Here is a 71,318-nt window from a genome sequence, read left to right as displayed (position 1 = left end):
CTTTTCCCAGGCCTTTGACACACAGAAAGACGTCAACTTATTTTTTTATTTTTTTATTTTTTTGCGTGGCTATTCATTTTACTTATGTTTTATGTCTTTTAAATTGATTCTGTATTTCACATGTAGTTTTCTTTTATCTCATGTGAGCTGTTATGAATTTTATTTATTCTTCTGTACAGCACTTTGGTCAGCTGTGGTTGTTTTAAAGTGCTTAACAAATAAAGTTGGATTGGACTGGATATTTTAAAACTACCGTTAATAACTAACGGTAGTTTATAATCGTTAACAAAGTCATCTGACAACTTTTATATACACAATGCTGACAGTAAGCAGATGAAGGTCTTCCAATTCTGACCTGCAAAGTCATACAAATATAGAATGCAATGATGTTAAATGATATGCAAAAAGGAATTGAAACAATGTGCAAAATATTCAGAATTGTGGCATCCCATTTCATTAGATCAGTTCAGTTTTACCAGCTTTATTTTGTCAGGTTTCCTGTGGAAATAAATTATTTTTCAGGCAGTACAGATGCTCTCTCCTTCAGTTGTACCTACAAGTACAGATGTACAGCAGATTGTTAAAAACCTGTAAGATCATCTGATAGCAATGATAACAATTGAAATTATCCTTTGCAAATGTAGATGATGCGTAGACAATGACATTATTGTACAGATCAAGTTTCTACTTAAATATACACTTATCTTATATATATGTGTATATATATCTATATCTATATATATAGATATATATATCCTATTTACTTTACTTTGTTGTTCATTAAGCATGACTTCTTGTAAGACTGTTTCTACTGCCCACAAACTGCCCTCTGCTCATCCTCAGCTGTCGGCTTTGACAGATGATGGAGTATTTGCAAGTATTTACTGTATGCAATGTGTGTTCAATCAACACAGGCAGCTATGGTTGCAAGATAGTGTCCTAAAATGAGATGCCAGGTGTTTGTGTGTGCATGTATATTTATATGTATGTGTGCATGTGTGTGTGTAGTATATGTATTTGTGTGTGTGTGTCCATCTGGATGGGTCCTCGGGGTCACAGTAATCTGGCACAGCAATCTCGCACTGTAATCATCTCAGTGCTCAGCAGGTGGTCCGGCAGACGGCTGGGGAGAAAAGTTTCTGCACATTCCCTCTCTTCAAGCTCAGGCCATTCTGCCATGAAAGCTTTCATTATGTGGCTCACTGTGAAACAACAATGGACTTAAACTTAACTTGTGAAAGCGTGCAAAGTCAAATGCAATTACTCAACCACGTAACGAGGTTAAACAGAAGAAAAGGAATGGTGTATATCTAAGTGTAGATCACATTACTATCTGCAGCAGAAATGTGGCTGTGTTGACAGTGCTGTCCCAAAGGTGCATCACATGCTGCATTTGAGGGATTTCAGGTCCACGCATTGGGAAGTGCTAACAGTTGCAAAGCGAAGCCAGTGCAGGAAAGTTTTCATTTCTAATGAAGCATGGCGGACCCACTGAGAGTGAGGGCTAACCTTCAGCAATACGAGTGAAAACAGACAAAAACCACTGACACTGTATAACCTTACATACACACTCACAAGCACATTTACAAACATGTAAACCCAAGCCACTTTGATTATGTGTAAATAACAATTTAAAAACAGTTGCCAAATGTCCTTTAAGACACTAGCTCTTTAAACACCACTCGAAGCCATGGCTTAAGTTTCCTAGTTACATTTTAAATGTGTTATTTTTTTTTAAAAAACAGATCTTTATCTAAGAAGGAGGTGCATGTACTGTAAGCTAGGACAGAAGCATATTGACACAGTGACACAAAAGTATGTCCTCTACATTTGAAAACATATTTCTCTACAGCTGTTCAACTCTGGGCTGAAAGAGCATTATTCTCCTGCAATGGAAGGTGACTGATAACATAGCAGAGGGGATAGTATATATTCTACCTCGGGTTTCTTTTTTTCTATTTAGCAGTGGAAGGTCTTAACTCAGTAGCATTATTATAGCAGCTATTTCAGGAGATCTAGGCCTTATCGTGCTACCACACACCGGGATAATGAACTTGTCCTTCCCTGGTACATTATATACATGTCAGTGTGTGTGTGTTCTGTTTTAACTCAAGAGGGCAGCCCGTCTGTTGTTACATAGTGATGAAGGGCGCTTGGCTATCTCTACCTGGCACCCTTATCACATCTGCACATGTGACACCTTTCAATAACCCTCAGTCCCCACCTTTCTCTCCTCTGCGCTCTATAAAAAAAGGCTAGAGAGATAAAGAGTGTGCATGTGTGTGTGTGTGTGTGTGTGTGTGTGTGTGTGTGTGTGTGTGTGTGAGAGAGTATGTATTGTATGTGGGTGGTTGGGCAGTATCATGTGCCTGACAGAGGAGGCAGAAGGAGAAAAAGAGAGAGTTTTTGAAAGAAAGGGGGGAAGACTTCATGCAAAGATGTAGCATTATGTGAAAGAAAAATAACAGCTAGGGTGTAAAATAATAAGGTATGTCTGCTCGAGTACTGGACATGAGCTAAGTTTAGAAATTCTTTTACGTTTTAATCAATTTACATGGTGACAGAAATGTAAACTTTGCAGGAACAAACATTGTACAAAGACAAGCAAATCTCCACACAACACAAGCCTCAACAGACATAAACAATGAGACAGTATCTGATGGTATGATGTTTATAGCAAGAAGTAGGCTGCTATTGTAGTCAGAATATTTAAAAAGATGCACCTTTTGAAATGCGTCCTTTGATAAGCAAGACTTTATGACAGTAAGAAAATGCAGTGGCAGTAATGTTTTTAAGCACTGTTTCTTACATCTGGCCAATGCCATGCTGATACAGTGTCCACTCATTGGCTACTTTGTGAGGTTCACCTGTACATAATGTAATTCAACAGAACAGGCCTGCAGTTAACTCTCCCTCAACAAAGGTCATAGTGTGCAGTTGTTACAGATGTGTTGATCCCATTTTGTTGTGCTGGGATACCTTATAGTGGGAGATGTAAAAAAAAAAAAATGTAAGACCTCTTACATGAGGAGAGGAGGAGAGCAAATGATTAGAAACACCTCTCAGAATAATGCAGTCAATGACCACATGAACTTTAAGAGTCCGGACTCCTTTTACAAAATCATACATTTACCAACAAAACTTCTACAAAAAATCTCCAACTCAGTTTACCACTGTTCACCTATAATTTCAATAACATAAAGGGGACAGGAACAGCAGCTGGTTAAACTTTGTTCAGGGTTCAGTTTTGATCTTGATTTACGACTAGTTGTCAACATACACATTTTGGTGACAATGAGTGGTTGCTAACAGGAGTTTAGGGGCACTCACTTTTGGTTTCAGCTCCAAATTAAGAGGTTTGAACTGTTAAGCACCTCTGTGATCACCGAACTGTTCTTGTTTTCTTCTGCTCACCTTTGTTGTTCTTATGTTGCAGTGTTCCCGTATCTAAGCATAAACTTTGGTGAGTTAACTGTTACTGTACCGTGCCCAGTATGGATGATGGGCCAAATTCAAAAAGAAGACCTAAGCGCGACCTAAGTAATAGTAAAGGAAGTAAAAAAGCAAGAGAAATGGGATAGAAAGAGAGAGAGCGAGAGTGAAGAAGACACTGAGATGTGTCCTGGAAGTCGGAGTGCTGGCTATCTGGAGTGTGAATGGGCAGAGTTAGAGCGGAGAGCCAGGCCTGTTGGCCAGTCTCCAGTGGGGATAGTGGGTGTCCCTGTGCCAGCTGGCAGCCTGTCTCTCCCATCTGTGGAGCCTAGGAGAGTGTGCAGTAATCTCCTGGAGACAGTGGCTCAGCCTGGGCCAGATTTAAAGGGATACGGCCAGCTGGCCAGGCATGGACAGGTCTGTACCAGAGAGAGAAAGGAAGGGCAGGAGAAGGCCACAAAGACGGGAGGGGATCAGCGAGTGAGCTGTGATGAAGCAGGTCAGGTGTAATGGTGAGGAAGATAGGAGAGCTGAGGATTGGTGGCCTGGGAGCAATAAAGAGCGCTTATAAGAATGATTATGGTCCAGCTGCCAGAAAATAATGGGACAGACTGAATGTTATGTCCCTGCCTTTTACTGCGAAAACTACAATGGGTCTTTGGTGGCTGCCGTAATGGGACAAACATGTACCCCGTATCCATCCTGGCTTATGTAAGGTTATATCGCTCCACTCTGTTGCCTTTCCCGCAGTTCTGTGTCACACACATAATGCAGCTAATTGAGGAGATTGCTCTGTGCTTACTCCAGCAAAAGAAATAACACAAGCTGCAGCCCAAGTAGCTCCTCATAGCTCTTGGTGTACTCCTCTCTGTGATTGTTGCAGATGGTAATCAGAGCCCAGCTGGCCTGTCGGCTGCAGCTTAAGACCTGCATTTCTGAATAATATCAGCCTTTGCAAGTTTTTAATTTAATACTTTTTTTTATAATGGGACAATTTCCAAAAAGGATCAAATAATTCCACTAATCTCCAACTCAAATCAAGTGGTTTTATATCTAAAAATATGTTTCTTTCTGACTGATTGTGTGACTGAAAACCAGGGCAAATTACGTTTTCTTGCAGCGTGGGTACCAGGTGAGGGAGGGAGCGTATTAAGATGGAGACAGAGATGGGCTCAAGTTTACAGCTGGGGCCTGACTCCTTATGCTAGCATGCGAGTGTAAAACCCTGCACAAAAAGATCCTTAAGAATACGCACACAAACACATCTATTGGAGCAATCAAAGAAAGAAGTCACACATGCACGGCTATACAAGCTCCTACCTGAGCGATATCTGCCAACAGTATCTTGTACACAAGCGCACGCAGGTGTCCTCAACTAACACACACTTTTGCGCACAAATGCAGAGAGACACAAAGACACACACACATGCCTGAGGCGATCGTAGAAGAATAAGCGGAGCCATGCAAATCCCCAGATGTGCAGGAAGACAGGGGGAAGATGAGGAAGAGAGGATTGTGAGGAGGAGTGGAGTGCCTGAAAGGAGGGGAGGGGAGAGGAAGGGGGGTCTGATAGAGGGAGGCTGCAGGGAGGGGGTGTGGCGGGGACGGCCGGGTGTTTACTACTGTTTAAAAGGCAGTGGGTGCTGTGTGCAGATTAATAAACAGGAGGTAATAGCAGAAGGACTCTATATTTATTTTTTATCTTAAATGTTGCTTGTTTGTCGGGCTGGATGAATATTGACTGTGAAATTGGGATCAGGGGCGACACATGCCAGTGCTCGGCCTTATCTCTGGGAAGCAGGCGGGCCTGAGGCCGTTATCGCCGTGCCACAGTGGCGTGCCGGCACTCCAGCGCTCTCAAAGCCGCCACATTCCCTTTGTATCTGCCTGGAGAAGCCTGTTTACCTTTCACTGGCTTGATATTCCTATTAGAGCCGCTGACTATTTACTCACTGCCTCCTCCTCCTCCTCCTCCTCCTCCTCCTCTCCCTCCACCAGGCACTGTGCTGTCTCTCATCTCTTCTTCTCTCTATTTCTCTCTCGCTCTCCATGCCTATCTTTCCCTTTTTTACTGTTTGTCTCTTTAGTGGATATCTTTTTGTCCCGCTTCTGCCTCTGACCTTCACCACAACATAAAGTTCTAAACATGGCCTTGCCTGCTAAGAAGTATGTAGCTAAGAACAGAGGAGCTACTGTTATCAAGACATGACATTCATAATGAGGCAGCTTGCTTGACACCATGCACAGTAGGAGAGTGTACTCACCAGAAAAAGGACAAGATTGGTCATGTGTTTAAACACTGAGGGACTTCTATGTCAGTCCAACTGTGATGAATTCTATTTCTCTGACCTTGGCCAAGTTTTTTAGTTTCCTAATTTCAACCAAACAACAATATGGATTTGTAAGATAAGAAAACAAGTAGAATAACCTGGTGGGACAGAGGCTACTCCATAGCTGCCCTCTCCATCTGGAAATCACTCCCCAAACACACTCAAATCATGAGCACGACACACCTTTTTCACAAGACAAGCAATCTTCTCTTTAACAAATGTTGTAAATGAACATTAAGTCTTAGCAGGGTGAGAAATATCAAACAGAGTTGTCAAAAAAGTAAAGGCAGTGTTTAAAAGGTGTGAACATCCGGCCGCAGATGGCCCAGGGATTAGGTCGCGCCTCATGTACAGAGGTTGTAGTCCTGTAAGCGGGTGTCCCAGGTTTGAATTCGACTTGTGGCTCCTTTTCTGCATGTCATATCCCACTTTCTCTCCCGCTTTCCAACTCTATCCACTGTCCTATCAAGTAAAGGCTTTAGTTGTCAGCTGAAGCCAAGAAGAGTTTGAAGAAACAGTTAATAAATGAGGCACTAATGGTGAAGTATGAATCAGGGAGCAACTTTAAAACGGCTGTAAACAATAGCGCTGTAGTCCACACCTTCAATCAACTTTGTTTTCAACTCTAAACTCTAACAGCAGTAATGAATTCTTCAGGAGATTTATGAAATATACTGTAGCTGCTAAAGAACACCCTTAGCAATTTTAAAGAAAGATTTTCTGCAAAGAAATGGCAACGTCTAAATGGAATTGATTTTTTTAAGTAGGGCATTTTTCTCGGAGAACTTGGAAGTAAAAAACCTTCTCAACACAAACATCTACACAGGATAAGAACACAAACACTAATATTGAAGATCTAGACATATTAGAGTTTGGACTCGATAAAGTAATTTAATTTGGATGACTTCAGTAAAATCAACAACTCATCAATATTGAGTTCCTTAAAAAAATAATGTTCAGCGTATTATGACTTTGCTTGGCACTTAGTGTAACATGTACAGCAGCTTGAGTACCCTTTAGAGATATGTTTGTTCTTGGAGAAGTGTCTTAACAGTCGCGCACAACATCAGGCAACGACGGATATAAGATAAATAATAGTACAGAGATTTTACCCACCAAAAGGCACCAGATGTGGTGCGAGCCCTGAAGTGATGATTCCCTTAAACAAGTAACTCCCGCTCTCTCATCTAGCGTACGTTAATATCACCAGACAGCTGTGTTCACCAGCTTTCAACTGCATCACAACCTGCAGGCAAATACAACTAACACAGGGAGGCAGTGGATTTGGCAGCCAATCATTCAGTTAAAGCTTTCAGACAATTAACCAGCACACCTGTGACAGGCAGATCAGTAACAAAGCTAAACAGAACTCTTGTTTTTTTTTGTGTGACATTCAAGTGTCGAACAGCGTCCTCTCCTGAGGGAAGGGCACTCAGATTCCTCCAGTGATGACTACCTCTCCTCTGACTGCGATCTTCATGGCAGTTTTTTTTTTTTGTTTTATCTCTCTCCTCCATGCAGGGTGCACTGAGGGGCTTGAGGCACAGTGTGCTGCATGCCCTGCCACGAGGTGGGATAAGGAGCAAACAAACACACGGGCAGCGCTTAGCAACCCTGATCAGAGTGTCTGCCAGGGTCCTGATAAGCTGACAGGCAGGAGAGGACAGTGAGAGGTAGAGGAATGGGTTGTGGATGTGAGGCTGTTGACATTGGAGGGGGGGCTTTCTCTCTCCCAGCATTGATGGCAATGTACTCCATGACTGCTCCCAATAATATTAATATCAGCAGAAAGGTGCTGAAGAAAGTAGGAGCATCTATGAATCATTGTTTGTTAAGCAGAATAAGAAGGATGCAGGTCTTAATTCTGCACCCTAGTGAGCTTAACTCGTCTCCAGTGGTGTTGCCCTTCCTTGACTGACTGGTGGGTGCCAACAGGGCGTTCCCTTGCATCAACCACCAACAGCCTGGTGTTGGTTTCAGTTCATTTACGTTGGCTTTGAAACCCTGACACAAACTCAACCAAAGCAGTTCAAGATGAGGGCTCTTTTTTTCGATTGACCGTCATGGTTTCCAACAAAGAAATTGTCTTTTTTTTTCACCTCAGTGCCAACTCTTTTACTGGGGCCTCCTCCATCCTTCTCTTTCACTGTTTCACCTATCAGATTCGTATAGTTTAAAATCACACCCAACCAGCATTAAAAAATACACATGACCAGTTGCCTTTGTATGAAACGTTGACACCTTTGTATTCAGTGTGAACTCACACATTAATATATGTTATATTAATAAGCAGAGAGCATGAGATGGAAATCATCCAAAAAGGAACATTCTCTAACTGTATTTGATTTTGAGTTGATCAAGGTAAACTCTAAAGGGCTGGTGAAATAAAAGTAAAAACATTTCTCAATCAGAGAAGGCTTATAGCTGGCTGTTTTGAAATCAGAGTTTACAGTGTGAATCCAAGAGTTAATGGATAATCCACAAACATACCTAAGGAAAAAACAATGGTTTTGGTGGTCTCAAAGTCTGCTCTGCATTAACCTTTTGTTGTCTCTCATTGTTTGTAGATATGAAACTTTGCAAGACGATGCTAGCCTCAGAGTAATATTTATGATGTGTTTCCCTTCTTGATGTTATAGCTTATTTTTATGTTTTGTGTCATCCCCTTCCCAAAAAAGTGTATTTTTATCTCTGTCAGTTTTTATTTTTATTTTTTATTTTTTTTTACATTTGGTCAATTCATCTGTCTGCTGATTAGTTTACATCTATCAGTCCATCCATCTGCCAGGTTTTAGAGCCACATGTAGAGGACCTGAGCACAATTTCTATATACATGTAGAGCAATGAGGAGCGAGAACATGGAGGGATGAAAGGGTGAGACAAGACGTAAATAAGAAATACTAGAAGAGATCAGGGGTCTCATTTATAACCGTTGCGTACGCACAAAACGGGGTCTGAAACTGGCGTAGGCCCTTTCCCACGCAAAGTTTGTGATCTATAAAAACAAACCTGACGGTAAAATGTGCGCACCGGTAAGCAAACTCTGACCCAGGCGTACGTTCATTTTGGAGGCATGGGAAATTGGCGACACAGACGGCGAAGTGGTGAATTGAAGCCTGCAGATACATATTGATGTCTCTTCCACAATTTATTTCACTAAATATCAAACTTTCTATATTTTACATTGCATCAGCGCCGTCTCGCCTTCATTATCCCGGAAGGACCTCAGAGGACCGGACTTGTACACTAATGTAATCACTGATGTAGAGTTAAACATTAGACTAACACAAAGACCATAGAGCCACCAGTTGTCAATATCTTTCAATATCGTGCATTTATCATCAAGTGTGATCTTTAGTTTTAATAAAGATGCCTGCGTCAAGACGCACAGAGACACGGCGTTGGCTTCACACATTTCGCCTCCTCCGTACTCAGCACATCTTTATCAGCAGCACGTATTTATTCTGTCAATAATTCAAGTGTGGACATTAAGTCGGGGCATCTCTGACACAATCATTGTTGCTCCTGCTGCTTCTTCAGCAGCGTATGAATGTGTATTAACAGGAATAGTTACTTCTGATAGTCACTTTGCATAGCAGCCTATGCCATCAGTGTGTGAATGGGTGTAAATGGGTAGGGGTGACCAGAAAACATTGACCTTTCCTTTCTTAACTCTGTGGGGAATTACAGTTTACATTTCAGTCAGTGCATTTAAGTTACTGTGTTCTTGTTAGAATTGCACAATTAGAAAGAGTGGAAGGAAGGTTAGGTTCATCTCCTGTCGATGACGTTGAAGAGTTTCTTATTTCTATGTTGTGTCTACTCTGGGTAGCCTACATACAGAATGTACCTGTTTTTGTTTGCAGTCTGTGAACCCTAGAGCTTCACCATGAGGATAACATTTCTAAAGGGGTTTCTATAGTCACTGGATCTTGGCTGGCTAATGGTCAATTATAATGTCACAATTTCTATTTCAAAAACTCTTACACCCAGAGGATGTACTTTAACTGTTGTGATCACGGACTCGTACCCACCTTTCATGGAGCATAGTTGAAGTAACATGGCTTTAAGTCTACTACCATTTAAGATGCTCTTTGGACCTTTAAGTAGGCACAGTGACGTTTAAGCTAATTACTAATGTCAGCATGCTATCAGGCTCACAATGACTGTACTAACATGTAATACCAACACTAACAATCTTAGTGTGTCATGTAAATAATCCAACATTTTATAATGAGCAATACACTTAACTCTCAGCTTAGTCTGGTAGATATTTGCTTATAAAGAATGCAAATAAGTCAAGTGATCAACAAGGAGATTACAGTTCCTTATTAAGGCAATTGTAATTTTCATGGCAGCCCCATGTGGTGATTTTATGAATCATTTTACTTTTAAACAAATTATGTTGCAAGGAGAAACACTGTTGGGAAACACTTTATGATGTTGACGAAGTCGAGATATTTCATTCTGTGCCAACGTATTAACGTTTCTGTAGAATCAAGAAAGGTAGCCTAATGACTTCTCTGATGTTCCTTAAATAGTTCATATTTGCGTACAATGTTTATGTAACTCGTCAAATCTGCAGAAGAGTCCAAAATATCAGTAAAGCACTGTGGTTGTGTTTGAGTGTCAGAACTTATGACTCGACCATATGAATCTGAAGAAGAATAAACAAAGCAGAGAAAGTTTTTTAAAATGCTTTTTGACCCAGGTTTGTTTACAGATCATCGGACCTTAATTGGCGCTGTCAGCCCGAGCTCACTTCCAGCATATCCATTTCAATACTGAGACAATAACAACATTATGGAGCTCAATAGCTCATATTCCTACGTGGCAATAATATCTAGATCCCTCCTCCTTGCAGTGCAAATCAATGGAGTGAGATGGCCTTTGGCTTCATTTTTCATCTTTAATATTGATTGCTGTTCTACTTTGGAGTGCACTGTCAGTCCAATTATGGAGAGTTTAATTGATTTTTCTTCACAAGCTGGGTTAGATTGGATTGGTTTATGCAAAGCAGATCAAACCAAAGTACTCCCTGGACTCGCTTCTATGTGTAAAATACAGCTCTAATGAGCAGGAGCACCCTAACACTTTCTGCATCTCACCCAGTCCTCCCCTAGTGTCCCCTTCTCAATACACACACACACACACACACACACACACACACACACTTAATTTTAATCGAAGCAGAAATAGTTTTTGAAAGAAACTGTTTTGCCGATTCCAACAATGTCACGCAAATAATGATCTCTCGTACTCTGTTATTGAAAAGAATAATTGTGTTCATGGCTCCAAACCATCCACTGTTGTATTTTTCCCCCAGAGAGAGATGAAAGTTGGGCAAAGAGTTGATAATTCATACAATTATCTTTAATGAATAAAGAAGGTCTCTCTTTAAATTCCAAAATGACCTTTACAAGAAGCCTCGTCTCATGAAATATACATGACCCTCAACACGATATGTCAGACAGCAAGACAAGGCTAATTAGCTGCAGGTAAATCGTGAAGGCCTCTCCATCTCTTTGCTCTCTTACTTATGCACACACAGATACCCCCCCCCCCCCCCCCCCCCCCCCCCCACACACACACACACACACACACACACACACACACACACACACACACACACACAGGTCTTGGTCTGTTGACTTTCTCCTGACTGTTCTTATTCATTGTACGCACGTATATAGATATGTAAAAGTATTGCACTCTTGTTCATATATAACTAACATAACTATGAGCCCATTTGGAGGTCTTCTCTGAGGTGTAGGGAAGTGACACAACAGAAAAACTACAGACTCTAGTTTTTGGTGGGGGACAATGGATGGAACAAAAAAAAAAACAGGTTATTGGGGTTTGAGTCCTATGGGATACCGAAACTGAACATTTGTTAACTTTTTTGAAGCCACACTATGATGTACTTCTAAACTTAACAAGTAGTTTTTGTTCCTAAACCAGATACAAAACTGATACAAATTCACATGATACAAAGGAAGGAAACGGACCATTGCGTTGTCATATAGCAGTCTATCGCTTGTCTCCTCACTTAAATCTCCACTTTCACATTCCTGGAGGCTGCTATTGGAGCTAACACCCCTCATCTTGGCACCTTTGCCCAGTCTGTGTGTGTGTGTATGTGTGTGTATGTGTGTGTGTGTAAGAGAGAGAGAGAGTGTGACGGAGATGGTGCTGTCTTCGATGTCTCTGGGTGCCCCCTTGCTGAGCTGTCATCACTCCCTGGCATTGAGTACACAGCACAGCTGCAGGGGAACCACTCTGCAGGGAACCTTCGTTTCCATCTGTCTCCAATTCACAGTGGCACCTATTTAGAGCAGCTCGGTGGCAGCGCATGCCACGAGCCACAAGAGAGGGGGGAGGGGCTGCTTTAAGGGGTGGTCAAGATAGGTGGGCATCAAGATTACAGGGTTATATTTGATATAGGCATGGTCATATTTATGACTGTATTGCACTTATACATCAGCTTCATTGCAGTGTAGTGCTTTTTTCATTTCAGTTAGAACATAATCAGCTTTTTTATCACACTCTTTTCATGATTGTTTAAGGCTTAATATGTGATTTTTCACACTTAAATGTAATAAAAATCAAGTATATCCTCTGAAAATAACTCTTTGAGTCATGACGGTCTACAATGGTTGTAACACCTGAGTCCCACTGTCTGTGATGCTTTCCAAGTTTTCAGAGTCCTATCTTCACTTTGTTTACATCGCCAGGACGGCTGGCCGACTCCTCCCCTCGCATGTAAAAGTTGTTTAATTGAGAGACTAGAGAAAAGAAGAATAACATACTGTACTCACTGCTTATTTGAATGTCACGTAAGCGTTTCTAGATCAGGGTCATTTCGGGTTAATTTACATGCAGTGTGAAGATACGAGCGTAATAAAGATAGCTAGCATTAGCATGCTAACACAACAATGTGGCGCGAGTTGTTTTGGTTTCATGCTGGTGCTCAAGGGCGGCATATAAAGACAAAACAGAAAACAAAGAAACAAACAGAGCTGACTAATCAGAGTACGTTTCTTGGACTCCTTTTTTGCATTCAAGCTGAATCTAAATGATGTCTAAAAGTAGACGCGCAGTAACAGATTTAAACATTATAAGTGATCAGACAGTATAATCAGTGTTTTGTTTGTCAAATATACTCATGCAGCAGTGCATAGAACATTATATACACAGACATCCTTTGGTTTTATATGAAAAATAACACTGTAGATTGCCATATTGCATTCCTTTAATCAGTGTGTTTTTGTAAAAAAAAAATAAACAGAGTAGCTGTTATCTTTTGGGCTTAAAATCTAAATACAGACCATAATTTGCTAAATATAATTTGCAAATTATATTTTGAAGCAATATCACCAGTAACCCTATCCGTTCATATCATTTGAAAATGACTGTGAGGGTATATTACCATCTGTGTGTGTGTGTGTGTGTGTGTGTGTGTGTGTGTGTGTGTGTGTGTGTGTGTGTGTGTGTGTGTGTGTGCGTGCGCATGTGTCCATATGGGCATGTGTGTATACACTGTGTAACCCTGCACTTGTGTCTGTGTGTTTGCAAGTACGAGGACAGGGCTTAATTTAGCAGGTGTGCTTTGACAGTTCTTGAATTGGTGCCAAGTCTGCTGTACGAAGGATAAGAGAGAGAGCGCTCAATGTGCATCTGTGTGCAGCTCGACTGTGACAGATGAGAACGGTTTAACTTCTACAGTTCTGTTAAGATCTGGAGGTTTTTCTGGCACTGTCTGTGCCAAACAGGTGTGTATTTTAAAAAACACCACAGAGAGAAGAGGTGAACAAGCCTCTGCTGACTTATTTGTCTGGCTGTGGTGTTTCGACTGATAGAAGGCGGTTGTCTGAGTATTTTTTTTTCCTTCTGAACGTGGGTTCCAATTTGTTGCAGTTACTCCTCTTGGAATCGACTTTACCCTCAAGTGTTCATTTACTCATCCTGTGACTTTGAAGGCAAATGTAAACAAATACAAACTCCTGTATCATCCACATGCTGTACAGTAATGTAGTCTGTTTTTGACACCTAATTAAACTCCTTATAAAAAATAAAACCCTTCAAAAATGAAACATAATCAAGAGTTTGAGACTACATTCACACTGTAGTGTAGGCAAAATCCCAAATCAGGTTGTTTTTTTTTACACATATATGACTTTAATTAGATTTTTATGACACTTTGGAGAGCACATCTTTACAAATCATATCTTGGCCACTTAAACAGATACAGGTCAGATCTTTTGCAATGGGATCTCAATCTAGTCATACCATTGCAGGCTGGAAGGCATGTGACCTTGACGTCACTCTTGGTTTTACAGTCTTATGGAGAGGAGCTGACAGATGTACTCAAAAGTATCCCTTGACATCCTGAAATTTCCGGGGAAAAAAAATCGTCAAACGTCAAAAAAATGACGTCCTGACCCCACCACTCCTGGTTCTGACTCCGCATCCACGCACACCTACGCACAGACGTAGCAGTCATTGTTCCACCACAAGCCATCAGTTACATTTTGAATGTCTTTTCTACTCTTCCTTCTTCTCACTATAAATCTGCTCATAGATTTGCTGCCTTACACTGCACTTAGATTTCAACTAGAAACCATAAACCAAACTTACTACAGTTGCTGCCACAACCCAGTCAGTTTTTTTTGCCCATCAGTTCAGGACTGTGATTAGTTAACACAGGAATCGATTGTCTAGTATTGTGAACAGCCAAACCAAAAAACCTTATTTGAGCAATATGTCCACAATCGAGCATTAAAGCTTTCAATCTGAAGTTAGTTACCTTCATGCCAACGGGAGGCGTTGTTTAATCCATGCTATAGTTAGTTCAGTATCTGCAGCCTGTAAATGTGTACATTCCCCAAAAATATGCAAGCAATCACTTTCATACTTTATGTTGATGCTGTTCTAAAAAGCACAGAACCTTTCAGAACCTTTAAAATGTCATAAAACAAGAGACTGTGTGTTGGCTCAAAGTGCTGCATGGACGTCTGGCAAGTTGAAAAGTTCAGCCGGTTAGTGGTGGCCAGGTGTCTCACAGGCAGGCAAGACACTGCGCCATATGGCTGCTTCTCGCCACCAGACGCCAGCCGTCCCCTCTGCTGACTTTCACATGCTTTACTTTCGCTGAACAAGGTGAAAAGTCACGTCTTGTCTAAGCCCTGCACCTTAACGCTTAAGGAATTATTTTTCGGTTTATACTCGTAAAGGAAACATACTCGTTCATTCAGGAAAAGTAGTAATTGGACAATAACTCAGCTAGAAAACAAAAAGACAGATTTGATGCATCTCCTCTGGAGTTTCTTAAACACCGAAGAAGTTGCATATTATTTTTTGCCGCTCTCTGCCCTGCATGCTGATTGGAGTTTTAAAGAGGAAATGAAGTCCTGGTGTGTCCTCCTGTTGGGGTTGCATTTGGCGAAGGGTGCCTGTGTGTCGCTGATAGAGGGATCTTTCTGACACGGCTGCTCTGGCCCCGCCGCATCTGGGAGCCAGTAGTGGCAGCCGCTGGGGGGAGATAAGGCGAGGCTAGCCGCTCGTCTGTAACACACGTTTTGCCTCCCTCTGCCCCTGTTCTCTCCTCCCCTGCTCTCCTCTCCACCCATCCTCCCACTCATCACCCCCCCCCCCCCCCCCTCTGACCTTATCTCAGGGGAGAAGGCACCACTGGGTCGCTGCTGTGATAGCACCTGCCAGAACCAGAGCTGGCCTCTGGTGATTATGGGGGAATCATTATCTCTCTCTCCCCAAAAACTCATTTTATACCTGCCAACATCTGAGGGGAGGAGGAGGGGGGGGCAAAAGAGCAGAGGCTTCTATAACAGGTAACACAGGGAAGGGTGTGTGTGTGTGTTTGTGTGTGTGTGTGTGTGTGTGTGTGTGTGTGTGTGTGTGTGTGTGTGTGTGTGTGTGTGTGTGTGTGTTCGGGTGTGTACAGTACCAGGAGTGTTTCCTGGATTACATCGACAAAAATCCATGCAGCAAAATATCTTGAACATTTTTGAACTTCATAGACATTTGAGAAGATTTAAGGTGATAGGTTCACTGATTTGTTTTCAGCCTGTTACTGCATTTGATGTACATAAAGTTGGGTAAACGGAGATGCCTCGTGGATGTTGAAAACATATTCCCAGCTTCCTTTAGTGGAAGTCAACCATCTCTCAGATAAGATCAATTGTTGCTGCAACAAATGTTATTCTGCCTGGTGATGTCGGATAGGCCAATAAGTGAGATCATTTTTTGATTTCCAAGAGGCTGAACGTGCGTTTAGTCTTTTATTCTTAAAAAATGTTTCCTCGACTCACTTTGACAAGTTTAACGACACGTCTTTGCTCGTTCTGTTCCTTTTTAACTTATTCAGACATTTAGCTTTATAAGTTTAGAGTTTGAATGTATAAGTCAGGCTGTCTTCGATGTCCCCTTTTCCAACATGCCCTGTTATCTACTTCTGTTTTTTGATGTATGTTCCTACATCCGTTGCTTTCACCTGCTACGTTCTCATGGAACTTGCACCAACTGTATGTTGTTCTCCATGTCGCTGACTACTCCCCACTACTACTTCCCCCACCCCCCCACCCCCTCCCCCCCCCCCCCCCCCCCCCCCCCCCCAGTAACATGGCTCTTCCTCTTAATCAAAGTTTCTTATTCAAAGCTCTCATGGGAAACTTCTGGTTTGTGTGTTGGTTTCCTCTGTGGACAAATGATGACCTTTTATCTTGTTTTCTGATCTATTTCTGTATATGTGTATTTTTTTTAATTTTAATTTTAATTTTAATTTTAACAGTCGAACATATCACTCACCGTTTAGATTTTCTGTGTAAATTGTAAAAGAAAAGGTGTGTTTGTAGGGTGCTGTTTTTATCACTTTGGATGACACCTACTCTGTGACTGTTTTCAAGCATTAAAAATATGAAATAGTCAATCTTCACACTGATGATCTCATAAAACACTTGTAAATGTGGGAAATCCCATTGGTTAGCTGCTGTAAAAAACACCTAAATTTCATGTGCTGTAAACAAATCGGCTTATAGAGAAATCACAACTCTCTCTCTTTCTCTTTCTTTCTTTCTTTCTTTTTCTCTCTCTCTCTCTCTCCCACTCAGTCTGCCCTCTCACGCCCAAAGACAGAAAGAAACATGAGTTACTCTCACTTCCTCTCTGCAGCTGACCATATGCGCGTTGGTTTCAGCCTGACACTTGGCACATCTGTGTTCTCACATCCCCTCTCACTTCTCTCATCAGCACACTGCTTGATCCAGAAAAAATATGTGTCGGTGTGAGACGAGTGCAAGAGTGTGTAATTGGTGTGTATGTGTGTGTGTGTGACACAGACGAGTACTGCTGTTATACTCTTGGGCCACTCTGTCTGGGTTCGGGGTTAATGAGTCCTGGAGGGTCAGAGGTCAAGGAGGTGACAGCTACAATGTTGGTAGAGTTTCACATGAGAGACTCGCTCAGCTGTCGGAGTTTTGTTACGTTTATTTTGGCTTCTTTGATTCTTAAAGTGAGACAACAGTGTTTCAACATGTGTCTTTTCCCAGGACAGACACAGTCCTGCATGCTAGTTCTCTCGTTAGAGGTGAGAACGTACTGTCAGGCTGTTGAGTGGGGGGGGGGGGGGGGGGGCTGATAATCACGGTTTTAGGTTGAAATATCATGTCCCAAAAGGCTAAGCATCTCCCTCTATCCAACTTTCCAAGCCCAACACAGTTTGGGCAGATGGCTGTTCAACATGAGTTTGTTTTTTTGCACAAAGTTTCTGCCTGTTAAAGCGAAGTCCTTCCTTGCCACTGTAACTTTGCTAAATGTTGTTTATAGTACTGTGCTGTTAATGGATAAATGTTGGGTTCTTTGTAGATAATATATCAAAGACTAAGGTATTTGACCTGCTCTTTTGTAAAGTGTCTTGAAATATAATTTCTTATGAATTGGCACTAAATAAAGATTGATTGATTGATTGATTGATGTCCAACATGCTAGCTTTCCAGCTAATTCATGTCGTTTTCAATTAAATGAGAGGAAAAGCAAACATTGACTTGCTGAGTAGTGATATTTAGTTAGATTAATTTGAAGATTAATTGGTCAAGGGGAAAATCATTAACAAACTAGTAATCCATTTTATAATTGTTTCAGTTGATGGACCAAACCATGGCTTTAAATGAACATCTTTGTTGCACACAGTTAAATACAGGGGTATCTCATATAGAGAAACATTATGACTATGTACAAAGCTATGTGTGATTTGGTTTTGTGAGGCCTATACATACTATGTATTACATAGAGAAAGATTGTGGATCATTAAGCCATCTTTCAGTATTGGAGATGCAAAACATTCATTCAATCTTCAGATTATTATTACTGAGCAAAATTGCTGAAATTATATTTCATATGAAGTTCAAGTTTGTTCAACGTTGACATACATTTGCACAACATCATTATCATCCATTATCATTTAAGCCATCCTTCAACCATGACTGAACATAATGTTGTAGTTAACTGTGCATTATAAGGGAAAGTTCACAGTCACAAAGTAAGACAATAAAAACACATAAAAACAAGACCAGACATCATTGTAGACAAAGATTAGAATTAGTGCAATAAACCTGTATGAACTGACAAGGTACACACACAAACCCTGAGGGTGAGCAGATGAATGAAGCAGGTTGAGTTTTTGGATATGGGACAACAGAAAGTTTCATCATGCCCATTTAGCCCAGAAGCAAAGGGTCCTGGTGAAAGATTGATGGGGTAACTTAGAATTTAGGATGCAAGTAGGAAGGAGTGGCTGTGGTTCACAGACACAGCTGGTTCCTGACAGAGGAAGCCCAGATGGAGGCCCAGGTCCTGCTGCCTGCTGCTGTCTGCTGCTATCACCACAGCCAGCACCGCTGGCCTCCCCAGGGGGCTGCAGCCCTGCAACAAGGAGGAACTCACACAAACTGTTACATACTATCACACACTTCTCTTTTTTAGCTGCAGTAGCAGACAGACGGGCAAGGCAGGAGGAGGGTTCAAATGAGAGCACAGCCCCTCAGCAGGAGCCGAGAGACACGCTGACCTGCTACTGACATACACACGCACATTCTTGTTCACTGTTGTGGAAGAGACGAGGAGACATCTAGAGACCTGGATGGAACTCAGAAAAAAACAATGGATGAACACACAAGCTGTGACAAGTACAGCTAAAGAGGACAGAAAAGCAGACTTTCAGCAGAAGAAGTAACGGTCAGTTTTCGGTACAAACATGCAACTTTAATGCATCTTTCTAACACAAAGTTGTGTGCGGACATGAAAACACAGAAAAAACGCCAGAGGAATCCAGGAAATGCACAACAAGGATCTAATACCTTTGTGAGGAAGTTGAGGAAGGAGAGGAAGCAACTTGTTTCATGTTTTCACTGTCTGGAGCTTTACCTAAAAGAACGTCAGGCAGTTCAGGAGGTCATGCAATGACCTACTAGAGCTACAAAGGCAAACTGGAGGAGACTAAAAAAACCCAAAAAACTGCAAAACTTCAACAACATTTGGAAAAAAGATCCAGCAGAAGAGCCTTTAAGAGATTTTAAACACCTTGTTGTTTTGGACTTAGATTTGCTCTAAGTACCTTTTAATCAACCGACATTGCACAATAATTGCCAAGTTCAAATCTTTCCAGTGGTGACTCAGGGATTGAATCATGTCCGCTGAGGTCCATTTGGAACGCCCGAAGAAGGCTGACCGGAGAGCAGTGACCGCTCTGGGGCTTTCTCCACGTGTCCCCACTGTGACACTGATCAGCCACAGAGAGCTGAGAGAGAAACACACAGCCCACAGACTCCTGCCTGCGAGCCACGATCCAAACCTGGCAACGAGTAGCCTCTACAGATGTAGTGAAGGTACGAGCTTGTCATCCTAAAGGACCTGTTTCATGAAATCTTTTGGCAGTGTGTTAGCGTGATGAGTGATGGAGGCTCCCGCAGCTGTCGAGTCTGCTCATTAAGTCGGAGTGATTGACGGATAATCAGTTCGTGTTGACTTAGTATGCAAGTTGTAAGGACAATGTGAGGTTTCTTCATGTTACTAGTAGACCTGTTATTTCATGATTAAAGCTGGGCTTTCAAGGTCAGAATAACATCAATTACATATAAAATAAGCTTATGTTTATTTCTCAAGTTATTTACTGCATAGTTTGCCTTTTATATAGAAAAAGAACACTTTAAATCAGGATTATTTTGGACACCAAATGACTTTTATTTGAACTTTTTTCTCTAATTGTCGTGTTTAATGGTCCTCATATGAACTGTCAAGCACAAACTGTTATTGTAAACAAGATCAGTGGAGTATGTTTGTCCTGTGGGACAGGAAAAAAATGGGAAAGGGGTTTTTAAAGCGCTGGTTAGGTGGGTGGGGGTTTCTTCCTCTGGGCTTCCCCCATACAGCTGCAAAGGAACAGAACCAGATTCTTGAGTTTCGTTGCTCTGCTTCAACGGCAGCACAATGCAACATGCAGGTCATGAGGGTGCATCATAGTAAATGAAAGCGGAGGGAACTTTAAGGGTGGGGGGGGGGGGGGTGGATTGGGTGTTGCAGCCATATGATGAGGGGGACTTGAAAGACATACAGGAATAAAAAGAAGGGAAGGAAAAAAAATGTAATTGATTCTTAAAGCATTGAAAACACTGAAGTAGTGCCTTTAGGTAAAAATGAGAACCTTCCTTAAATCAGCGGAGGGTTTGAGGAGAGAGATGCATTAAGAATCAGACATTAAAGGACCAATTTTATAGACTCTAAATATGTAGAAACTGTAAGCCAGAGCGAAGACTAATACCCAATGGAGTGAATTACCTGCAGCGCCTGCCGTCTCTTGGCAGTAATGAGCTTTGTGAACGTCACAGCGATAAGGCCTCTATAATTAGGCTTAGTCATAAGCATCCCCCCTGTAATTCTGTGATAAAAACCCAGTAGAACTCTGGTGTCGCTGCTCCAGCCCATTCATCTCACACACACACTCACTCACTCACACACACACACACACACACGCACGCACACGCACACACATGCACACACACACATCATGCAAACAGTGAGGAAATCAAAATGTGTCTATGTGAATTGTAAACACAGCTCTTTGCCTCAATTAGTTTACCTGATGTAAATGTGTGTATGTTTTTGTGGATGAGTGTATAGACCAATGATATGTTCCCTCTGTATGGAGAAGCCGTAGAAATGTGCGTGTCTGTGCGTGTGTGAGAGGTGTTGTGAGTTGCAGCATAGGCTTCCTGTGAGGGAGCAGATGTCGCAGAGCTCAGGCACAGCTGCGACGGGCGATAACCGCGGTGGCAAGAATATGTCGGCACGCTGGCTCTTCTCCCTGGGTCTTATCAGCCGCACGCAGCAGACAGACACACACACACACACACACACACACACACACACACACACTCATACAGACACTCTGCAATAAGGAACTGCCACCCAGCAGTAGCACATCGTCACAGCAGGCCCAGATAGAGGGAGGTAGGCAATGAGAGAGACGGAGAGAGGAAGAAAAAGAGCAAGGACTAAATCAATGGACTTTGAGGGAGAAGGTGCAGTGAATCCCTAACAAAGCCTTAAGTCATGTCTGCTGTATCATAGGCTTTATAATTTAGTCCCAATCCTAATCCTCTATGGCAATGAAGAGGCTCTTCTTTATAGTTTTCTCTAACAAAAAAAGAGATAACTTTCACATAAACTCTATAGATAGATTACTTTGCTGCTCTCCCTATCTTGACATCCTTTTTTGATTTGTCATCAACTTTGTGACTCAGGTTTTTAAAGGCCTATTTGCACAATAGTTACATAAGATTGACTCTTCTTTTCATTTTTTAAACCTTTTTGTTTTTCATTTTTGGAGTTGACCTATCTCATAAAATTGTGAAAATCTGATTTTTTTTTTTCATGTTTGAATACCTGCAGTATATACAGTTTTGTAATTCTGTGTAGTTTTTTAAATCGTTTTTTCACACATTGAACAAAGTGGTTCATCTCACACATTTTGCCGGGTCACCATGTCTCAAAAGTTTAAATTTAGACATATAAGTCATCAAATATAATAGCCTCTATCAGATACAAACAAAGACCAGAGCAGAGCTCTTTGAAACAGTGGGGATAGATGAATGTTGATAATGATGGAAGGGATAAGAAATGGTAAAACAGTGAATAAGGAAATAAGGATAGAAAAAAAGGAAGGGAATATGTGGGAGAAAAAGCAAGCTGGCGTTGTTGGTGGTGGTGGTCGTGTGTGTGTATGTGAGTGAGGGAGAGAGAGAGAGAGAGAGAGAAGTTACCCTCTGTATTTCCTCAGCACCAGCTTTGTGGTTTCTATGAGGAACAGATGTTCACAACTTGATACAGTGCCTCATCCCCCTCTACTCCCTATCTCCTGTGCCAGCACCACCAACTGTCTGCACACACACAATCACACTCTTACATCCATACACACACATATTGCCTCTTGGGAAAGACAGTCATATATAGCAGTGACTTTCTCGTGTGAATGTATGGGGGGTTGTATTCGTCTGCATACTCAGGACTTTTTATTGTCCGTTTCCCTCTGAGCTCAGGCTGCGTGTCCTGTCCTCGAGTCAACACTTGATACAATCAGGTGTCACTTCCGCCTTTGTCAGTTTGAACTTCTGTTGTTCAGCTGTGAACCGTCTCTCGGAGCTTCTGCTCAGCAAGACGGTCTGGCCATCCAAAAACACTGACTCATGTGCACCTACTCTGACTGTTCGCATGTAGAGGTTCTCACCAATCATTCTAAAATCCTCACATCACAACACCACAAATAGAGATGTTATGACACCTAGGGATTTCTATTCCGATAACTATACTTTAGTGTAGGTGGACAAGGAGTGCCCAACTGATGCCTGTCCGAAATGTAAAATAAAAAAAATATCACTGGTTTTGACATTTTGCCTTCTTTGCTAACATTACACTCTCAATAGCAACACACTGTTGTTGCTGCTTGCTAGCATTACATGATAATATACCCACCTGATACCAGTTGGTTTTTGAAGGGGTACTTAATGAAAGATGATCGATGAACTCACCAGTGTGCCAAATTTTCAAACTGCATTTTGGCTTTAACTGAGGGCTTTAGTTATATTGATATTGGCCTCTGACAGAGCCAAAAATGCAGCACACCTCCACTCATCAGAATGTCTCTTCTATGTTCCTCTTTGTCTCTCAGGATATAAGAGATGGGCTGATACATGGAACAGTCTTTTGCTCAGCTGATAAAGAAAGCCTGTAAGCATCGGGTCAATTTTAGACAATTAAAATATGACCTATGCACCGAATTGACTGCATAAAATGGTTGTTAAAGTACATGGTGTAGTCACAGTCAGACCTACTGGCATAGCCACAGCACTACATCTGAAGTGCTCTTCAATATGAGATGTTCCGTGGCAGGAAACAACCCTGCTAGTCAAGTATTTCAAAGGACATTATTTCTCCCAAAGAGCACAAATCGAATTTTGAATTCCCATCATGTCTGGATGATTCAGACAACCGACACTTTGCTGCTCGATTGCAAACAAAATGTCAGAGGGTCTATGGGTGCAATTTGTAAAAGCAGCATTCCAGTGTACGTGCTTGAGTGGGTCGGTCAATGATCCGTCACAGTGCGGCGTATTACAGAAAGACTCTCTGTCTCATCCTCTTTCGTAACATTATGGAGCAGCGTTAGGACAAGCACCCGTTGAAGATGTTAACATAGAAATGGGGGGGGAGAACAACATCCTTGGCAGCCTCTTCAGCATGCTTTCGGGAAGAAAACAGCATAGAAGGGAAATTTTCTCAACACAAACTTCATCGTTTCTGTCTGCATGAGACATGATTCAGTTTGTGTTTTTCTGTGTTTGATCAAATGAGATTTCTGATTTCCTCCTCCGTGAGGAGATTGAACCGACACTGCAGACTTTAATGACACCTCGGTCGAGCATAGTCTGTTAAAGGTGCCTAAAAGACGAGAGGATAGGAGAAGAAAGAAGAGAAGAGCGCGGGAACACAATGGGTCTGGCATTTCTTTCAGTCAGCTCAGGGCCTTATCTCATTTCAACACACTAGCCTGTGACTGCCACTATAGGAAAGGATTTACAATGTGTGTGTGTGTGAGAGAGTGTGTGTGTGTGTGTGTGTGTGTGTGTGTGTGTGTGTGTGTGAGCGGAGGAAATGCTGCAAACTTCTCTCTCAGACACATACATGCTCAAAAATAGGCATTTCCATACCAGCACAATGACCCAACCTTCTATCAGAGTGAGTGCGCAGCCATCCAGAGATGCTGTCACTACTACACAGAGTTCAAATCCAGGTGTGTGTGTGTGTGTGTGTGTGTGTGTGTGTGTCTGTGTGTGTGTGTATTTGTGAGGCGACAGAGATAGCGGAGTGAAATCGAAAGAGGAGACAAAGCTGTTTTAATGCCCACAAAAAGATTTGCAGTTGTATAAGCCGGCACGCAGAGTTCATCGAGGCGAGTTCCCACCTTCAGTGTGTGTATCTTTGTGCAGTTTATCAGGACGGCCACATAGCGGTGTCACAGCTAACCCAGTGACCGCTCAACAAAAGGCCAAATTAAGAGGAGTGAGGGGCTGTCGTACAGGGAGGCTGACAGTTTGACTGACGCTGCTCCCGAGGAGAATAGCATCCTGTCAATCTTGGAGCTGTCACCTTGACAGGAATCCTTTCTTTGAATGCAACCCCCATCGCCCAACCTTTCTGTCACTCAAGGCCACACACACACACACATGCACCTCTTGCTTTTAAGTATTCTGCACTGGAAACAAATGAGCCTCCTATAGCACTATACGAAGAAGACACACACACAAACACACACTCACACACCTGCATGTGTACACTAAGAAATAATATATTATATTATAACATAATAAAGACAGTGAGTTTCATAAACAGTCCATCCATCTCCTAGACAACCGTACTTCCTCTATGTTACACTACACACACACACACACTGCCTCTACCAGACCGACCTTATAATGGACCATGCATCCGCTGATGTGTGAAATGCTGGTGTGTTTTTCTTTGTTTGTTCGATCAGGTTTTCTGCAGCAGCTTCCCAGTAAGTCAGCCGAAAGTGGTTTGAGCAAAATCCATGGGTCTGGACTTTAAGTTGCCTGAAGTTTTTTATTTTTTCTGCTCCTTTGTTCGACTGTTACTATCCAATCAAAGAGTGTTAGGGCCTCCACCTGCATATTCAGTTTTTCCCATGTCCTCCCTGCTATATGAGAGTGGTGTTTGTGTTGGAGGCTGCCTGGCGAGGCTGGTGAGACCGGAGTAAGGGCAGAGCAGCTGTCTGTGTGTACTTTACAAGCTGGTTCTGTTTGTTCTGTAGACACAGGAGGGGTCAGGAGGGTGTCAGCTTTGTCTTCTGTCCCCCTCTATGGCTATGTGTGTGTGTGTGTGTGTGTGTGTGTGTGTGTGTGTGTGTGTGTGTGTGTGTCCGCCAGAGGGAGAGAGAGTGCAGGTGGGTTGGGTAAAGGGGCTTACAAACCAGTGTGGCCAGGTGGAGAATTCCCACTATTGACGAATGTACCTGCCATTTTCTCAGTGTTTGCCTATCTATGAAGTTTATGATGCAGGAGAGTAATACTGTTAATGCACCAAAGTCAGGCAAAAGTGTATCTTTAGAGGAGCTGGAACATAACATTTATAACTAAATAAGTTGATTGGAAGAAAATTCATTTGCAGAAATGTTAATAAATCATTATTAATATACACATCTTTGATTATAGGAACACACACACAGAGTTGATTTCTGACTTTTAAATTTGAGGATCTGCTGCTTTTATAACATTATAAAACTAATAACTTCAGGTAGTGCTGTAGTACTCCAAATCGGTCTTGTTCTCAAGTCCACTTTTTGAAGGTCTCGTCTTGTAACCATTCTAACCCTAACCCTTGGACTGGGTGGACTCCAGATTTGAAATCAAGACCGGGCAAGACCACCACTGAAAGGCTATTTTTCCACGACATTACTGTGATTAGAAGGAAAATGCCTTCCAGTAGGTATCGAGGAGAGAAAAGGTGATAGCTGGTTCCTTCACAAAAGAAGAACGAATAACTTCATTTGTAGTTTGATTTTTGATTTTCATCCCCTAGTTACGGCCGCAACCTTCCCGGTGTTACAGTCTTAAGTAAGTGACATGCCCACTGCACGCAAGATGATGATTTTTCAGTGCTATTTATGGTCTTGGTCTTGTCTAATTCTTGCCCTGCCTAAAGGTCTTGTTTCGGTCTCGGAGCACTCTGGTCTCAGGTATGTCTTGGTCTCAAATCGTGCGGTCTTGTCTACAACACTACCTTCAGGTCATGTACTGTTTATCAAGCAAGTTATGCATTTTCAAGAGGCATACTCTTGACTCTGTAAACTGGGAACTTCTGATGGACCTTTTCTGTTTCTTTCCTAAATATATTTGAATAAATATAGTAATTGCTTTTTGAAGCCTTATCTGTCGTCCCTTGACATTTGTTAGTCACCTCAAAACAATTAAATCCTCAAACAACCAATCAAATAGGATGTAAACATGTCCTACACACAGCAGAACAACATAAATGCTACATTATCAGGCACTATAAAAAAAAGAAATAAAGACATATAATGTATGCAGAGCAATAAAATGCAGCATTAATGATAGTGATAAAAGGACCATTTTCCATTCCAGACTGCCATGATTTCATCCATCTACGTGACTATTAATGACAACTCAAAGGAAACTTTACAAATTTTACAATCTATTCAGTATTTACTCATGATTCATAGCACTCTCAGAAAGATGTTTTTTTTTCCTTCTTTTTTTTTTTTCAAATCGCTAAATGAGTCAAATAAAGTCTGCAGTCTCATGAATTCAATCGTGCTCCCTGCTCCCCTTCTTGTCCTCGTCGTCCTGATATGAGGAAACAGCGGCCCCCACGGGCAGACAGCGGCACAGCAGCGCTGTCTCACTCGAAAATGCTGTTTGATTTGATATTTGCTTTCTGAAATAACTGGAAAGGATAAAAATGTGTTTTAGGCTGCACATTTAAATAACAGGACTCATTTTCATGATTAGGATATTTTTTTCTGCTCATTTTAGTTTCAAGATAGCTGGACATTTCAACTTCCTATCACAAATATGGTTTATGCTGGTATCCCTCCGTAATAAAGTGCAGTATATTAACGCACCAGTACATTTTTCTTAATAATTTGGGATTTTATTTGGATCTTCTTCAATTTAGAGAGGATTCCTGTACAAGGGCTGCCAACTCCTGCTTCTCTCTGATGGTACCCGGGAGAGAGAGACAGAGAGAGAGAGAGAGAGAGAGAGAGAGAGAGAGAGGCAGAGGGAGAGAGAGAGAGGCAGAGAGAGAGAGAGAGAGAGAGAGAGAGAGGTTAGGTGCTCCAGATGGTGTTTAAACGCAGACAGAAGGCTACAGCGAGGACATAGAGAGAGAGGAGGAGGAGGAGAGAGCCGCGTTACTGCGCACAGTGGGCCCGATCGCTCCACTCATCACTGAAGACAAAACAACAACTACGAAAAACACGAAATTGTTTATTGACGGGATAGAGGTACCTTAAACTAAGCCCAGTCGATTGATATTTTCTCCGAGGGAAGTGAATCATTTTCTAACAGCCTGTGAAGGAGGCTGGTCGGCGGAAGATTGGCGGCGCGTCGGAGGGAGAGGAGGAGAGAGAACCGTACAGAGAAACGTGCCGTTAAGAGTCCACAGGCTGAACACACAAACTGTTAACAAACTAGAAAGGGGAACCGAATTTATTTCCCCGGATGTATAATGACTTGCTCCTGACAGCACGGACTGTGGCTGAACTGTGAACTGTAGAGGAGGGTTTAAAGTTGGACGAATACGCACCCTGCAGACAAGAGGACCCGCATCTTCATATCTGGCGTTTTCACGCGAGCACTTGAGGACTTAAACAGCAACATAGAAGAACCCAACTAATAGCTGTGTCTGCTTAAACTGAGAGGAGAGGACATTTTTGCAGTGTAGAGTGTTTTTTGTTTTTTTATTTCTCCAGTCCGGGATGGTTAACATGCGTAAGAGAGCGGATTTACATGACTGGGACAAGTTGTGATTTTTCACACCAACGTCAACACCAGAATCTGTTTGCTTTCCTTACAAAAACAAGACGGACTGTTAAACCAAAGACATCAATGTGCATAAGGATCCTTCCTTTTTCGACATAGTAGTGAGAAGAAATACCTCATAATTTATTAAACCTGGAAAGTCAATAACCTTTTTGAACTCCCAAAGGAAAGTTAAAGATTTTTTTCTTTACTTCAAAAACAAAGAAAGAGGAGGATAACACCTGAGTACTTTCCAGAACTTATGCGCAAATGCTTTACCTTTTGTTTTTCCAAATAATGAGGATTGAGACGATATAAAACCTGTTGTAGAAAATCTTCGGTGTGGATTATCACCGCTACAATTACCTCAGCCTGACCCCGACCTTCACAAAGTAAGTACAACCTGCAAACTCGAGCAAATCATGTGGAAACCTTTTGTTTATTATTGGTGGAAATCATTGTTCTCACAGTGCAATGAAGGTTTGCATGAGGCTATACACTCGGTTGTAAGTCCTTTCTGGGAACATTCGTCTTAATGGAAGTGTTTCATGTGTAAAGCTTTATTATCCCACGTTTTAACACATTCTGGTCAACATGGTGTTTGCAGCGTGTTGATGTGAGAGGAAGACATTTCTTTAAAATGTTTCTCTTTTTATCTTTAATTTTGATCACTCTAATTTACACTTGTGTTTATTATATCAAATACAGAGAAAACAACGTGTTTCCTTCAAGTGGAAAGGAACATTTCTTAAGAGTTATCTATACCCTTATAAGATATGTACACATGCAGACTGTACTTGGAATTACATATTTTAATTGTATCTTGTTTTCAAAAAATCCTGTTATATTTTGGTTTAGAGGACAGCAATATTAAGTCCAGAGGTATATTGTTAATATTGTTATCAGGATTATAACAATTGCATTCTACCTCTTTGGTTAGTTTGAAGTGAACAAAGTGAGGTGAGCGAGCTGACAGAGAGAGAGAGAGAGAGAGACTTTTGAGTTTATGTGTTGTTTGCCCCATCAGTCTGTGCTGCACATCAAAGTGATGTTGAGACAAAGTGATGACACTAAATCTCTGGTCTCTGTGAACTTGGTGTCCACCTGGAATAGAATGATGTTGTGTGTGTGTGTGTTTGTGTGTGTGTGTGTGTGTGTGTGTGTGTGTGTGTGTGTGTGTGTGAAGTGATACATTTAGACATTTACCCTGAACTGAACATACAAAACGCCTTTCACCTTTTTGTGGCCATATCATAGTGCATCACCACCCCCAGGGTCAATTTCTTTATTGAAAGATAAGACAGACCTTTTCTGATGACTTGAGTGGGGTGTTTTGATTTATTTTCTTATCACACTGTAGAGAAACCAACTTGTGGAGACAGTAAAGAAGGAGGTAGAGGAAGTGTTTAAAACAAATACCATGTTAACCAAAGAAAATAAACACAATGAAAAATTGATTTGAAAGCTGGAGTCATTGGTGGATAATTTATACTGAGCATGGAGACTGTGGGGGGACACTCCCTGAGAAGAAACTAGTCAGCCAGAGGTTCCCCCCCCCCCCCCCCCCCCCCCCACACACACACACACACACACACTTGAACAGCCTCAGCAGCGCTCTCTTCCGCCTGTAAGTGCAACAGTAAAACACTCAGGCCATTTTCTCTGCAGGACGCGGCCCTGTATAATTGGCCCTGGTAAATATCATCTGAATAATTGAACAGTTGATAATAGTCTCGAACAATGGACGGGAGGTTGCAGAGGTGAAACCGCAGTGCACACACCCTGCCTCACCACACATTATACCCCCATCACCACCACCACCACAAACGGGCATCTTTTCCTCTCTCCTCCAATCGCTCTGCTGGGTCCAGCCGGCCGCCCGTTCAGGCAGATGTCCCCTCTTCATCGTTAAGTAGCTCTCTCTTAAAAGGCAGGCCATTCATTATGACTCCAGAGTGTTTATTCAGTTCCTATAGACCACAGGTGCATGAATAGGATGTACTCTTTTATATACAGCAGGAAACATACCACATGACTTTAAAAGAGAGTATAAGAACACCATTTTTTCCTCAAAGAAACAGCATCAGACATCTGAGCGTCATCGCAGTCCTGAGTGTTTGTTGAAAGAGTCGATAAATAACCAAACAGGAATAACAATCAAAATACGAACAGTACAGCTGTAAAAGCATTTTCATTTGCAAAATTCAAACCAGCATATGTTGAAAAAGTAGAAGAGAGCAGTTCATTCCTACCTCTTGTTTATCTCTGAACAACTACTCCATATGCACATTTTATTGGTTACGTTTGTTCTTTTAACGCTAGAGTCCACCCAGCAACAAAGAGTGAAGGAACCAGCTATCACCTTTTCACTATTGTATTTGTGGGAGAGTATCTGTACCTATTGGAAAATGTTTTAATGTACAATTCTTTTTTTTTTTTTAAATCACGAAGAATCACTTAATCTATTATCCCTTTTTTTGTTGTGATGATCAGTTTCTATCCCAGAAAGATCATGACTAATGTTTTACCATAACAGAATCAAAATTACATTTTTTTTTATTTTTTATTCTTTTAGTACCAGTTTTAACCAGGAAGTTAAGTATTATACAAGAAAAAAATCCAAGTCCCTCCTATTTTTCATTTTTCTATCAGTGTCTGTGTCATCTGATGCAGGTAAAAAAAAAAAAACTGTCTGCACCTGATCTGAGTTCAGCTCTTGTGTTTACTGTATGAGTGTGTGGGCTTGTTAAGTGTGCTTTGTGTGTTGGTTAGTTGTTGTTGTTGTGAGTGTGTGTGTGTGTGTGTGTGTGTGTGTGTGTGTGTGTGTGTGTGCGTGCATGGTAAATGTTTGTGATCTAAATGTGGGACGTGCAGGTGAAACTGGCTGGCTCCTAATTAATGAGTGGAGCAGATGGCCTTGGGTGGGCGGTGGAGCTGCGAGTGCACAGCGAGCCAGTCAGGTGGTCAGCACAACACACACACACACCTGGGCCATCACAAGCTAGACCAGACCGGAGGGCTGTGTTTGTATACATGTGTGTGGGTGTAAGGGCTGCTTCCTGTTGGTCAGCAAACTAATGTATATAATGTTTGATTTGATGTCACATCATGTGAGTCGTGATCACATGTTGGACATCTGTAAGCCGCTCACATTAGAGAAGTTGAAGATTTTAAGCTATAGGCTCACATTTGTGCTCTCTGACATGTGTTGAAGATGTAAATTGTTGTTTGTGTTCTTTACTCCAAATATGTCACTTAGGACAATAAGAGGACCATTTTTCTACAGTTAAATGATATTAGACATACACAGGCTGAACGAATCATACAGATGTAGATAGTTCAAGGGTGCACTGGTTTAGCTGAATTGGTATGAACACAGTCCTTGCTGCACTGGTCGCAGGTTTGACTCCTGATCCTGACACCACTTCAAGCATGTCATCCCCCACTCTCTCTCCCCACTTTCCCTGTCACTCTATGTCTGTCCTATCAAAGAAAGTGCCAAAAAGCCCCCCCCAAAAAAATCCTCTTAGAACAGTAAAAAGTACACTGCTGTATATTTGGTATCCAAGAGAGCAACAAGGTACAGTGGTATGAACACTGCAGAAGCGGAGGAAGCCATAATTGTTGGTGAGATTATGGTTCTTGCCATAGCTGCCTTTTCATTGTGTTTTTCATGACAGAAGCAAAACATGGCAGACTGCTTATTTGCTGTGTTTTTTTTTAAAGAGGAGAGAGTGATGTGTAAAAGCTGAGAGGGTTATTTGAGTCTTGATGGTTGTTCTTTGGTATCTCTGCGGTCAGGGCGAGATATTACAGCAGCTTTCTCATTCTAAGTGTATAGTAGTCACTATACACTTAGAGTGAGTTCAAAGTGTGTGCTTTTTGTTCTTTGGGAAAACTATTGGATGGAGGGAATGATGAAGTGACTATCCCATTGCTGAATCTCTATGGTTTCACTGCTGTTTACCCTAATACACAGTGGGAAAGACCAGTGTGGTTCTGGCCGCCTCCTTCTCCATCCTCTGTTCTCAGTGTGTGTGAATGTGTGTATGTGTGTGTGTGTGTGTTGGTCTGCTCTGTTCCACATGTGTTTGACATTACTGTGACAAGGCTGCCCAGCCTCTCGGGGGAGATGGAGAATGTCAGAGAGTAGAGCGGAGAAGCGAACAGCTTCCCAACATCTGATGGAATGAGAAACACACTCGCTGGATGGCCGGCCTGCTGACGCCACAGCGTGGGAGCAGAGCAGAGGGTGGAGGCCAAGTAAAACCCCAGAAGTGTGTGTGAAATATCACTCTTTTCCTCGTTTTCTCCCCTACATGACCACATGTCCTCTCATTCCCAAGAATAACATACACAAACACACACATAATCAAAAATTCTTACACTGCTAGTAAGTCACAGCTCTGTCCTGCATCCATTAGAACTGTCAGGTTTCTATTCTTCACATTTCGATGCATACAGAGCAGGTGAAGTGCTACTTAATCTACCTGACACTCTGGGGTGAAAACTCAACATTTATGGCTGAGCATTTCTTGGAATTATTTGTTGAATTGCCTCTTCATTACTTCAACGTATACAGCGCTGACAAATTGCATCCTCAATTATGCGTTTCAAAAGACCCCACGTTTTGTATTGCACAGAAACGCTCCCTCATGAATACGATTGCAAAGAAATGTCACAACGTTGCTGACAGCTACAGAACGAGGAGGAAAAACGCTTCCTCCTCCTCCCTTCCTTGTCTTGTGCCGGCTTCACCTCTCCTCACCTTTTTACTTCCCCACTTGCCCACTGACTTCTGTCCTTTCTTTTGACCCCTTTTCTCCTCCCTGTCCCGTTCTCCCAGCAGCGCCTTTCCTTCTTTATGGTAGGAAGTGTGTTCAGATCAGAGTCAGACACAGGAAACAGCTGGGCTAATCTACAGTAGCGCTGTGCTCTATGTTCATCAGGCATAGCAGACAGGTCAACAGAGAAAATGGGAAGTTCCTATCGCCAGTGCTACCTGATATAAAGAATCCCTCCCTTTCCTTGTGCATGACAGAAAGGTTTCTTTTTATCACAGGTAGGGAGTAAACATGTACAAAGGAACAATGATTGACTTCATTACGGCCTCGACTTAAAATCAGTCCTCTCAGGACGTCTGGGGAAGTGCTGCCAGCGAGGAGCGTGCAGGCAGAGATTGGAGAGGAAGCACGGCTCTCTCTCTCTGTCTCTCTTTCTCTCTCGCTCTCTTCGTGTACAGTATTTGTGAAATTAAAAAAGCCGTTATCTCCTGGAAACAGATCCTGTGCCACACAGATGGTTCCGTCTCTCTTCGAATGGGAGGCTGAGCCGCTGAGTGCCGTTGTGTTACCAGTTAGCTGTACAGACCTTAATCCCGGCTCCAGCCTTCCTTCCTCTCTCTCTCTCTCTCTCTCTCTCTCTCTCTTTCTCTCTAGGCACATACAGACAAACTCTTTCCCTTCAGATAAAAGTTAGGCCTGTGTTACACTAAGGGCTAATTTCACAAGAAGACGGACATTTTAGCAACTCAAATGCATTTGAAGTGCAGAGAAAGGAAGTCAGAGATGTTTTTGATGTGTTAAAGGGCAGACAAGCGAGTTATCACCTGACATTTCAAGTCGCCTGAGCGGAGTGTACAGGTGCTGTTTGATGCTTTTTACTCTATGTTTAAAGTAGAGCCTCAGAGATAGATCAAGTTATTAGTAAAGTGTTGTGACCTCTGTGAGTTATGACTAAAAGAGAGGTCTCTATGTACCTCAGTCATTCTTCTGATGTAGACATTAGTTAAGTTTTTTTACATTACAAAACTACAGAACAGGCTTGTTTTAGATCTTGGCATGGTGTTTTAATAATTTAGTCTAAGACCCTGAAACACCTCGCGTACAAATATGTAACAACTGGATAGTAAAAACATGCAAACTATGAATAAGGATCAAAGCAAAGCCTATTAATCTTCTGAACATTACAGAAAAACAAAAACACATTTAATCCTCAGAGCGACTCCTAAATTCTCGTTCAAGGATTATCACAAAGAAAAGATTTTAACCAGGGTGCTGAGACAGATGAGTGGTTCATGTACGAATACATGCTTTGTTTAAATTTGAACTTTAAGATCGTCAGAAGCTCCGAGCTCTGTGCATTCTGTGCATTATAAATATATCTATATATATCTATATATATATATATAGATATATATATGTTTTCCTTTTAAAATAGCAGAAATGTCTGTAACTGGCTGTGAAACTTTTAATGAAGTCAATTAAGAACTAGAAAGAAATCAAACTTCCCACAATGTACCCAGGGCAGGTACTTCATTGTGCCACTGTTTGCCGTCCACTAAGTTCACATGACAGTGGGTCAGTTTTATTTGTCAATTAGCTCATATAATCACCATGTCATTGGCACCGTAGTCGCTCTCTATCTTCGCTCGCTCGCTCTGTTTTTGTTGTGGCGTCCCGTAGTCGGCTTGTGTCCCAGAGGAGGCGCTGGTATTTATTTCAGCAGCTTCCAGCATGAGCTGGCTGTGGGCTAAATGGAGAAACTGTCAAAGCTTCTCTCTAACCTGTCACATGAATCCCCCCCCTTCTGCTTTGTGTATACGTGTGAAACCTATGGGGTGCTACAGCATAATACAGAACACCTTGGCCATGCCTGGCTAATGTCAGGAGCTATTGTTGCTGTGCCTGTGGGCCAAATGAAGAGGCATGAGAGTGCTGGCAGGCTGCAGGGAGCAGTTCAGGCTACAGACAGTTTTGTCGACGCTGACAGCTCCAGAGTGACAGAGCAGACATTTAACACGGAAATGAAATGAAATACATGGCAACAAGCAGGAGAATGACTAATCTGCTGTTTATTTTCCTATCTTTGCTGTAAGTGACAGCTCTGTGTCAGGTATTTAACAGCGCACAAAGCATAGGAGGAGGAAGAAAGAAAAAAATAGACAGCCACTATTCATATAAACATGAAAAGAGTCAGGGTTTATAAGGAGGAAAGACAGAGATGCTGCTGTTACTGAAGTTTGTGTGTGTGTGTGTGTGTGTTGCCAGGGTCAAATCTAAGTCTTTTGTACTCCATAAATCAGCAGCAGCAGCAGCAGTGACGTAAGAACAAACAGAGCTGCTCTCTGGCTGCAGCTGGCTGCAAAGAGGGAGAAGCAGGAATACAGAGAGGGGAAAGAGAGAGCAGGACAGCAGCTGTCAGGCCTCCATCGCACACCTGTCACACAGGAAGTGAGCGCCGGCCACTGTTTCCTGGATACACCTCCTCAAACAGCGCTCCTGGAAGGAAGGGACATCTGCTATGAGGGAGCGAGACAGACAGGCAGGTGGACGGCCTGATATGATCAATAGATAAAGAGATTGGCTAGATATGACAGAACACATTTTAAACAGGATGAAGAAACAAATACTCGATTACACATTTTACATTCATGTTTTGCCTTTCCGTCAGCTGCAGTTTGGTGTACGTGTGTCTCTGTGTGTGTGTGCGCGTTTGTGTGTTTGTGTGTGTGTGTGTGTGTGTGCGTGTGCGTGTGTGTGTTTCTAGATTAAGAGGATGTTTGTGTTATCGCAGAGCTCTGTAACAGACAGGTCACTGTGTGAAGACTCCAGCCCAACTCTCCCACAAATACAATAAGCCAACATGGCCTAAACTTAACAGCAGGACATTCCCACGCTTTCTCCTCTCACCCACTCCTCCAACCCCAACACACCAAGCCCTCCCCCTCTCCGATGACCAATATGAACTAATCCAGATGTAGTGTAGCTGCTCACAGATGTACGCATAACTCTCTTCACATGTTCCCCCCCCCCCCCCTTCAACTTCTCCTCTATGTTTCATGCTTTCCCTCGATTCTCTCATGAATCGGATCATAGTCTCGAAGCGCTCCGAACACAAAGTGATGTCACTCACAGTGCTGCTGATGAGGCATTTGGAGAAGGTTGTCTCCTGTCGTGCCGTCTTCTCTTCTCAGCCTCAAGAGCCGCTTGCTCGCTCGCTCGTGTTGCGGCTGCTGTTGGTAGAGAAGCTCTTCTTTGTTTGTCAGGCTTGTCAGGCTGGGTCCTCCTGAGGCTCCCCTTGCCCTATTCCCTGGCTGCCCTTCATGCTGCCTGTATGCAATTAACGGAGTAATTAAAAGCCTGATGAGCTAATTGGTGCTGGGTGAGGCTGCAGGTGTTTGGATCAGGGAGTGTATTTATGGAAGTGCATTTATGTAAACATCCTCTGTCAGAGGGGGGCATGTTTCGAACATTTTTGTTAAATCATTTTGTTTGTGCTTTTTAAATATAGCCTATACATGTAGGGCTTATAGATGATTATTATGAGAGATTATTATTAAGTGAGAAAAGCAGTCAAAGATAGATACATAGATACTTTATTAATCTTTGTAGGGAATGACACAATCTACAATCTCAGTCCAGGCTCTTGAGTCAGTAAAATGCATTCATTATTTTACACCCTGTTTGATATATATATTTCTTTTCGTAAAGCTATTCATGCTATAGAAGTTTTAATACATGAGTTCTGCTTCCTGACCGAAACCAGATGTTTTGTTTTCGATCTGCTATATTCAGGTCACGGAACAGACCTCTAAAACCAAACAGGTGTGGTTTAAGAATTAAGAAATGCATCTTTCTCTCTCTCGCTCACTGTGCCAATCATGTGTGCAAGCATGCATGCAAAGTATTCACTGCAGATATGCAATTATCAGTTGGAATAAGGGAATCTTACGCAGAGCCAATTGATTGCAATACCTGGTTGAGCTAACTGTCAGAAATAAATGAAAACGAAACTTCAGTTTCAAATCTAAGGTTCATTTTGGGTTTCAAATTTAGCGGCTGGGATTATTCAGTTCAGATATTTAAAAGATGAGGTGTGTTGAAATTATTTTTTTTCACTTGCTCTCCCTTATAGAGTTCTATGAAGAGGGTTATATAGTTAGACCCTCTGCAAAGGAAAACACACTTTTGATTACCTTTTCGACTTGTGGAGATAAACCATTTATTGACCACCATTTGTACCCTTCCGGTCCCAGTGCATTGTGGGACACATTAAGTGCATTATTTATGGCATGATCATTTATCATCAATGAACTTGCACAGCTCCCCAAATTAAAAACTTTCCATGTAGTGGACTAAAAGGTCAGCAGTGTGATTTTTTTGGACACAGCCGTAAGTGAAGTTTTAAGTCATGTGAAGTACTCTTTTCAAACCAGTATATCAGCACTTTACAGGATGTTAAGTTAGATCATGACATGTCTGATGGAGCCCACCTCCTCAGCTCGTCAGCAAGAGGAATAAAAGTCAGATCTCAAGTTGAAACGTGACAGCCTGAGGCTGAGCTCTCAGCTGGCAAAGTGAGGCACATGGCTGACAGGATGAGGAAAAGAAGATGTAGACAAGAGAGAACAAAGAGGAGTTATCATGCAGAGGAGAAGCTTCATGTAAATCCTTCTTCTGCTCACGTCTGTCTGCCTCTCTGACCTGTTCCCTAATGTATATGCGCAGTCACCTTCCTCATATAGCTGAGTGTGTGCCTCTTTCTCCCTTCCCTCCTCTCTCTGTGGCAGCTGTGCTGGTGATGGCTGTGTGCCTATGGTGCAAGCTGGCTGTGGGGTCCCAGGTGGCCCACATGACAGTTATTGATGTTCAGGTGTTCAACTCCTCTCACACAGAGACCCTGAAGCCACACACACACACACACACACACACACACACACACACACACACACACACACAGATACACACACAGCGATACTGAAACAGAATCATGTAGATGCACAAAACACATGCGTGCACTCAAATGTAGATCACATGCAGACACAAAATACATGCAAGTAGTCATGTGTTTTCACAATTATGAACAAAACTGTGTTTCTCGCTTGCTGCTGAGGAAATACAACAAGAGGATTCATGCATACAGCTGCCGGGCTGTCTGGCAAGCAACTAGGATTACAGTTTTCAAAACAACAAGGTCTTCATTGTGAAATTGAATTCAATCTAATTTGTAGTATCCAGAATTTGTGACCCTTTGCTGTGTGTGTGTGTGTGTGTGCGTGGTGGGAGAGACGGTGCTGGTACCAGTGCCCAGTGCAGTCCTAACACACTCCAGATGTGTCTGGCTAGCAGGGGAGTTGTTCTTGGCACAGCCGCCTCGCCTGAATGTCACAAATACTTTCCTTTATTTAGGAATAGCTCTGGGTTAGTGGCTGCAGAGAAAGAGGAGGAGAGGATGGATGGATGGTTCGGGGAGTGAAAAGAGACGAGGCAGATGAAAAGAGAAAAATAAATGATTAGCAATGTAAAAGGACAGGAGAGAGTGAGGAGGGAACAAGAGAAGAGATGTAGGGGGACATGGAAGGGAGAAGGAGGAGGTGGGAGCGGTGAGCGAGCAAGACAGAAACAGCTCCAGTCTAGCATCTGGATTTTATTAGCAGCCGTTGGGAAAATCTGAAAAGGAAGTTTTTTCTCTGCGAGCACGTCGGCAGCAGTGATATGCTACACATAACCACTTCACTGCCGACGAGAGGAGCCAGGCCCTCCCAGAGGAGAACAGATGGTCGCTAGAACTTCAATACAATTACATCAATAACAGCTTTCACAGATATAAGCACTGTCTGACAGGATCCCTGCAGCTCAGAGAGGCAGAAGAACAACTCCTCTACCCTTAGCACCTCTGGCTCGGCATACGTTGTCTTTAATCCGTCCTCACTCCGAGTCTGTCCTCAAGTTAGGCCCTTGTTTTGCCTGCCAGTTTAAAACCAGTGACTTGTCATTGATTTGCTGACGGTAATCTGATCAAAGACAACTCGGCTTTTGTCAGCGCTTAATAAGTAGAACTCCTCCGCCCGCCCCTCTTCCTCTGTTTGTGTTTTTTTTTTTTTTTTTTTGTTCTACATGTTTGTTCAGCCGGCGCTGCATGTGTACTATCATAGGGATTCTCAAGTAACATAGGGGAAAATATGTGTTTCTGTCCGCAGCGTGAGCATATGCATACAGCAAACTTTGCAAACAGGCGTACAGCTGTGTATCTATTTGTGTGCTTGCCTGGGTGTATGTGTGTGTGTGTGTGTGTGCGTGCACTGTAAAGGCCTGTCTCCCACCCTGTCATTAGTGAGAGCTTTAAAGCCTCTGAACTCTAAATCAGCTCAAGATGAAGTGGAGTCTACGATCTGTCTGCAGAGGCAGCCTGGGTGCTGACAAACGCACACACCCTCACACTCACAGTCCCATTTTACCTGTGTTCAGACTTCAGACTGATAACAAACTGTAAGGCAAAATACAGAACCATCAGGTGCAGAGAAAGAAAAGAGGATGTTTTGTAGATCGCTCCAGGTCAAATGAAGATTGTTCCACTGATGTCGGCGGTCTCTTTCTTTTGAATGCTATTTAGGCCGGCTGTATGAGAGTGGAGGTTGCTATGGGTGCTGTATCCTTAAGTCTGAGGTCCAGGGCACCGGGCTACAATCCCCATGTTTTGATATGAAGGCCTGGTGGGAGGCTGGGGGCCAGGGGCTCAGGCTCTGTTTGTGTGGACTCCTCAGCGGCCTGATAGGGAACAGATGTGGGAAGGCAGGCGGCCGGGCAGCCAGCCAGAGCAGCTGGGAGAAATTAAAAACAACAGCATTCCTGGAGACTGGGGGAATTACAGTGCAAGGGAGGGAGGGAGGGAGGGAGGGAGGGAGAAAGGGATGTAAGGAGCGGGAGATGAAGAGAGAGAGAGAGTTTTTAGGCTATGTGGTCACTGAGGAGAGTCTCTGTGGAGCACGAGAGATTGAATAGACGGGGGGGATTTAAGGGGACTGTTCTGCAGCGGTTAGCTAAAGCTAATAAGTTGCAGCTGTATTTCCAGTAGAAGCACGCACACACTTACATACAAACAGATATGCATACAGTCAACACATGGTCATATTATGGTCAATATAAAACAAGACCAAAATGCATCAGAATGACCTTCTAATGGCTTGTTATTACATGATGGTATTTGTTGGTATACAAGTGTGTGTGTTCATTTTTGAGAGTTTGAGCGAAGTCACGTGTCTTTTAATCCATTATGAGACCCCAAAAATGGCTTCAGAAAGTTACACACACCACTGACAGTGTGAGTGCAATCGTGCAGCACATGATCTGTGGTTTGGTGTGTCTCTTGGTGGATTGCTTTGCATCTTGTTTCATCATGGCACAAGAGAGTGGAAGACAGAGAACATTTTTAGAACTCAGGCTGCATACTGTTTCTTTTGGTGAGCAATATTTTAGCCCCAATTACATCAAATGTGCAGACATACAGCTGTTCAGAGAGACGGAGAGACGCAAAGAGATAGGCAATGATTGCATCTTGTTGTTTAATTTTTTTATGATACTGAATAGTGACAGTTTGGGGGAAAGGCAAAGCATCCATATCCTCAGATATACTCTCTTCTGTATTGATCGCAAAATGGCTCTTCTCAGAGAGCAAAATAAATAACCTGTTGGGGGAAAAAAAGCATGATCCAACCTTAGCTGCGGGTCAGTTTTACTTGGTGCAACAGTCTCTCTATTTTCTACTTCCCTGCACAGCACAAAGCACAAAAGGAGCACAAATGGCCACAGATGGGTTGGCAGACCAAGCAGACTTCCTAATGTATTAAAAGTAAAATCCAGAGCTTGGTGCGTATGTGTGTGCCCCTTCCCTGTAGCTGGTCAGATTAAACAGCTGTCTATAATCCCACAGTAGGAGCAGACGCACAGACTGGCTGGACGGTCCTCTTATACTCTCCTCATCTTCCTATCCGTCCTGTTCTCTTAAAGATGTGATAATGTCATGGCTGCTTTTTTTTTTTTTTTTATCCTATTTGGATTCAGGTTGAAGTTATACAAATGGGCGTTTGAACATCTGTTGTAGTCCTGTGCAGTAGTGTGCTGTAAAGTCAATGTTTCCTTTTTTTCTTTTCGGATTATTATTTTTTTTAATGATTATTTCTACTACTATAATTATACATATACTTCTTCACAATTTGTGAAGCACTTTGTTACCATGCTGTATGACATGGGCTTTACCAAAAATAAATCTGTTCCATTGAATGAAGCTTCATACCATTAAGAGTCATTCTTTATGTGGTAGAACTGTACTAACACACTTGGTTATTACAGTGGATGTAAGGATATTCTTTGTTAGGACATGTATAATATGGAAGTCCCATTGTAAACACTGCTACATGTATATTTGATCGAAAAGGAGTTTCTTCTGAAACATATGGCTTCCTCCCTACAGGAAGCAGCCAAACCAATCCAGCAGCACCAAGAGCTTGTTTGTGTGTTTAGGATTCTAATGTAGAGAATCGCTGCATCTATTTATACCAACCTTTCCCATCTGCCTCTATCTACAACCTTGTGTGTTTATGCTCTGAGCGTCTGGCATGGGGCAAACAGTGGAGTGCCCCTCGTGTTCTTGAGGATCACTGTGTCAATGGCCCTCGTGCAGCACACTCCAGAGTGGCACTCTTTAAATACAGACACCCAGCTGTTGAACGCGTCAACATGAGCGCTCTCAGAAATAGGTGAACACTCGGGCCAAGTGAGGCAGGAGTTTTGTGGGGAAAACGTCGGAATCCATAAAAGATCACCAGGAGTGAAGTTGGAAAGACATTTGAGAGTGATTTGAAAAATGAGTTATGTAAAAAGATTTATTGTCGGAGTATAAAATTTTTTAAAGGTTTGGATATTTGATATCAATAGTGATTGTTGTTATTTTAATTGCAAACAGTATAAAGCAGTGGTTCTCAACGAGTGGGTCGGGACCCAAAAGTGGGTCACAGAGCTTTTTTCAGTGGGTCGCAAATGTGTGCCTGGGTTAAAATGGCGTCAAAAAGTCTATGAGGAGTTTTTTTTTTTTACATGTTTGTTTTGTTTGTTTCTCTGTTCAAACACATGTTTTGTAGCGTGCAAGGACATTTGAGTAGCAATTTTGAGTTATTTGTGGGCCCTGAGGCTAATCCAGTTGAGAACCATTGGAATAAAAAACATGACTACTGAACAATAACTATCTGTTTTTTTTCGATCTCACTTGCAGAACACTGAGCAACTCTTGCAGTGACCTCTCACTGTGAATATGCGGAAACAAAATGTGAATTTGTTTTTTTTTGTCAGGGCCTCATACTCAAGACTTCATTTGTTTCACATTTTCTCTTGTAATAAATTAAGACATGTCTGAAAGAGAGAAAAGGAAAAGATGACGACGAATGGAATTAATAAACACCACATAGTGTTTACAATGTGATTTACAACTGTTTTGCTAGAGCATAGAGGAGAGTCCTCTCTATGTACTCTTATTACGAATGCTGTTTACCACCCTTAATAGTGGTACTGTACCAAAGCAGAAATAAACGTGTAACTGCATAACTAACATATAAAACCATGCAACATATCGTTGTTTCTCATTGCATAGTGCAACTTTTAATTCAGTCTTTCAGGTATGGACGTGAACACAGACCCTAAAGCCATCTTCTCACAGGCTGCACAAGTCATCACACCCTCAGCTCAGGTTTAAATTGCAGGAAGATCTAGTTCCAGCAGCTGCACGGACAGACAGCGATACACAAAAAAGACGGTCAACACGCTCAGCTCGCTAAATAATAGACCTGTTGCATATTTGTATTGCGTATATATAGTTTGACTGGTTGTATGCATGCAGTATGGTGCAAGGTGGTGTTCTTCTGAAAGACAAACTGCATATATAGACCTCATGAGGCTCTGCCACAGAAACAGAATGTAAGGCAGCAGTCCTCACACATGCTTGTGGTCATCCTACATCCACCCCGTGTCATGTTTTCTTCGAATGCCCCACGCTGTACCATCCATTCCCTTCATGCTACACAGCCAGGCCTTGCCTTGTTTGGTCCTGGCAGGGTGTCTGGCTAAGGACAGGGAGGCTTCTGGTAGCAGGATGGAGCTTTGCTGAAAGCCGGTCCACGCGGTGACGGACAGCAGCAGATCCAGCTGCACTTGTCACTAGCTGTCAAACCGGCTGTCTGAACTGGGGGACAAGAGGGGACAGGCGGGGAGGAGTGTGTGCATGGGAATATCTGTTTCTGTGTGTGTCTGGGTGCTGGAGGTTACAGTGGAGGGGCACTGATTGGGATGTCAAAGCTGCTAGGAGTATGTGTTTGTGAGAGAGAGAGAGAGAGAGAGAGAAGAAGGGGGGGCCTAAGTCAGCAGCAGCTGAGCTGGTGAGCAGGTGTTACTGTATGTCTCCCAGGCCCATGAATCTCCAACAAGAGAGACACAATACAAGTTTGGATTCATTTCCACCCTGCATTGATTTGTTTGGCTTCTTTTGGGGCGGCTTTTGGTTTAAGGGAAACAATCGATGATTCCCAGGTGAAAATGTCAGTGCTCTGCTTCTTAACCAGCTGTCTCCTCTTTGATATATATATTTTTTTCTTTTAAACTCATGCAGAAGCTCCAACTTTATGACCGTCTCTTGTTTTTTATCATTTTGCAGGTAGCAGAGTGCCGAAGGTTGGAACAATGCCAGATTCACCTGCGGATGTGAAAACCCAGCCCAGGTCCACCCCACCCACCATGCCTCCTCCAACCCCGGCAGTCAGCCAAGCAACCAATCGCAATGCTTCATACACACCAACTACAAGTAAATCAAGTAAGAACCTATTCTTTTGTCACATGATTTCCATATTAATGACACACCAAGTCAGCTTCATAGGGTCAAGTGCAAATAATAGTATCATTTATCTATCTAGAAATCTATACATTACAAACAAACATAACTGTTGTTTAGCTCTGTGTTTTCTTTTGTGATGATGAGCCATGTCAGCAGGTGTCAACAGGCAGGTGTGAAAAATACATTAACTTGGAGGCATGTTGTACCAGTGAACCAAAAGCTGTAAGCTGTAACTCTTCATTTAATAGTAAGCATTGGAGAGGAAAGACATCTATTTAAGAGAGATGGTATCTACAACATTGCAAACAGTTCTTCTCTAAGAGATGACTGATCTAGGTCAAATGCAATTTTGTCTTATACCTTAAAACTGAACTAAGCTGGGGCATGCAGCGATCTAAACATTGAGATGCATGTCATATAATGTGAACGCATTTACCAAAGTTTGATTCCAGTCTGGAAATTCTTTTTTTATGTCACTCAGTTGCATGATTTTCTCCTAATACTTAAAACATTCACTTTGTCAAATAAAAGCAAAAAAATGCAACAACAGCTCCTTTGGTGCAAAAGGTTACATTTAGCATGTCATGTTCGAGAACTCATTCACACATCAATTGTTAAAAAATGACACAAATATTCTCACTTCTGTGGTACCGCAAAAGCTGTCAACTATAAACTACACAGTCATTTGTTCCTTTTAGTGCCAACTGTCATGAACACTTCATATGCTTGTGTAAAGGGACAGAAATTCCAAATATGTATGTCTTCCCTGTTTGGGTGACAAGTGTTGAAGTCACTTGTGTGTCAGGTGTGTGTCTCAGCAGGCATATATCTGTGGCTGTGTGTGTTTTTCTTTGGTGTGTAGAATGCCCTTGCTATTGGGACAAGTGTCTCTGAGCGCATGTGCAAGCGCGGCTGTGGCATTGTGTGTGTGTATGTGTATGTGTGTGTGTGTGTGTGTGTGTGTGTGTGTGTGTGTGTTGTTTACCAGCTGGCTGGTTGGGTGGTGGGTTCAGGGGACATCAGTCAGGGTGGCGATACGGTGTGTAGACTACTTTCTTCCCTATATAGCAATGACAGGCCGTGTTTTTTCACCTGTTGTGGTAGACAGTCAGCAGTGCAGCTCTCTCCTTGCACCTCTCCCTCGCTCTAAAACCAGAACACAAGTGCTGCCTGTCCGGATCACATGGGTTAGTCCATATGTGTTCAGGCGCTTCACTGGACGACAAGCATGCCTGAAAGGATCCTAACTTTTTCTGTTGAACATACGTAAACTGTATCAAGTATGAGCATAGGGGATAGTGTCACAGTGCATAATGACACGCTTCAGGGGCTTGTAAATCCATATTGAAATTATTAAGCTTCTGCATTGGCGACAATATCATAGTTTGGATACCATGCTCAATGTAAATGCTTGGATGGGCTGTTATGATGAAGGTTTAATATTGTTTCATTATCGGTAAAAACATTTCATATTCTATGTGTGACATGTAAGTAGTAAGCAGCTGTAGTGTAATTTGGTTTAAGTTTAGTAATTAGTTCATTTCTTTCACAAATGAGCATGTATTTGGATGTGTTTGAAACCTATAAATAGCTTGTACAAAAAAAGGACCCAAAAGACAAATACAAGGCAATACACACTACATACCAAATCACCAAAACAACCGAAATCTAATTTTTTATTTTTAAATAAACTCCACATACAATACACTACTGAAGTGAAGTAAAAAAGTAAACAAATGTAGGCAAAGAGAAAACGTATTTAAACTAATAATTAAAACACAGAAATATATGTATATACTTTACAAATGTTTATATGAACCATATCAACCACACGAGACAGGAGAGGAAGAGAGGTGAGCAAGCATTTCTTTGTGATCTGGCTACAGACATGAAAACATAAAAATGGGGGAAAGGTCAAATGTGGGTTTGTTAGCTCCTGTGTAATTGTGACTTTGTTTGTGCCTGCATTTGGAAGAATATGCGAGTGATTATGTGTGTGTGTGTGTGTGTGTGTGTGTGTGTGTGTGTGTGTGTGAATGCTGAGTCTATTCTGAACCTTTGAGCTGCAAAGCTACTTTCAGCTGGTGGACATGTGTAGGGCCAGATTTAGCTACACACCTGCTATTGAAATAAAAGTAACACAGGCTGCAGGCCTATTTTTGGCACCTCTTTAACAAGTTCCTCTTATAGTTGTGTCCTAGTGAGTGAGTGAGTGAGGGGGAGAAGGTGAGGACCAGGGTGGAACAGGCTGATACGGGGTGGGGGGGAGTGTAAGGGGGAGTCAAATGGTACCAGTTGTGAGACAGCTGAAGTTACTGCAAACACACACACAAACATACTCACAGCGCTCAGTGAAACAGGCAGAGAAGTGGGTAACTGAAGTAACATTGTGCATTATATTGCAGGCGGAGTTTCTAATGTGTGTTTTACGTGTGATCTTAACCATTCAATCCTATATAAGCAGAATATAACTGTTTCTTTCCCTCATCACACCCCCACATTTGGCAGAAGCCCCCCCAGGCCCCTCCAAAATCTACTGACCCAATTCTTCCTTCTGTCTGTTTCTCTGCAGTGCTGAATGGGAGCAGCCACTCACCTACATCACTGAATGGTGCTCCCTCCACTCCCAACGGCTTCAGTAATGGGCCGGCCATGTCCTCCACCGCCTCGCTTTCCAACCAGCAGCTTCCGCCAGCCTGCGGTGCCCGGCAACTGTGCAAACTGAAGCGTTTCCTGACCACGCTGCAGCAATTTGGCAACGACATATCGCCTGAGATCGGGGAGAGAGTGCGCAGCCTGGTGCTGGGGCTGGTGGTACGTTCTGATTGTACATGTGGAGTTACTCTGCCCAACTTCACTACTACATACACATCTATCCATTCATTCAGCAGATCTCTGTAATATGACTTTTTTTTTTAATGCTTAATGTTAATTTATCTAATAAAACAATCACAACATTTAATCTTTTTTTGCTAGAAATGTGGCTATCGTGGTAACTGTTTTTAACAAGCTCCTGTGTCTTCTCTGTCTTTTTAAGAACTCAACACTCACTATTGAAGAGTTTCACTCCAAACTTCACGAGGCCACCAACTTCCCTCTGAGGCCGTTTGTCATTCCTTTCCTAAAGGTAAACACTCATGCATAGATTTTCAGCTGACAAGCACAGAGATCTCTCCTGCTGCGTATGTGTTGTCATCATTCCTTTTAAAATTTGCTCCAAAATGCAAAGAGCTCCTATAGAGGAAAGGATGGAGACCTTTGATGTCTAACTGATAGCATAGTTGTAGTGCAGAAAATGGGGGGAGGGGGGTATGCTCGTGGATGTCCATCGAAAGCAGTGTGAGCGAGAGTGTCAGACCCCCTGGTGTGCGATGATCCGCCACATCTGGGACATTGCAGCAATGGCTAGGTTATAACAACCAGGCAGGTCTGAGAGAGCTATTTGACAGCACTGAAACACACACACACACACACACACACACACACACACACACACACACACACACACACACACACACACACACACACACACACAATATACACATAAGCCCACCCTGGAGAGAGACATGGCAGAGGAACGTGTCAGCGGACCTGTCTTATCTCATCCTGTCTCTATCACTTTCTTTTTGACTTGCCCTAATCTGTTTTTATTTTAATCTGTTTTTCCACCATCAGGTTCTTGCTCACCTCTTACATACATACATCTTTACATCAGTTCAATAAATCTATACCCTTCGTGAAACAACTTGTTTTATTCCTAATCCTGAGATGTCTGTTTTTTACCTCTAAAGGCAAACCTGCCCCTGCTGCAGAGAGAGTTGCTACACTGTGCACGGTTGGCAAAGCAGACTCCAGCTCAGTATCTGGCCCAACACGAGCAGCTTCTCCTGGACGCCAACGCCAGCTCCCCCCTCGACTCCTCTGAGATCATGCTGGAGATGAACGAGCACGGCAAAAGGAGGACCCCTGACAGGTAGCATCTCTCTATTAAACGCAGAAAAACACAGAACAAGGACTTCAGACAGTGTTGTGTATGAATTATTTCAGGGTATTTTTAAATGCCAAGCGACAAGAGGAGTAAATCCTCTGTGCGGGAGGCGGAAGTCTGGACAGCCTGATGCCAGGATGAATCTGCCAGCTGTCTGGGAGGGAGGGAGGGGTGGGATAAATGCAGAGCAGAAAATCACACAGATTGTCTGAAAAGGGGGGGAAAAAAAAAAAACGACCAAGAAGATGAGTGAGTGAAGTACAGTAGATGTCCTCAGTATAACCCAAAGACCAGCAGCGAGCTCTGGTTTGTCCCACATTTCATCCCAGTGCTCAGCTTTATCATACCCGCTAAGAAGATGCATAGAAAACATTTCCTTTTTCTTCCTTTGTCTCTTCTGGTGCGATCCTTCCTCACCTCTCTCATATTTTCTCTTTCTCTCTGACTGCCTAACCTGCAGGCTCACAGCAGCTGTCCATATGTCAGGGATGTGTCCAGATGGTGATGTGCTGACCGTAACACTGAGCACATCCTAAGCGCGGGTGTCGGGAGGTGGGAGGTTGATGGTGGTGGAAGTGGTGGCTTGGATGGGACTAGAAATTGGAGCTTGAATGTGCAATCCCACTGTAATCCACACACCTCTGCCTCCCGACCTGTGGTTTATAAACAGCAGGCGAAACTCGTGAAGGAGGGGGAGTGAGGGGGGGGAGAGAGAGGCCAAGGGTCCTGCTGGAGCAGGGCCTACATTGTGCCAGCTGTTCCTCTGATTTTTCAGATACTAGAGCAAGGGATGTGTACGATCATAACCGGCATGCACAAATATACACAAGGATAAATATGATTACACACACACACGCGCGCACATGCATCCATCATCTGCATTGGGCAGCGCTGCATTTATTCGCCTTTGATCCCCGGGATGATAAAGAGTGATTTCTATCCGAATGCCTGCCTATTGCTATCCTGCTAAACAGATTAATATCAACACTCCCATTTAAACTGTCCAGATGGCCTGAAAACACTCACACACACACACTCACACACACACTCACTCACTTGAAGTAAACAGACACAAATGAGTGTCACTAAACATCTGCCAAACACACAGCATTCAGCCCATATTGCCCCTTAAGCCGGAGAGCAGGGTGGGAGGGAGAGGGAGAAATACTTGCAATCTAAGAGTAGGCTGAGGGATATTCAGATTAAGAGCTTGAGACGCATGGTGTACAGTTGGACTTGGCTTTGTTTGATACATATGGCGTACAGCTGTGCAAAAGCTTCGCAGGGCCGCTGCCTCACTGTAACTGAACAACAAGCAGCTCTCAGGAGGGAAACATGCATATGTGAGGATGCCTGAGCCTGTGTGTGTTTGCAAAAGCAATGTGGGAATCTTTGAATTTTGAAGACAGTGTTGTGTTTCTTTGTTAAAACCTTCTAATGCAGGTTAATCTCACTAGACACTGTAACCATTGGAAATAAACTCTACTAGAGCTTTGGATATGTTTTTGTTTGTTTGACAGACTCTTAACATTAGAGCTCAGCTGGTTATTCAGATTTTGAGATCTTTCCTCTTTTGAATAGTAAATTGACCCAATTGTTACCTTACATGGTATCATAGTTTGGTAAATGAAGACAGTTTACTAGTAATAAAGGCAATACATGCTTATAACAGACACATGGGCTCACACAATGTGAAATGAATCATATCTGTTCATTAGTTTGTTTCATGTTTCATGTTTCTCAGGCATATTTTGCCTCTTGATCTGATTTGAAGGCCTTCTAGCTCTTAGCGGGGGCTTGTTTTTCCCGAACCATGAAGTAATGCTCTGGCACTGCATTTTTAGCCTGGCAAAGCCAACCCATAGTCTTCACATTACTCATTGTGGTCTGGCGAGGACAGAACAAGCTGAAGACGGATAAAGAAGGATGTACATAAAGTGCAATATCTGTCTTCTTACATTAACGTGGTGTCAAAAATCGGCTGCTGATGCTTTGTAATTGAATGTAGTGACATTAGCATCCAAAGAAATTCAGATTTTTGCAGCTTTTATGTGAAACAAATCTCAATGGACATCAGTGGATTAAAGGTATATGTGCTGGTGGAACAAAAAAAAACATGCTCAGGATTTAGTTTGGTTGTGCAAGGCCATTGCTTATCGGCAAATAAACACAAAATCTTATGACAAAAATCTGGTTTGTTATTTATCATACAATTCCAAGCATTTACATTTTCCTCTGCTCTCAAGATTCTGCTGTCTTTGGTCGGTGTCTCGCCATTTCATCCTTCATCTGATAGTTTCATTTATTTATCAGTTGATTAATGCCTTTGTTCAAACTGCTGGTTGGTTTGGGTCTACTGTCTCACATTGTATTCTGCTATTGGGGTGACATCAAACTGTCTGCTCTTATTTTATGTTCAAACAACCCTCCACAAAAGAATATCAAAGTTGTAAGCCCCCTCAGAAAACCTGTTATAATGAGCACTTTCAATTCTGATTGATATTAATTCCTGTCTATGGTCTATATATAATATGTGACGGTTTTTGTTTGAATCCACTTGGTGTCCTCCTCTACAGGACCAAAGACAGCTCTGACAGAGATGGCCTGCACCCAGAGCACCTAGCTAAGCGGCCCTGCACCATCAGCCCCAGCCAACGCTTCAGCCCAAGCACAGGTCTTCCTGCTCATCCGCCTCCCAACGGCCTCTCCACACACCCTCCAAACGGCCTCCCTCACCCACCAAACCCCCAAATGGGACCCCAGCACTATCGACTAGAAGACATGGCTCTGGCACACCAGTATAGAGACGCGTACAGGCATAATGAACAACGCGAAGCTCGAGACAGGCACCGGCAGACAGGTAGGACAGCTGCAATGCACTCACGGGGTCAGGTAAACTTATAGATCTACAGTCCTCAGTTATGTGGTCAGGCGTGTGTGTACGTAAATGTAGAGGACAAAGGCCAGTTGTTTGGCCATTGTGATAATCCTTGTGGCAGTGCGTCTATATAAAGACCACAGCCATACATGCCCATGTGCTAAGACTGTGGCAACCATATATGCTGTCCCTCTGCTTTCCCAAAAGGAGAGAGGTGAATTCTTTGTCCAACTGTCTCACTGATAAGACATTTAGCTATGGCACAGGCACACAAGGGTCTTTGATTGAAAGGTTGTTTCATTTCTGATAGTTTTTTACCTTTTGTTAAAACCAATCCTTAATCATGTTATCCAGATATTTATCAGTATACAGTTAACAGGATCACGTTTAGGATCTTATTTCCGTATTTTGAGCTCTTTTGTTTGTCTACATCTTTCTGTATTATTGTGTTTTATGTACAAGCTGCTCTGCACCTATACCTCTAGTGGGATGTATTATGTTGCTTTATTTACTAATAATAGATTGATTATAATATGTCTCTTAGTTAAAGTCAGGATTGGGTTTTTGGTAAGAAATGTGGCCAGTGTCCCTAATAGAGCACCCGTTTTCTTTTCAAATATTGTTCAGTGACTACACTGCACTGGTTTTGAGTTGTGGTTTGCAAACAACTCTATTTCTGTTTAATTTGACCTTTGGGAATGTCTTTTAGCAGTGCATGGAGCCCGCCAAGAGGAGGTGATTGACCACCGTCTCACAGATCGAGAGTGGGCGGAGGAATGGAAGCACCTTGATAATGTAAGTATCAGCTTGATTTCCCTGTTTAGGTGTCAACCACATCTTTGTTACAGTCATAAACATCATTAAACAGTGGGACAAAAGAGCTGTTAGGTCATCACATGATTAAAGTATGTTTTCGTGCCATAGACAGGATACAGATGACAAAGAGCGGTAGTGTTGACACACAGAACAGCCTCTGTCCAGGCCGCCTTAGCAGTTGACATGACAGCTGACTTTAGGAGGGTGCAATGAATTAACAACAGACAGACACCTAGTTTCTCCACACCCAACTCCATGACGACAAAATCATGTACACTAGATTCACACACATATGCACACAGACAGACACGCACACACAGAAAACTAGGCCCCAGATGGAGCTTCGGGACCCAGCAGAGAGCAGCTCCAGCTGGGGAGAGCAGCTGAGACAAGAGCTGCAGTCATGGAGAGAACCGGCCAGGCCTGGACCCCTGCCAAATTAGAAACACTTCAGTGAAATAAATATAGCTTACTCAGAGGGGAGGGAGGAGGAGGAGGAGGAGAAGGAAAGGAGGCAGAGACAGAGAGAGGGAAAGATGAATGGGAAGAAGGATATGGATTGAATGTCAAGCATGCTAAACCCATTTAGCAGGACCGGACCGGGTCTGGAATCACCGGGCACTATGGAAAAAAGTGACACTGTTTACAACTGGGGGAGGAAGGGGAGGAAATCTGTTGAGTTGGCAGAGAACGAGGCAGAAGGGTGGAAGGAATTGGCTCAAATGTTTTCATCAGCAGCCCAGCTGTTACATTATGGTTGTTGTAATGCTCTTAGACATTGAAATTCACTGACAGACACACAATCCATGAACAGAGGCAGACAGTCACACGCAAACACACACATCTGTTTGGTGGTATGTGTCAGAAAGTATGTATTTTACAGCTCTTTGGATTAAGAAACTGTTTTCTTTTGAATGGGGTTTGTTTGTAAGGCCTGTGGGGGTTTAAAAAAATATATTTTAATGGATTTAAAATCAAATTTGTGAAGTTAACTCCTTTTTTTTTCAAATTCTGTGAAGGTGATTTACTGACTTGTTCATTTTGAGTTTTGAAGCTAAATAATTTACATTTGTAACTACATGGAGCAGTGGTAAATTTCTCCATTTAACGAATTAAGTAAAACCTAAATCTCATACTTAGCCTGCCCCATTGCAGCTCTTGAACTGCATCATGGACATGGTGGAGAAGACGCGCCGCTCTCTGACTGTGCTGCGCCGCTGTCAGGAGGCCGACAGGGAGGAGATGAACCACTGGATTCGGCGATACAGCGACGTGGAGGAGATGAAAAAAGGTGGGAGCAACGGACAGCACTGCCTTCCTCCTCCTCCTCTTCCTCCTCCTCCTACTCCTCACCACAACTCCTCCTCCAACACAGCTAGCAGCAGCGAGTCACTGCCCATAGGAACGTCCTCGGCTGCTGAAAGGCAGACAGGCAGACAGACAGGTAGACAAAACACTCGCAGGGTTTGTTTGGCAAAGCAAAACACTCATAGAAAGGTAGGGCTGATTTAAAATGCCGAAAATGCCAATTGAGGCACAACATTTGACTTAGATTATCATATTTTCACTAAATGTACAAATGTGAGATCATACTGTGAGGCAGTACCAATCTGGATCTTAGACCACCTGATCTCACCATCATATGTCCAGCATCCACATTCATAATAAAGATTTTATTCACTTTGAAATCCTGTATTCCCATTACTCATCAACAATAGCTGAAAATGTTAAAGTTTACTTACCTATGCTTCCACACTCAAAGTTTAGGAAATATAATTCAAATCAGTAAGGGAGACACTTTGAAAGTACTTTGTATGAAGAAGAGTGTAACTGTGTCTAAGTGTGTGTCTGGTGTGTGTTTCAGAGATCCACAGAGACTTCTTACACAGGCCCCCCTCAGGATATCTGCCAGAAGAAATCTGGAGGAAAGCAGGTAAGAGCCAAACATCTTTCATTTTCTTCTCTATTGTCTTTATATTGACCTCACACACACTCACAAAACGCACACACTTAAGGCCGTCATCAGTCTTTAGGGCTACCTTGCCCTCGCCACATAGACAGACAGAGCAGAGGCCTTACAGCTGCAGGTCCATCAGGGCAGAGGATTAGAGGCCTTCTGTGTCATTAGGGCTAAATGCCCTCCATCTGTCACTGCTATGAAAGGCCGCTGCAGTTAAAGCTGCAGTGAAAATGCAGTCACCTGGCCGGAGAAAGGTCGCAGCAGCACAGCACAGGTTGGAGCTTAAAAGGTCTCCATTGTCCCAAGAAACACATTTTTCATGTGACTGTTTTCGCATGCACATTAAAGAAACGTATTACTGAAAATCTTGACCATTGCTATTAGTTTTGGCTCAATTTGCAGTCAAAGGGAGGCAGGTGGGAGTGTTGTATTGCATGGGCCTTTTTGTACAGTATAGACGGAGCCCAACCGAGAAGTCATCTGGCTCATTCCTGGTTCCACCAGAGTCCCAGCACCATTATGTTACAGTCATATTCCAATACCCTGTGGAGGGGAGATGCTGCTGCTGTCGGCAAAATACAAAATACTGTGCTGCATTTTCACCAGCAGAGAAAGCTCTTTTAATTGCAGTTGTTTTTCATACAGGTACTACAAGCATCCCGCTCTCCCCAGCGCTGAAGCACCTCCAAAACAGGCAGGGTGAGTAAAATATCTCACAACATCTCACCTTTAGTGTGTGTGTGTGTCTGTTTGTCTCTTTGTGTGAGTCACCTCTATCTCAGCAGCCAGATACTCTGCCTGCTGTAGCAGCAGCACCTCTTGGTTTTAATTAAAACCAGACACGTATTCTCTGGTCTGGTTCAGGTTGAGTGACTGCGGCGCTTTTGAAAAATAAGATCTGAAGTGTGAAAAAGCAGACAGAAATAACACGTCTCAGGGACTCGCCAAATCCCTGCGGAATTAAAACGTTAATATTGCTGCCCCCGTGTTTTCCATTAAGTGCTAATTGCCCCAGCATCTGCTATGCAGTCTCCTTGATAAGAATTAATTAAATTTGCAAACTAATCTTAGCGGTGCATGCATTAGGCCAGATAATTGAGAATGCAGATAGTGTTTGCAAGGAATTGAAGAAAAAAAGGAGGAGGAAGGGTGGAAGAAAAAGAAAAACGGAGTAGGAAAGAAATGAAGGATAAAGGTAGAGACGCATGACAAGATGAGGGAAAGCATTGAGACGTGGCCAAAGTGTAACTGTATGTTGACAGGTTTGACTAACTTTTAAACATAATAGCATAACATTGCAAAACAAATCTCTGCACACCTGAATGTGTGACAGGTGCGTCGGAGGAGGGTAAAACTAGAGAATGAGAAAGGCTCCCGCACACTGTCTCATATTCATTTGATCATACAACATTTGGTTTAACCGATGAAGGTCGCTAAGGCGTGCATACATGCGCACAGCCATATGCATGCAAACAGCCATGAAACATAGACACAGCTGTGCGTGTAAGCGCTCTCCCTATTGCCTATCTTTTAGCACAGTGGTTTGAAACAACTGGAGTAGAGAGGTGAGGAAAAGTGACAGTAATGTATGAGTTCCCTCTCAGACAAACACTGACTGGAGGAAATCAGGTGCAGTGGAGAGAACAATATCAGTCTTACCACCTACTTGGTTGGCCTAACACACCTGGAGAGCCTCTTGTATTTGTGTCATTTGTGCCTCAGTGTGTGTTTGTCTACGTCTAGAGGAGGCGGGAGGAGGAGGAGAAAGAAAAATCATTTGATCTTTAAAAAGGTTTCTGTCTCTGAGGCCAGAATAACATGGAATATCTTTCCATCACAACACACACCACATAAGCATTTGATTAATTAATAGCATATATTTTGCATCCTTTTTCAGGTGTTTAATGCCCTATGAGACATCGTGTATTTTACATTGTGAGGTCATAAATGATGGTAAAAAAAAAACATGTCATCACTCATTACTAACTGAGGAGGGACTGCAGGAAGTTTCTATTTTAGACTGCCACCTGGAAAGAAGTCTACCCACCTGCCTGTTGTAAAAAAAAAAAAAAAACACAGCCTCCTCACTCATACAGTTTGTGCTTGTGCTAGAAGAGGCCCTGTGATAAGAATCTACACTTTAATAAACTCTGCCGTGGAGCATGCACACTCGTGGGAAATTATTCATAGTGAACTCTTGACAGACAATTTCTATTAAAATTGTTCTCATGACAAGCTTAATATTGCACAAACAGGGAATCCTGGGATGTTGGATAGCAGTAAAGTTGATAACAAAACTTTGCAGACATCTGCTGTTCTCAGCACTGGAAATGATCGTGGCCAGACGTCTTTGAATTAATTATTGAAGTCTCGCTGTTTCCCTTTTCTGGCAGAAAGTTTTGAATGTTGGATGATGTACATCTGTTCGCTGCGATACAACAAGATGGCAGCTTAAAGAGCTTCAATAAAGTATGACAGAGAAAGCGGGATTGGACGACAGTCACATGCACTAACACCTCTCTCTCTCTCTCTCTCTCTCTCTCTCTCAGAGGAGGCCGTGAATGAGGTGAAGCGACAGGCGATGTCAGAGCTGCAGAAAGCTGTGTCAGACGCGGAGAGGAAGGCTCATGAGATGATTTCAGCCGAGCGCTCAAAAATGGAGAGGGCGCTGGCTGAGGCCAAGAGACAAGCGTCTGAGGATGCACTCACAGTCATCAACCAGCAGGAGGACTCCAGTGAAGTGAGTATCACAGACCCCCCACCAACATTTTGCCTAATCCCCCCCTCGCTTGGTCTCAACTTCTTTACTCAGTCACTCTTTTGGTTCCTCTTCTTTGCTCCATCCATTACCCCTCACTTTTTTTCGCCCTGTCATCTAAGTTAACTTGTTTTCTGTCATCTGCACAGCTGTTTGCATTTGGTTTGTGCTCCAACATGTTGTCATCATTATTGCAAAAGCAGTCCAGCTGTATGTGCACATTAAAGTAGACAGAGCCAGATGGTTGCAGCAGAGTGCCAGGCTGAGGCCTTTACAGGGCAGTTGACCACCACCTGCTGGTAAAAGAGACCAGTCGCGATGGATCAGGACTTAAAAGTCTTAAAATAAATAAGACTATTTGTGCAAATAGCAGCACAAAATAAGGACTGGAAAATAAAACTACTTTATAAAATGTACTTATTTAAAGTTTCAATATATATCTTCATGTATGAATGAGAACTATGTGCCTCCCTTGAACAAAAAAGAGACTTATTTTTATCAACCTACTCTCTCCCCACTGTCTCACCAGAGCTGCTGGAACTGTGGAAGAAAAGCCAGTGAGACGTGCAGCGGCTGTAACACGGCTCGCTACTGCGGCTCCTTCTGCCAACACAAAGACTGGGAGAAGCACCACCATGTCTGTGGTCAGGGCCTGCAGGGTCTGCCTGGGGGCAGCAGTGTCCCTCTAGGCACCCCCTCCTCCTCAGCGTCCTCCAGTGCGCCCCCCACCCACTCGGAGAGCACTCCTCCAGGACCCTTGGCCCTGGTGGGGCAGAGCAGTATTGCGGGAGGGGCTGGCAGCGGCAGTGTGTCCGCCAGCCCGAAGGAGAGCAGTTCCAGCAGTGCCTCTCGCTCCACGACTCCAGCTACCCCCGCCCTGCTGGACGCTGCCTCTCGCTGACGTCTGATCCTCATTCCTCCCCTATATACTGATGCGACAGTGCTCACTCTCCACTCAAAACCAAACTGAGGAATCTTTATCACAGTAATCCCGTTCCTCACTCCCACCTCTAGTCCTTATTTCCTCCATGATAAGCTCTTCTGAAAATCTTTGAACCACTCCACGACGATGATAATAGACGGTCACCTTCCCCCAGAAACACTTGTTTTGTCTTTGTCTCTTTAACGGCAACACATGCAAAGATGTGTTCAGTCACAGAAACATATCAGATGTGTTTGATTTAAAGATATGACATGAAGTTCTCTCAGTAATGTAAGCACGTTTAATGCTGTCCACCGAAGGACACAAGACAAGGGCTGTGGTAGGTAAGGTTTCACTTACGGGAGGGGGGTTGGTCGGCAAATTGGCACTTGGGTAGGATTTCCCTTTAATTTAGCACCAATGAGAGAACAGTACAAAACCCTGAGATGTGCACTATCAGTCCAAACAGTTCACTGATGTGGCACTTATTTCACAGTGCCCTAATAGAAACAGGAAAGGAACATCGTACCTTCTTTTTTTTCCAAATGAATGAGGGAAGTGAAAACCTGTGATGTGATTTTTTTCCCCCCTCAGAAACACAGCTTAGTATTTATTAAATGTTTCTTTCTGGCTTTAAGGGAAAAAAGAAAGTCCAAATATTCTAAGTAAAGAATAATAGTGACAATGATGATGCTGATGATGATAACGATAATGACATGAGAATAAATTAAAACTTTAAACTGCTAACTACCTTGCTAGCGAGCCAAGAAAATCTATACCGGACTCACCTCTCTGCACCATTGTGAACCCAAATGAATTCAAAGATGAAAAATAACATGATCCAAACCTTTGTATTACACTGCCAAAGTGAGTAAGTAAGCGATAAGGAGTAGCACTCATCTTATAACCAAACGCAAAGCAACATCACCTCCTCAGCAGATAAGCCAGCCTTGAGAGGACTGTGCTGCAGAGAGGCAGCAGGACGGGACCCAGAGAAAGTCAGACATTCAATAGTAACAAAACTGTGACCTGCTTTGATCTGCAGCCGCCTCCTGCAGTCTGGACAAAACTACAGCGATTCCTCGGCGACAGCCCAGACTAGTGAATATGGACGATGCTGTGAACTTGCCAACTAGAAAGACTTGGATGGAAACCCCGCCACAGTGTGATTTTTTTTTTTGTGAATGGTAACAGAGAGGACAGAGAGAAAAGAAGAGGGAAGGAAAAGCTACACAGCCTCAAAGGAGACGAAGATACAAACATGGCAACGGAGCTGTCAAAAAAGAAGCTTGAAAACAATGTCCAAGAAGGCATTGCATGCTATGGGAGGATTGTTTGTAAGTCATCTTTTTTAAAGCTCCACAATGGGGTGATATTTCAAGGAATTGCTGTTACCTTCACATTCACTCCCTCCGTTTCCAAAGCATGATAAACAGATAAAAGAGTCCAGTGAAGGGCGGTGTAGACTTTGCTCTCCTCTCTCTTTCTACCTCCCCTCACCCCACACCTCCCTTCTACGCTCTTCCCCCAACTACTTGACTCAAGTCTCCCCCTCTCCCTCAGCCTGCTTTGGACAGAGCCTCAGAGCAGCCACGTGGGAAGGGTTTGAACCTGCTTGTAGATATTCTTCCTCCTTTCAAACTTCAATAATGTCTCTTGTCGCTGATGTCCATATGTGCTGCCCTTGTGTATATCCAGAATAACGGACTTTGTTTTGCTTTTGTTACCTTTCAGTTTCCTCCTTTAAGTTTGGGCTGAGCAGTGAAGTCAGAGCAAGGAGGAAGCCCCCCCCCCCCCCCCCCCCCCCATTTGACATATTGTTTGATTTGTTGTATCTATATTGATGAGATGGAACCCCTCTTGTAGATTATTTTGTATTTCTCACATTGTAAGACAGTGAGAGGACGGAGGTGCAATATGAAGAGAATTCAGCTACTGAATGGAACCTCAGCAACTGCCCATAGGGTGTCATATAATATAGATACATATAAATATATTTAAAGTAACATCAGTAACTTAATGTGAATGTACATAGTATTTAAAAAAGGTCCAAAAATGTGTTTGCCAAATAACAGAAACCTTTAAACGTTAATGTCCAGAATAGCATTTTCCCACAGTACATTAGTTTCTTCAAATAACAAATTTCCCCCTTTCTTTCCGTTTAAACACCTCTAATTTTCAGTCAGATCAAAGTGTCATGTGACCCTGAGTGAGCCTTAAGGTGGATGCTTACCGGGCCGCGATGCATGCAGCTGAAAGTGGACGAGAACGGATTAAGGGTGAATGGACACTACTCAATTTGAACAACAACTTAAAATTGAATCAACACAGTTTGCTTTATTCAACCAGATCAGTTTAAATCCTGCAGGTGGGAGAAAGCCCAAATATAATCGATAATTAGAAATTAAATGAAGGCTCCGTTTTCAAATTTAGATCCTTCACACCAAATGAAGAACTTTTCAAACTTTATATCTCATGTCAAGTGTTCTGTTTGTCACCATCCTTTACTGACTCTCTTTTTTGGTCGTCATCAACCTGTGTGAGTGTGAGCTAGGAGTGCATGTTTCCCCCAAAATGCAGGAAAAATCATCACAGTAGAAGTAAGTGATATGCCAGTTTTAAGCTACAGTAAAATTCCGAACTAATTTTGAGACAGAATCTTTAAAATATTTCTTTATTTGGTTTTGGTATAAGCTAAGGTTCTCAGACAGATCTTTGTTTCCAGGCCAACAGAGTAGCAACACCTCTTAAGGGTTTATTCTGTTTGTTCATCTCTTTACATATACAACAGGATAACAATCCCCTCTGGTAAACCTATGTTAAACTGTCTATTCTGTGATCAATATCAAGAGTGAGGCTTGTGTAGCAGCCACACATCTTACATTGATCATAGTAAGCCCGACATGATGGGCCCCATACACACTTGGACCAAACTTGGAAAAAAAAGTGTTTTTTCTTTTGCAGTGAGTGACATGAGAAAATAAAGTTTCAGCATTTTGTTCATCAACAGATTGATACATTTACTAGAGACCTAGAATTCAAATGGAATGAGCTAAAAGGTTCCCCTGCATCCGTGTGTATAGCGTTATGTATGTGTGTTAAATTTACCGTAATATTGTGTTGACCTCAGCCTTTTTGTGTCCGTTCCCCTGATGTCTAATTCCTCCACTTCTACCACCGACCACTTGTCATAACCCCCCTCACACTAGCTACCTCCTGTGACCATACAGCTAACCACCAGGAGAGGTTGACCTGGACTTTGAAAAGCTGGGCTGAGAGCAGACATGGACGCACACTGTTAAAAGCGGTCTCGTAAATCTTTTGTGAGATGCTAAAGGGTTGAAAGAACATGCCATTGTCCATAATGTAGATGAATATTTATTGTATCCAGACTTCACCGTATTAAACACATCCAAACAACCAAACTGATACTGCTGGAGTTTAGTAGCAGGTACACATTAAAGTTGCATATTACAGAACCGAACACGGAACGAATCATAACATGCCATTTGTCGTCCAAAACCAATAAAAGCACAGACCAAAGTACTCCTGCATTGCCATAGTGTGGCTTTGACTAGTGTATTGACAGACCAGAAATAATAAGGTTAGAGCTCCACTTCACTACTTAACCAAAGTGTCTGAGATACACATAATCAGGGCACAATAGCAGAGAGCGCACTGAATTCAATGGCTGAGTTTCAAATGTGTAGAATACTCGTTCAAGCAATCAAAGCGCTTGTTGTCTACACATTGAATAGTGCTTCTGTGAAAATAATAGGAGCATTTCCTTTTGGAAATGGCCTGCTGATCGTGCGTTCTTATGGTTACAAAGCCTTGCAGAGATAAAACGTCTACATGGTGGATGTGTGCTTGTGTGTGAATGTTGGCGTGTGTGTGTTTTTGTATAAAAAAAAATAAATAATAATATTCTTTCTTTTTGTGTCTCTGTACAAAACTACTTGAAACCTTCAGAGCTTTAATGAAACATCCCAGACAGACTATAGTGGCAGATCAATTCAGAATATGTAGCAACAGCTTTGTGCAGTAAAACGCTGCATTTTGACAATATCAGCATTAAAAAAAAACTAAAAAAAACTTTGTGACGGCAGTTCCTTTCAACTCTAAGTGCTTTTTGTGTGCCTCCTTGTCTGTAAGTCAGCCCTCAGATAAACTAAACAAAACCAAATCCAATACACCTGATATAAATGACCAAAATACAACCAAAAGCTAAAACTTTACACTCAGATTACACTTGTGTTAAGGGTTTTGTGTCTGTAAGCTTCATTATAGCACAAAACACATACGACACATGTCAAGGTGTCATACACTTCTCTTTGTGAACATATTATCGATGGCAAACGCATAAGGGCTCTGCTATTGTGAATACCATCTGAGGGTCTCGGAACGCTTTTCATCAGCCCCTTTATTTTGGTTTAACTATGTACATGAATATGGGCAAAACGCATGTTTAGAAAAGACAAATATTAGCAGGATGACATTTGTCTGTCCCTACCCCAAACAATAACTCTAATGATGAAGATTCAAGGCTCGTCTGATGTTACAGTGACTCGTCCTTCCTGTGAAACAGGCACTGATGAACGACTACAGTAGGAAGCTGAAGAGGCAAGTGGATACAGCACTTGTTTTTCCAAAAGCCATGGCTCAGGATGGCCCTGTTTTGAATTTTACATGAATTGAAAAAAAGGTTTTATATGTGTAGGGAAGCATTCTATACTGTATTGTGCAATACATTATTACAGAAAAAAAAACACGTTTCTGTAGGAAAGGTTGGCACTTCAAAGATCTTTCTCCTTTTGTTTAATTTCCCTCTTCAAAAGGTCCTGTTGCCGTTTTTAGATGAAGTTAACTGTGCCAGAAGAATTCAATTCTGATTTGTATTTATTTCTTGCATGCTTTCCTCCCTGTTGCTAATACTGCTCTTTAACTGTTCGCTCTGTTGGATGTGTGAAGCTGTAAAACATTCTAATTCAGGTTATTGTCTGTGTTGAACAATGTAACTGTGTAATTAAAACATGAAATGAAGTATTCATCACTCTTGGTGCTTTTCTTCTTAGCTCGCAGGCATATTCTGAGACGACATCCTTATAGGAGGAGCATTTTCTATTGTTACTAAATCATCACTCACACAAAGCTGACATAAACTTCAGACGCCATTGATTACATCCACTCCAGTCTACAGATCTGTGATCTCAGAAAAAAAAAAAACAGTGTAACTATTACTGTACAAGTACCTTAGGTTCCAATCATTTCAAAGTATGTTAGTTTGAGTAAAGGCATTGTGAGATACAGTTGCTGAAAAAAAAGGTATACTTTTTATTCTTAAGGGACTTTTATTTTGTTTTATTGTGATCTGTATTTGTGAGAGGTACTAGATAATTGATACCGAGGGAAATTCAAAGCATCCAGTAGCAGTTTACAAGACATGCACGACATGAAAGATTTGTTACAAATAAACTAACAACCGCTGTCCCTCCTCCCATACATTAACCCGAAACAAAGATTTAAGTAAGCCCCTACATTAATTAAAATTAAACCTGCACAATCAAAAATAGAATAATACAAAGACAAATGTACATAACAACATGCAGGAATAAAAATATATGTGCAATTGAAGTGGAACCTATAAAATGTTAAGGAACATATTAAGTAAGTAAATATTAGACCTGTACATAAAAATAAAAGTGTAGACCTTCTGATGTTTGTGTTGTGTATGTATGTACAGCAGTGTCTTAAATGAAAGTAGTGCAGAATGTATTAAAAACAGACTTTAAGCAACAGTCAGTGCAGACATTAAAGGTGCACATAAAATGATTGTCCAATAGGCATTAAAGTGTCCAACTAGGGCTGACTCTTAGGACAGCTGTGCAGAAGAGGAATGAAAAAAAGTGAAAGTTTCCAAGTCCAAGAGTCACAGTGTGCTTTTCCCCTGCCAACAGCCCTGCCTGTTGTACAGTCGTATGGCCAGGGGGGACAAAAGAGTTCTTAAGTCTTTCTGTGGAACAGGCAGAGGAGTGAGAAACTTAACTAACTTACATTTCACAGAAAGAAAGGGGTAAATAATATTGATCATGGCCCAGTTCATTATAGCTGCTTCCATTTAAGAGTCCTGCCAAATTGAATAGTAAGTATTTGATAATGGATCAGCTTACTAGATAAATGCTAATGCTAGCATTTACAACTTATCACATTTTTACTATAGGCCTACTGGCAGTCATGTGGTAACCATATGGAAAACCATTGCAAAGGAAACTACAAATGAACACCAAAAGGTTGCTTGTTCTTTTGCCTTTGTTGTAACACTGCTTTTACAGGTTGCATTATAGCCATCATTTCACCAAATATAAAATGATGAAAAAAAGAAGAAGACTAAATGTAGCCTAAATGTATTAACCATAGACTGTAAATATTACCTTGCCTTTGTGCTTAAAAACTGAAGTTCATGCAAAACTTGTCTACTCAAACCTTTTCGGAAAAATTCAACTTCTGATGATGTGAATACACAAGAGGGGGGCGTTTATATGGTCTCTTCTCGTGAACAGTGTAAACAAGACCCTATTTGAAGGCACCGTTAAAACCAAGTCTTGGGGCGCTGGTGGCGCAGTGGTTAATGCGCGCGCCCCATGCATGGAGGCTGCAGTCTTCCAAGCGGGCAGCCCGGGCTCAAATCCAGCCTGTGGCTCCCCTCCCGCATGTCATTCCCCACTCTCTCTCTCCCTGATCCTCAACTCTATCCACTGTCCTATCTCTCCATTAAAGGCACAAAAAGCCAAAAGATAAATCTTTAAAAAAAAAAAAGAGTCTTAATTAATGATATTAGTGACACCTGTGCTTTTCCTTCACGTAACAAGTCAACATGTCTGCCATATTATCTTTACCTTGAGTTGGGCTTTGTATCAGTTTTTAAATGGTTAGTCTTTTATAACTTTAAAGAGTAAGTTAAAATGAAAACCTATCTTAAAAATAATTTGGATATTTTTGGATTTTTGACTGCCATATTTTTCACAGATTTTTTTTTTTTTTTTTTTTAAAGAATTGGACTATTTATTGCAAATAATTGTAGGACTTAGCATGTGTTTCCTACTTGCAGTACATGGCGGCGGTAAGGTGTGTAATAAGTTGGGGCAGGGACGCGGGAGGGGGCCCCTCGTTGCTGCGCCACTGGGATGCAGAAACCCTCCTCGAGCGTCTCTCTCACGTGCGCGCCACTGTCAATCAATCCGGCGCGTCATGAGTCTCATTCACAGGTGATATCTATTAGCCTACCTCATCTTCGGTCAGGTGTCGCGTCCGTGGATCCATCAAACCGTAACCCTTACCCGTGAGAGATATTTCTTGAAGCGGCTTTGGCGAGTTGCACTGGGCTTTGCAGATGCCATGTTGGAGCAGTAAGCTAACCATGGCGGAAAATCATATGGAGTACGGCTACCTGGAGGGCGAGTCCATGGGGGAGCATTTCGCCGAGGACCCGGTGGGTATCGTTGTGTTTGCAGTGAATCAAAACGGGTTGCCATCACGTTTCTACATTCAGTAGGGCTACTAGATGAATGGAAGTCTGAGCGCAAAATCGTAGCCGTGCTATTTAATGTTAACACTGGGACACGTTTTGTGCAGAGAACAGCATCGATGAGCCACATCCTGAATAACATGCAAGGTGCATGGTGCTAGTCAGGTGCACTGCATTGCATTGTGGCTAAAGCACAGCACTATCCGGTGGTAAAAAACCTTGTTTCAGGCATAGGTTTGTTGTCATCACACCTCAGGCCAGCTATATGTGAAATCTATGACTCATCCGGAATTTCTTTATATTTCATTTATTCCATGGACATGCCAACATCTTTGGGAACATGTGCTGCTTTCACAAGATATTTAAGTAGAATATTTCGCTCATAAGTTGTCTATAGCTTACTTCCTTTATGGTTGTTCAATTTTCAGATAGTAAACCAACTCATTAAACAAATTGCTCAATTTCATTAAGAGACCAAATCCAAAATGTCAGTGTGCATCTTTTTAATTATCATAGTTGGTTCACGACTGGTTTGCAAACTTCAATGAAGGCTCACAGGCGACAGAATGTTAAGGTGATTGTTGACCACTTTAACGCACCTTGTCAAAACTACACAATGAGCAGAGTTTACACAGAAGATGTACTCTAGTAGGGTTCAAAAAGGTTTAGATACAGTGTGAAACCTTTGATGACCCATTGTGTGGCCAAAGCTTTTTTTCAACCCAGTAACCCAACTCTTTCATCTATGTCTTCTTGTGTTGTCTTGCTTCAAATGTAGTATTCTGCTATGGTCAGCAGTTACTGAATGTTTTTCTTTCCATGTTTGCGTGTCTCAGGAGCTGGCCGCCATCAAGGCCAGGGTTCAGGAGCTGGAGATGGAAGAAGAGACGGAGAGACTGAAGGAGGAGGAGGATAGGTGTGATGCAGCGGAGATGCAGCTCCTGACGAGCTCCCCCCGACCCGGTGAGACAGCCCTGGGGGGGTCTTATCCGCCCCATGGTTTGTTATTGTGTCATATTGTTGTACGGCTAAATACTGATTATGCATTTGGGAAGCCTCGACAGCGAGTTTCTGGCCAGGTGTGTAGCATCGCAAGCCTCCAGGCAGGTGAGGTAACTGCATCCTTCACCATCTGGCTAACACCTGGGACACTTCACATGTGCCTCATCACTGCCCAATGAGACGGAGCAGTGAGCCCCACAGAACCAGAAGGGTCCTCCTTGCTGCCTGTGGCTATTTTCTGCCTCTGTGCTTCTCCTCATCCCTTTCAAACCCCCCTCTTCCTGCCTTTTAGTTCCTCCTCAGAACAGAGATGTAATCAGAGGGGAAGCGAGTTGTCCTTTTGTTGTCATGATGCTAGAAATTGATAATTTATTGAATGTTCTTTCACCTGAAAGGACCCCCCCGTCTAGACGTTACATATTTTGGATCAAATGCGCAAAGAAGTTTATGTGTTTGTTTTTCTTTTTCCCCTGCAGGACCTTTCTACAATATGACCCCCGAGGAGAGGATAGACGCAGACAATAGATCGGTCTATGTCGGAAATGTAAGACTTGAACAGTGTTTTTTATTCCTTCATGCTCAGCAGGTTTTTCTTTCTTCTGGTTTGATACATTGTTTATTTACAAATCCCAGGTAGATTATGGAGCTACGGCAGACGAGCTAGAGATCCATTTCAATGGCTGTGGTCCTGTCAACAGAGTTACCATCCTGTGTGACCGGTTCTCAGGCCATCCTAAAGGGTGGGTTCAACCTGTGTACATACATTTTAACATTCATGTTAGAACTACAATAACATAAAATAAAGCTTTTCACATGTTGACATTCCAGTATTATTTATTGTTTATCTTCCCCTTCACAGGTTTGCATACATTGAGTTCTCTGATCGAGACTCGGTGCACAGTGCCATTGGTTTGCATGAGACCTTGTTTAGAGGGAGAGTCCTCAAGGTAAGAAGTCTTTTCACTAGACAGCCTGCAGAACTGTGGTGCTGATAACACTTTAGGTTAGGCTAGAAAAAAAAGTTGGTGTTATTTTAGGGGAAGAAACATAAAAGTGGTAAACAAACTTAGATTTTATTTGGTAAAACTAATTCGAACCCATTTTTTGCCTGCAACTTACAACGTCCTACTATTAGGATTCATTATTATTCTTGCTGAACCAAAACGTATACTGTTGTTGCACTGTAGATGTTCGTAAGGTTTGGTGAAATTAAAGTTAAACGTGTAAGGCCATGTAATTCAATCTTGGCTTAATTTTCGCTCCAAGTTACTTTTTAAGGCTAAACAGTCACAGCACCCTGTAGGTTTATATCTTTCCCTTGCTTTTTGTAGATCTTAAAGTGCTTAGAGGACAGTTAGGTTCTTCTGATCTATCATGGTTAAAATGCAAAGGAAATATTTAATTGTTCAGTAATCATTCATCCTAAAGTGATGTAAAAAAAAATATTTTTTTGGGGGCTTGTAGGTAATGCCCAAGAGGACCAACATGCCAGGCATCAGCACCACGGACAGGGGAGGACACCGAGGCGGCCAATCCAGAGGCGGCAGAGGCAGAGGTGGTTTCCGTCCACCACGATACCAGAGCAGCTCTCGAGGCAGGTTCAGGTACCAATCGACCAGGCCGCAACATCAAACACCCCACCCTTACTACGGAGGCCCCTCAGTGGGAAAGAGACAGTGGGGACACATGGACTACCACGAACAGGTGCCTAAACGTTATCCGTGTCTTCTTCTCATCACCCCACCGTCAGAGGAGTTGGGGGCAGGGTCAAGTGGACAGCACTACCCTCAACAGCGTTAGCTCCACCCACAACAACTAAAGAAGAGTGGGTTAAAAAGAACTGACGGTTTTAAAGTGTTCCCAGGCATTACTGAGTTAAGCATCATGTGAGAGAAGCAAGAAGGATCGATGAAATGACTTCTTTTTTTTTTTTTATTTGCATCCCTGCATCAATCGTTCCAAGTATGTGAGATGTGAAAAAGAAGTCTGGGGTCAGCGGTGTTGCATTACAAGCTTCTGTGAATGCATGGGACAATCCTAAACTGCATCTCTAACTGATTTTACAAATTGATGCGAATGTATTGTGATTTGCCTGCTATGTCACGTATAAATCCTCCCTATTGTATAACTTATAAGTTCTTTGCTATGTAAGTGAATGAATAAATAAAACAATTGATCTGGTAAGTTAACACACGCAGGAGGTTGGAACAATATCGCAGATTTATTTCTTACGCATTTCTGTAATCAAGACAAAATGTAAACAAAAATTTCAATAGGGGGTTTTCTGTACAGGGGGGGGGGGTTCAGAAGAAGTGAGGAAATGGGACTCAGCCGGTTTGAACCATCATTCCAGATACGATGCCATCAAAGGCTCTGCAGAAGAATTAGTAACAAAAAAAAAAAGATTAAATGCATCGAAAGATCACAAATATCAGTGAAATCTCTTTGGGAATAATTCATTTGAGGCATAAACCTACTTTGACTGAATTGAGTCGCCAGGATTGTGGAATGGGTTGCACATTACATCTGTGAAAGAGTTGTGTAATTTTCTGAACATCTGTAGTAAAAAAAAAAAATAAAGTTAATTCTTTACACAGTTGAGAAAAAAAAAGTAACCAGCATGTCTCAACCTATAATGTGGGGTGACATCTTATTTCAGGTTTCTGTATTGGTGTTAAAAGTCTGAGTTAGCATCTTGGGTGGGGATTGTAACGTTGACCTTTAATATTGCACTGAGTAAGTAAAATTGTAATTCCAAAGAATCATGGACAACACTCTTTGAAGTCTATCAGTATTGGCTCTTAAATCTAAGCTTGAGGCACAGGACAACACAGTAATTCAGAGAATGTATACATACTGTTCAACTAGACTGAATAAATTAAAGACGGAAGTAAAGATTCTCTAGCTGTGTAATAAATAATATGTATTTTGAAGAGTAATGTCTGGACTGCATTCAATTTAAGACAGACAAGCCAAAAGTTAGACTCAACTTACACTTCTAATTTCATTGTCACGTAATGACGTATTGGACGAGTCCACAACGATGACAAATTTCACCTTGGAGTTAGTGACATACCCATATCTAGTTTACCAGTTGAGGATATTTGGTTGTAAGTTTTTTTCAAGTCCCATACATGTCCTAAATATAATGTTTCTCCTCATAGTGCAAAGAAATGATTTTATCATTAATTGTATGTTCAGTGATTCCAGGTCCAATAAGAGGTGTACTACTTTTAAAACACATTAAATGTAATATCCTGACTAAAACCATTCTACTACAATAAGGTCATTACATTGGTCTACAGATCTGACAATGTGGGCATACAAACAAGAAGGCTTTTGGTATATTTCTTGATTTGTAGTCATGTAACTGAGATGTAGAACAAATGTGCTAATAATAATAAAGCTGAAAACTGAACTGCACAATTTTACAGTGTAAACCTCAAAGTAGAGATTATCTACTTAAAGATAACTCTTGTGGGTTTACCTAACCTGTCAACTTAAAGAAACAAGGATACACTTTGTAGTCTTCAGTGGGGTAGAGCAGACCCAGGTACAGCTCTCTCTGGTCCCCTAAAGATTTGCCCACTGCAGAGATCTTCTCCTCTACAACATCCAGAGAGGTGTGCACTGTGTAGTGAAACTTCAGCTCATTTTGAGTGGGAACACTGCGGATATACAGCGGGTAGTTCTGGGAAATGACATATTCAACGGGAAAAACACGTTAACAAACCTTGAAAAAATGACATTTTCAGTAACTTGCACAGTTTAAAAACGGTGTGGAAATAGAAGAATGCTAATGTAGCCCGATGGCTACACACCGATAGCTCAGTGAGGGTGTATCTCTACTCCTGGCAAACACAGATAATTGACATTTGCTAAGAGATAATGTTAAGACTACGTAAAACATTTGGACATTAAAAACAAGTGAAATATAACGCCATGGACACGTAACATAAGCAATCGTTACCTCTTTCGCGATCACTGCTATGCACACCGCCATGTTAGTGTTCCTCCTCTGGCTGTCAGATGATGTCACGTGATGTGGTGCGTTCATATAATGTCGGAAATACGAAACATATTTTTTATTTTTTTAAGTATACACACAGTGTGTTCAAATCATAGACTGTAAAGGTTTGAACGTATGCATTTTATTTACTTATGTTATTGGTAAGTTATTTTACGGAGCAAAGTTTCAGTTACATGGTTATACTTTTGTTGTTGTTGACAGCTTTCGAAGTTTAATTCCCACGTAACGTATTTATCAGAGGTCCACGAATGCACCATTTACCAAAGGAGCACTTTTTGTAATGTTTTTTTCATACAGTTTGAATTTGTTTTCCTTTAATGACGCCATAGTATTCATACTTTGATAAAACTAAGACTAAATTCAGCTTAAGAGAGGAGAAAATATAAATTAATTCAATTAAAAACCTCAGAACAATTGCTGTACTGTGTATGCGCAAGCGCTGCGCTGGAGACCCGCACGAAGGCAAACAAAACACTTCCTCCTCCAAGTTGATGCTCATATGACTAACTTGGAGCAAAGCAATGCGAGACATGTCTCCTATAACTCTGACTCTCCTGAGTGCTATAATATGCTGTTCTTTGACAGACAAGCCACCAAATGCTTCATCTCCAAACATCATCATCATGCTCATGGATGACGTAAGTTTCTCTTATTTCTGACCAACCTAACTCTTACTGTCCTGTCAGGCAATGAATGACTTTTGGTATCCCGAAATATGCTCCACTGTCTCTTTAACTATTTAACTCTTTACCTCTTTGTTGATGGGTTTTTTTTGCGTTTAGTTATTTGTTTTTTTCTGTCTGTGGGTCCAGAGGAACTCCGTACATTTACAATAATCACTGAACATTCAGCCTGTACACAGTGTCTTTGTCTCTGCTTGCAATTTGTACAAGTATTCTGATTTAGGACTAACACATCTACCCACCCAACCCCCTCTTCTCTTCAGATGGGTTGGGGGGACTTGGGGGTGTTTGGTCAGCCCTCTAAAGAAACACCCAACCTGGATGCCATGGCTGCTCAGGGCATGCTGCTACCAAATTTCTACGCAGCCAACCCTCTGTGTTCCCCATGTGAGTCAGCTTAAAAGGTTGTTTAACATAACCTGAACCTGCAGTTCCTGTTTCTCAATATGCTAGGTTCATGTCATCGCTGTTGCAACCTTTTATCTTGGGTTCTGTTTTTATGTAAACATCATTAAAATGTATTTGAAACACTTAATTAATGGACAAAAGAAAAGGTTTGCTCATTGACCTCACATGTAACATCATTTCAAAAGGTAATGTGATTAAAAGTTGCAGACAACACACTACAAGCTGAAATGCTAAGATGTTTCCATTTGTCCACTGAGAAAAACAACAAAAATTAGTACATTTTTTTAGTAACTTCCAAATATATATTTTTTTTACAAATGACTTAAATTTGACAGATCAATGCATATCTCTGATTTTTTAAAGTAATGCCAGGAAGTGGACTAACCTATCCTTTATGTATTTGCTAGTATAGAATACCAGCATGCAGACATCCTAATAACTTTTTTGCTTTCATTTTAATGACAGCCAGAGCTTCACTTCTCACTGGGAGGCTGCCTGTCAGAAACGGTTTCTACACCACTAATGCCCACGCCAGAGACGGTACCCTCAGTTATAGCCTATCTTTACTGTGCATACAATCCAGCTGCAAATAATTTGATTTCCGCAATCATTCAAGTTTTTTTTATTTCAAATGGTTCCTGTTTTTTATAGCATACACACCTCAGGAGATAGTGGGAGGAATCCCTAAGGAGGAGATTTTGATACCCCAGATGTTGAAGAAAAAGGGCTACATCAGCAAGATAGTTGGCAAGTGGTGAGCTCCTTACCTCTCCTTCACACAGTTTCTTTCTTTTAAGGTATT

General features: G+C 42.2%; 4 protein-coding genes across 9 annotated transcripts in view; 3 read left to right on the top strand and 1 right to left on the bottom strand.

The window, feature by feature from the left end:
- Positions 1–18,729: 18,729 nt before the first annotated feature.
- On the top strand, positions 18,730–61,916 carry cbfa2t3 (CBFA2/RUNX1 partner transcriptional co-repressor 3). Of its 6 annotated transcripts, none has more exons than XM_061036536.1 (12): positions 18,730–19,660; positions 43,370–43,525; positions 46,119–46,360; positions 46,584–46,673; positions 47,338–47,519; positions 50,111–50,394; positions 51,122–51,207; positions 52,369–52,519; positions 53,093–53,161; positions 53,834–53,887; positions 55,738–55,928; positions 56,476–61,916. In XM_061036536.1, the coding sequence occupies exons 1-12, from the start codon at positions 19,462–19,464 to the stop codon at positions 56,845–56,847; spliced, it is 2,076 nt and encodes a 691-aa protein (XP_060892519.1). In that variant the 5' UTR covers positions 18,730–19,461; the 3' UTR covers positions 56,848–61,916. The 6 variants fall into 6 exon arrangements, with proteins under 6 accessions (XP_060892519.1, XP_060892510.1, XP_060892492.1 ...); XM_061036527.1 differs by having other exon boundaries at positions 18,731–19,660; positions 51,125–51,207; positions 52,384–52,672; XM_061036509.1 differs by having other exon boundaries at positions 18,731–19,660; positions 51,125–51,207; positions 52,369–52,672.
- A 2,134-nt stretch (positions 61,917–64,050) lies between these two features.
- pabpn1l (PABPN1 like, cytoplasmic) lies at positions 64,051–67,588 on the top strand. The gene is made up of 6 exons (XM_061036472.1): positions 64,051–64,357; positions 65,230–65,356; positions 65,872–65,939; positions 66,029–66,135; positions 66,255–66,342; positions 66,860–67,588. Exons 1-6 carry the CDS (start codon positions 64,259–64,261, stop codon positions 67,193–67,195), a joined length of 825 nt encoding a protein of 274 aa, XP_060892455.1. The 5' UTR covers positions 64,051–64,258; the 3' UTR covers positions 67,196–67,588.
- Positions 67,589–67,597: 9 nt separating this feature from the next.
- On the bottom strand, positions 67,598–69,500 carry trappc2l (trafficking protein particle complex subunit 2L). The gene is made up of 5 exons (XM_061036485.1): positions 69,366–69,500; positions 68,914–69,086; positions 68,390–68,477; positions 67,873–67,952; positions 67,598–67,768 (listed from the first exon to the last, which is right to left on the bottom strand). Exons 1-5 carry the CDS (start codon positions 69,450–69,452, stop codon positions 67,723–67,725), a joined length of 474 nt encoding a protein of 157 aa, XP_060892468.1. The 5' UTR covers positions 69,453–69,500; the 3' UTR covers positions 67,598–67,722.
- A 398-nt stretch (positions 69,501–69,898) lies between these two features.
- Positions 69,899–71,318, top strand: part of galns (galactosamine (N-acetyl)-6-sulfatase) — a 19,025-nt gene continuing 17,605 nt past the window's right edge. The window contains exons 1-4 of the mRNA XM_061036458.1: positions 69,899–70,063; positions 70,372–70,495; positions 70,982–71,056; positions 71,168–71,270. Of these exons, the coding sequence (XP_060892441.1) occupies positions 69,947–70,063; positions 70,372–70,495; positions 70,982–71,056; positions 71,168–71,270 (419 nt within the window). The 5' untranslated portion in view covers positions 69,899–69,946. The remainder of the gene's footprint in view (positions 70,064–70,371; positions 70,496–70,981; positions 71,057–71,167; positions 71,271–71,318) is intronic.

The sequence above is a fragment of the Labrus mixtus genome, chromosome 1 (assembly GCF_963584025.1).
Source record: "Labrus mixtus chromosome 1, fLabMix1.1, whole genome shotgun sequence".
Taxonomy (NCBI): Eukaryota; Metazoa; Chordata; class Actinopteri; order Labriformes; family Labridae; genus Labrus; species Labrus mixtus.
The sequence above is the reverse complement of the archived record's forward strand: the minus strand, read 5'-3'. Positions and strand labels throughout refer to the sequence as shown.

Bases quoted from the DNA above. Each gene is read 5' to 3' on its own strand.
- cbfa2t3 (XM_061036499.1), top strand. From the start codon at position 19,462: ATGTCCGCTGAGGTCCATTTGGAACGCCCGAAGAAGGCTGACCGGAGA. The intron at 47,520-50,110 runs GTAGCATCTCTC...CCTCCTCTACAG, and splicing joins AAAAGGAGGACCCCTGACAG to GACCAAAGACAGCTCTGACA. The intron at 53,888-55,737 runs GTGAGTAAAATA...TCTCTCTCTCAG, and splicing joins GCACCTCCAAAACAGGCAGG to AGGAGGCCGTGAATGAGGTG.
- pabpn1l (XM_061036472.1), top strand. From the start codon at position 64,259: ATGCCATGTTGGAGCAGTAAGCTAACCATGGCGGAAAATCATATGGAG. The intron at 64,358-65,229 runs GTGGGTATCGTT...TGCGTGTCTCAG, and splicing joins AGCATTTCGCCGAGGACCCG to GAGCTGGCCGCCATCAAGGC. The intron at 66,136-66,254 runs GTGGGTTCAACC...TCCCCTTCACAG, and splicing joins TTCTCAGGCCATCCTAAAGG to GTTTGCATACATTGAGTTCT.
- trappc2l (XM_061036485.1), bottom strand. From the start codon at position 69,452: ATGAACGCACCACATCACGTGACATCATCTGACAGCCAGAGGAGGAAC. The intron at 69,087-69,365 runs GTAACGATTGCT...GTCATTTCCCAG, and splicing joins TAGCAGTGATCGCGAAAGAG to AACTACCCGCTGTATATCCG. The intron at 67,953-68,389 runs GTAAGTTGAGTC...TTTTTACTACAG, and splicing joins GTGACAATGAAATTAGAAGT to ATGTTCAGAAAATTACACAA.